The sequence below is a fragment of the Salmo salar genome, chromosome ssa08, assembly GCF_905237065.1.
Source record: "Salmo salar chromosome ssa08, Ssal_v3.1, whole genome shotgun sequence".
Taxonomy (NCBI): domain Eukaryota; kingdom Metazoa; phylum Chordata; class Actinopteri; order Salmoniformes; family Salmonidae; genus Salmo; species Salmo salar.
Window position 1 is genome coordinate 20,303,419 of NC_059449.1, and position 60,948 is coordinate 20,364,366.

A 60,948-nucleotide genomic window follows, 5' to 3' on the forward strand; every position below is an offset into this window, starting at 1 on the left:
CCTTTTATGTGTGGCGTAAACATAAGTAGTCACAATGTTTTAGTCTGATTAGGCTACTTTAAGTCTCCTGTAGGCTACCTGCAAATGTTCATCCCCTCCCCTCTAATGTAATTCAAGCATCCAAACTGCTCACTGTCCATTCCATTAAACCAAAAATGTAAAGACATTGGGAGATTGTCAAGCCAAGACTTTAATACTGAGTAGGGAAGGTTATATATAACGCAAACCATGATGATAAGCACCCAAAGTCAGTAATCGGTATGCAGTTCTGCGTTGCTTATTGGTTGGTTGAAAATGTGTTGCATATATCTTATAATTATAAATATAGCACCAAAATGTTGAAACTCTTATATCCCCCTAGCTGATCATTATCTGAAGCCGGCTCTGATCATAGTGTAATAAAACAGGCAGAGAGAGTTGGCTCGTCTGTGGTGATTGGCGAACCCATAACCTTCTGGCCCGTTAGCCCTGCGTGGCATCCACTGTGGTAAAGTTGATATCCATGTTTATAAGCACAGGGTTGCTACAGTTATTATTTATGGTGGTAATAAAAAAATGTTTAGTACATTTTATAGTGGGGAGGGTCTGCACATTTTTGGACAGTACAAGGGGAAGGTTATGTGAAAATATTTTTGACTTTGCAGAGGGGGGATGAATCTTTTTATGACACCTCAAGTTAGCAAGACAGTACAAACAGATCTGGGACTCAGGCTAGAAAAGATCTAAACAGCAGTCAGAAGTCATGAGGGAATTCACCCTGATGACTGACTGATGACTGGTATCCTTCCATATCACAGGAGGTTGGTGGCACCTTAGCTGGGGAGAACAGGCTTGTCAGCCATTATTATGAGCCGTTCTCCCTTCAGTAGCCTCCACTGTTTCACATTTACCAAATGTGATATATTTTATGAAATATTTTAATTGACAATTTAATTGACAATTTTCTATTTTATTCTATTGAAATGATGATACTTTGTTCTGAAGCAACATTTGTAAATAAAACCTGTTGCTGAGAAATAGGTAGAACTCATCCAGTGACGTCATTACCAGTCACACAACCTCAGAGACAGTGACCTTGACAACTGATGACCACATATTGCGGTGTTTGACTTGGGGTTGAGGGGAGTGTGAGAGACAGAAACGGGGAACATTAACTCTTTCTCAGCAGCATCACTTTTAGTTGCAAATGGCCCTGTGGTGAACCAAAGTAGAGCTGTGTACATCCTCATGCATGTGTACATGTGCAGACATGAAGATCTGCATGACTTTGTGCACATATTATCTTGGTTCTTCAGTGTGGGAACAGGATTTGTAGTTTTTCTGCTTGTAAAGTCAGAAATCTGTAGATCTTAGCAGACAGTATGCGAAACACAAGTCCTGAAGCTGAACAATAGAGGAACATCTGCATACAGTCTACCCGCACCCACATATCCTCTTTGCCTCTGTCTGGATTTTTCAGCTCCTCAGCTTCCTGTGGTTGAGGCCTCTTCCCGTCCTTTTTCTTCTTCATCTTCCTTGTCTCAGTGTTACCATAGCTCTGACTGGAGACTGGAGGAGTCAGCAGGTCATACTGACTAGGCTCATTCACAACATCTTAAGATATGGGGAAAACGTGCAGTCGTAATTCGTTTTTTTATTGTGGCGGCGGCATTGGCGTTGACCCTGGGTCTTTACTTTGGACTGGTGAGATCATTTTTATTTTATCCATATGCAACTGTCATTGTCGTCTGCCCTAAAGATTAAGGTTTCCAGAATAGTGGAACATTGTTGACTGCATCATATAGTTTATTCTTAATTAATTATTTGATATGTAAAGCTTCATAGTTTGATCATCTATACCGACATCAGACATGAGTTTAAATACTTGAAAAATAATCTAAAATACTTTGTTTTCTTTAGTCTACCTGAAGTACCAGATGGGACATTTCTATTTGTTTATTAATGTCACATCCTGACCAGCAGAGGGTGTAGTTGTGTAGGTTTTTGGTCAGGACGTGGCAGAAGATGTCTGTGTATGTTTGTTCTGGGTTGCATGTTTCTATGTTGGTCTGTGTGGCTCCCGATCAGGGACAGCTGGTTATCGTTGTTCCTGATTGGGAGTCATATATTAGGTGTGTGTTTTTCACTTGGGTTTGTGGGTTGTTGTGCTAGCACTGCTATTATTTTGTACGTATAGCCTGTTAGCCTGTCGTGAGTCGTTCTTGTTTATTGTTTTCTGTGTTTGCGTTATTCTTTATCATTAAAGATGAGTATCCACATCCCGCTTGCATTTTGGTCATCCATTCCCAACGACAGCTGTCACAATTAAGCCAGGCAAGCTCAAAATGACACAGATAAAACATTTTAACTTATTTTTTTAACTGTATTTTAAACCCAGGTCTGATTGACATTATCACCAATATCCCAAGTTCCTGTTGAGTATATATGATATGAGAAAATGTACATTAAGGGGTCGTTCCATGAATAGAGGGCCTTTTGGGTAATTCAATGAAACATTACTATTTATTTCACCTAATTTTAACATTCTGTCATAAAGAACACATGTTTATCTTCATAAAAATATGTTTTCCCATCTCCAGAGGTTAATGTAATAAAAACCTGTATAAAAGATGACAATTAAAAGGTAACAGGGTGGACGATCTTAAATCAGCCATAACTCCACTTGTGACGGGGGGAATGGAAGCTTATTGTGTGTGAAAGAGAATGTGAATTTAAAAAATATAATCTGTTTAGTTAGAGTGTAGCTGTATGTGATTAAACTGTTAAATGTAGTGTTTTATCAAAATTTACACACAATGTTACAAGGACATAAAAGGCACTTTATTTATGGAACGACCCAAATCTATTGCACAAAGGAGTTAGCAGACATTGTTCTCAATGGGAGAAAAAGAGAACTGGTAAGTCTTGTGAAGTAATGTATTGAAACTAAATTGTACTTTTACAGAAGCCTTTCTCACTGGAAATGGCCACTACATCTATTGATTATCAATACGTTGGCTGCAGTAACAACATGCACAATGAGGTGAACACAGTCTACCTCCCACTTGAGAAGAATACCAATTCAGACTTAAATAATGCCTGGAACGAAGCAGAAGAAAAAGCCAAACCATCTATCGATGTGTACACAAATGAAAGCCCAATATCTACCCGGACTTCAACAGACAACTTAGATGTAGATGTAATTATGGGACAACGTTCCAGTACCATTCCTTGCACTTCTATCTAACTGAGGCCATTCAAATGCTCAAACAAAGTGGAACAACATGTAGGACCACCCATCGTGAACCAAAGTAGGTTTTGATCAGAACGCTGTCAACAAAACTATCTGTTTCGGCACCTTCACCTCGAGCGCTCTAGAGAAGAAAAACATAACTAGATCATTTGGAACGAAGTCCTGCTTTGAGATGTTCACATGTTTTGGAGCTGACATATCATATTACTCTGTATTTACAGGAGAGAGAGAGAAGTCTTAATTCCTCCCTATGAGGTATTCACAGTGACCAACATCCAGACGAAGCCACCAGAGAAAAAACGGTGGTGTGAAGTCATCTACATATTAGTGAGCACTGGAGTTCGGAGTGACTTGAATTGCAAGTTGCAAAATGGAGCAAAATCAAACCTGAGAAGCAGCTGTTCTGCATTCAACCGCACATCAGGAAAAGGCTACATTACTCTCTATATTATGTTGATAATTACTGTATATCACTGATCATTCAGTGATATACAGTAATTAAAAATGTTTACATTCCTTCTTTCAGTTGTAATCATCCTGTGAAAACTGTTTAACCCATATTGCTGCCTCAGATTAAGATCAAGGCTATTTTTCTTCATATTGTTTAGTAATTTGTTGACATTGAATCAAATTGTAATTTGTGATTCGTTGACATTTGTTAGTATGTGCACTGTGTTTGTTTATATTCACCATTATGTTACTGATTCCCTCCATCAATATTGTGTTTATATTCACCATTATGTTACTGATTCCCTCCATCAATATTGTGTTTATATCCACCATTATGTTACTGATTCCCTCCATCAATATTGTGTTTATATTCACCATTATGTTACTGATTCCCTCCACCCCATCAGTATTGATGGTTCGGAAAATCTGACCATGACTCCATTTTGTTGCTCCCAGCCTATAGACAGAAACTAAAACTGTAAACGCCCGTGCTCAGGTCTGTTCAACGCTGGTCCGACCAATCCGATTCCACGCTTCAAGATTGCTTCGATCACGTGGACTGGGATATGTTCCGGATAGCGTCGAACAACAACATTGATGAATACGCTGATTCGGTGAGTGAGTTTATTACCAAGTGCATCGGTGATGTTGTACCCACAGCGACTATTAAAACATTCCCCAACCAGAAACCTTGGATTGATGGCAGCATTCACGCAAAACTGAAAGCCCGAACCACTGCTTTTAATCACGGCAAGGCGACCGGGAATATGACCGAATACAAACAGTGTAACTATTCCCTCCGCAAGGCAATCAAACAAGCTAAGCGTCAGTATAGAGACAAAGTAGAGTCGCAATTCAACGGCTCAGACACGAGAGGAATGTGGCAGGGTCTACAGTCAATCACGGACTACAAAAAGAAAACCAGCCCCGTCACGGACCACAATGTCTTGCTCCCAGACAAACTAAACAACTTCATAATCAGCTGATTATCATCTGGGTCTGAAGTGACAATTCTCTTCCTCAATAGCATGTAGCAAAAAACTAGATTAAACACTGAAATGATTGTGACTCAATAGAAGACATTGCACATACTATAAAATGTTGTATTTTCTCATATCTATCAGCCTACTAGTTAGTATGGGGAGTTGGATGTGGCCAGTGTGTTTAGTCATATTTTAGAACAACATACCAGACAGTACCTAGATATAGTCCTTTCTCTCTATTAACCTATGGCCTATATTGTTCTTACACGTTATCAACGTGTGTCGGTTATGCTTGACTGAGTCTCTCAAACCAGTTTTTCCAGGTGAACAACTTACTTAATGAAACGACAGAATATCACTTGCATGAAAAGGCTAGCATGGTATTTAGAATTGATACTGTAGCTGTATCATTCATCTTGGTTTTGTCTCCTCCTCCCACTCTCTCCTGGTTGTGATTGGTTGATAGAGCAGTACGGAGCTCAGGGGCTGAACTAGGATCCCTTGTCCATATAATCTTATCGTTATGATCTAAAAGCCCAAAATGATCCCAGATCAGCACTCCTACTCTGAGAGGCGTACGTCCCCTGACCTCACAGACACAGGAAACGACTTACCCTTCTCAGTGCTCTCTCACCCAACCCTCTCACTCAGCCTCAGAGAGCCCTCCAAGTTTTATTTTCTCCTCACTCTTGTTATTCTTCCAACCAGTTACGAACTGACCTTAGGTTCAATTGAGTCAGCTTGTCTGGTATAATTCATTTCAGATTAGACATAACGGGACACGCGCAATCCTGTCAAGACTCGCATAGTGTGAAAGGTAATAAAACTGAAGGATTTTGTAAACCATGTAATGTGAAGGAAGTCATTTCTTTGTACAGCCATTAGGCATGACAGTCAGGCACATAAGGTGATTTTAAGGATATTGAAAATGGTGTAATGTGAAAGAAGCTTTATCATGTGAGCCACAATGTCACTCAGATGTGTATGTGATGATAGTGGCTGGTTCTCTTTGGCTTCATCTCGGCAACACAGAACCAATTATTGCGTGAGCGCTGGCCTCTGGACAGTTACTAGTGTTGGTTGAGATGTTGGACTAGTGGTGTAACCAGGAAGGATCATCTTTGGTAGCGCCCCTCCCCCCTTTCTTTGCAAGTCTTGTGCAACGTGTGGCCGAAAAATCCCTCCCCTTCCAAAACTCAAAAACTGCCAGGTGTACTGTAGCTAGCCGTGGTCAAGGTGTACATGACAGCAAATGTCAAGAAATTATTACACATGACCAAGACATTTAATCTCAACAATTTTAATAGTAGCAGTCAATGCAGGTTAAAACAAGCCTTAACAGGGGTTGCATTTCAGGCCGAATACATTGCAGACGTTGCATTTTATCAACAAATAGTTGTGTGCCACGTCATCGACAGCGTAGTGGGCATCAGATTCCTAAATTATGTGGTTAGTTGATTTGTTAAAGGCCTATCCAGGCGTGAGATTAGGCATGCGTCTGCAATGTAGCTGACCTGGAACACAGCCAGGATCTCTACACTGTGAAGCTGGGGCTGTCACAGTTCCTGAGTTATTTTGAGTGTGTTTCCTTGGGTTGCCGCTGGAGGGCACCCTTGCCTTGTTTTCTCATTCCCAGGTTACCCTGATTGTTCTCATTATTTTCACCTGTGTTTAATTACCTTTTCTGTTCACCTGGCTATTTTGGTTCCTCAGTTGGCCTGCTGCGTTCTTATGTTTTGTTTCGTGCACTCTGGTGCTGAAGCCTTGTTTCTGCCTAGATTTTAAGTAAAGATCTGGATTTACCCTTACCTCTGCTTGCTATGTTTCTCTGTGACTGGGTTCAAGTTCGTACAAGCCTCATTGTAACAGGGGCAGCTGTGTCAGATCAGGCTACTTCTCATCGTACGTTGGTAATGATCAGTAATATACAGTTATCAACATAATATAGAGAATTATGTAGCCTGTATCTAATGCTCTGATGATCGATTCTCCTCCACTCAAAATAATTTTGCAATTCAGATCATTGTCTACTCCCTTGCTCTTTAGTGTGTAGATGACTTCACACAACAGGTTATTGACTGTTGACTTTGTCTTGTTTTTGTTGACTTCAACAATCTTAAAGCTTCTCTCTCTTCAGGAAAGGCTGAGTAAGAAGTTAGCTCAGCGCCAAAGCAAGTGTGGATCTCAAAGCAAAACACATTCTCAAAGTTGGTTAAGTCGGATCTTAAAGTGATTGAGGCGAAGGTGCCGAAACGGATCTCGTGGTTGAGAACACTCAGATCAAAATTCTTGTTGGAAGTTAAGCTTTATTTTGATGTATTACACTTGTATTTCTATGAATGTTAAATATTTATATTCTGATGAATTTTTTTTTGAACTGTTTGGCCATGATTACCATTGTTATTTTTGGAGGGAAAAGGGGGACGCTTGCAAGCCGAAGAACACCATCACAACCGTGAAGCATGGGGGTGGCAGCATCATGTTGTGTGCGTGCTTTGCTGCAGGTGGGACTGTCGCACTTCACAAAATAGATGGCATCATGAGGGAGGAAAATTGCGTGGATATATTGAAGCAACATCTCAAGACATCAGTCAGGAAGTTAAAGATTAGTCGCAAATGTGTCTTCCAAATTGAAAATAACCCAAAGCATACTTTCAAAGTTGTGGCAAAATGGCTTAAGAACAACAAAGTCAAGGTATTGGAGTGGCCATCACAAAGCCCTGACCTCAATCCTAAAGAAAATGTGTGGGCAGAACTGAAAAAGCATGTGTGAGCAAGGAGGCCTACAAACCTGATTCAGTTACACCAGCTCTGTCAGGAGGAATGGGCCAAAATTCATCCAACTTATTGTGGGAAGCTTGTGGAAGGCTACCCAAAACGTTTGACCCAAGTTAAACAATTTGAAGGCAATGCTACCAAATATGAATTGAGTGTTTGTAAACTTCTGACCCACTGGGAGTGTGATGAAAGTAATAAAAGCTGAAATAAAAAATTCTCTCTACTATTGTTCTGACTTTTCACATTCTTAAAATAAAGTGGTGATCCTAACTGATCTAGGACGGAAGTTTTACTCCGATTAAATGTCATGAATTGTGAAAAACTGAGTTTAAATGTATCTTTTTAAGGTGTATGTAAACTTCCGACTTCAACTGTACTTTCCTTACTCCCATCCTTTTATTACTTTTACTTTGCTTTACTTTCATCCTTTATTCTGTCATCAACTGTCATCATCGTTCTGTCATCATCGTCAGCAGCATACCACCCTGCATCCCACTGCTGGCTTGCTTCTGAAGCTAAGCAGGGTTGGTCCTGGTAAGTCCCTGGATGGGAGACCAGATGCTGCTGGAAGTGGTGTTGGAGAGCCAGTAGGAGGCACTCTTTCCTGTGGTCTAAAATCTAAATAAATATCCCAATTCCCCATGGCAGTGATTGGGGACATTGCCCTGTGTAGGGTGCTGTCTTTCAGATGGGATGTTAAATGGGTGTCCTGACGCTCTGAGGTCATTAAGGATTCCATGTCACTTATCGTGGGGGTGTTAATCCTGGTGTCCTGGCTAAATTCCCAATCTGACCCTCAAACCATCATGGTCACCTAATAATCCCCAGTTTCCAATTGGCTCATTCATCCCTCTCCCCTGTAACTATTCCCCAGGTTGTTGCTGCAAATGAGAATGTGTTCTCAGTCAACTTACCTGGTAAAATAATGGATAAGTAAAAAAAAATCAACCTCCCTCTACCTGTAGTTAGTACTACATCCACCAGAGGGCCACCTTTGACTCTGTCCCTGTATTTAAGGATCTCTGTGATGCTTTCTCTCCAGTGGAATAGAGTAGAGCTATAGAGTTGTATAATAGTTCATGTAGGTAGATGTCATGTGGAACAGTGGAGTCAGTGCAGAGGGAGTTGTCATTAGATGTAACCAGTATGTATATGTTATGTTGTAATAAAAGGGTGGAAATATTAACTTTTTGTCTTAACATGTGAAGAGTTTTTATTATTATTTCTATAAAGTCTGTCAAACTGAAACTATGGAGATATTATCAGAACTTCTGCTTTTTCATTCTGAGTATCTCTTCACAGTCAGCATAGATAGAACAAAGACCCAATATGGTACAGATCTAGAAGCAGGTTTCCCTCCCCAAATCCTAACTTTAACCATTTGTGGTGGAAATTCAAAACGGACCAAAGATCAGTGTCTTGTGGCAACTTCCTCCTGCACCGCCTGTCAGAGTGCAAGACATAATTGTCTCTCCATTTGAAGGCTGGGGTGCTGTAAACTTAGTCAGGATATATGTAGGGTATATGTGTATTTATCCAAAATTGGGACCCTGTGAATTCATACATACATCATATAGCATGATATAGAGTCATATCATGTAGTATATTATCACTTCAGTTGAATCATATGTTTAAAACTGATGAGCACTGTGAGAAACAAACGTGTTCAGATTAGAAACTAAGGCTGGTGCAAGTCACGTGTTGACCAGTTTCCCCATCACTGTGGTTGAAAGTTTAAAAAATAGTGTCACTACAGTAAATCACACAGACGAAGGACAGTGCAGGGAGAAGACACAGCTACAGACGTATATTAGAGTTGAGGTTAGAAGTAGAAGTTACTGTATTTTACCACAAGTGTGTTAAGATGTCAGAGGGAGTCTATGAAAACCCAGATAGATTTGAAGATGATGAGCCTGATGCAATGAAGAACACAGACATTGATGGCCAATTATATGGCAACGTAAGAGCCTTCATGCCCAGTCCAAGAGATGGAGTTGTTGCTTCAGGTAAGATTGCATGCATGCACGCACGCACGCACGCACGCACGCACGCACGCACGCACGCACGCACGCACGCACGCACGCACACACACACACACACACACACACACACACACACACACACACACTACATTAAACAGGTGAGATTACCCTGTATTACTATATCTTTATTTGTCCCAATCCTGGATGATACAGTAAAACACATTACTAAAGATTACTTTACTTTCTTTAATAATTTGTGATACAGTACATGTTCAGTGGTGGAAGAGACCCTCTGGAATTGCTGCGGTGTGTCTGGGGCTGCTGTGTGTTCTCCTACTGGCTGGGATCATAGGCCTGTCTGTCTACTGTAAGTTTAGTATGTTGTCACTGAGACTTATGTAGCCTACTTAATCATCAATGGTGTGGTAATTACATTTATGATTAACTCTTCCTTTTTACAGATGGAGTCATTGGTCATCGCAACTCAACAGAGCGAGACCAGCTACAGGCCAGTTACAGCCTTCTGACTAACGAGAGAGACCAGCTGCAGATCAGTTACAACAACACCATTGAAGAGAGAGACCAGCTACAGACCATTTACAGCCTTCTGACTAACAAGAGAGAACAGCTGCAGACCAGTTACAACAATGTGACTGAAGAAAGAGACCAGCTACAGACCAGTTACAACAGCATGACTGAGGAGAGAGACCAGCTACAGACCAGGGTTCGGTTCTATGGTGAGTGGAGTTCATTCATTTAATTTAGTACATACAGTACAAGAGATGTTGTATCTTTGTAGGCATTTGAATGCCTGCTGTTCTGTTGTGTTTATCTCAGAGAAACCATGTCTATCTGGATGGTGGAAGTTTGGCACCAGCTGTTACTATGTCTCCTCCACGATGGACAGCTCTGGGGCCGGTCAGCGGCAGTGCAGAACAATGGGAGGAGAGTTGGTTGTTATAAACAGCAGAGAAGAACAGGTAACAGATAATACATTATTAATACTTCAATGCTACTGTCTCTTTATTATCATCTACTTCTCTGATTAGTATTCAACATGTATAACCAACTGAATCGCAAATGTTCATGTCACTGTCAATTTATAAAATAGATTTCCTGTCAGAAACGAAAGTTTGCATGAGATTATATAAACTCAGCAAAAAAAGAAACGTCCTCTCACTGTCAACTGCGTTTATTTTCAGCAAACTTAACATGTGTAAATATTTATATGAACATAACAAGATTCAACAACTGAGACATAAACTGAACAAGATCCACAGACATGTGACTAACAGAAACTGAATAATGTGTCCCTGAACAAAGGTGGGGTCAAAATCATAAGTAGCAGTCAGTATCTGGTGTGGCCACCAGCTGCATTAAGTACTGCAGTGCATCTCCTCCTCATGGACTGCACCAGATTTGCCAGTTCTTGCTGTGAGATGTTACCCCACTCTTCCACCAAGGCACCTGCAAATTCCTGGACATTTCTGGGGGGAATGGTCCTAGCCCTCACCCTCCGATCCAACAGGTCCCAGACATGCTCAATGGGATTGAGATCCGGTTTCTTTGCTGGCCATGGCAGAACACTGACATTCCTGTCTTGCAGGAAATCACTCACAGAACGAGCGGTATGGCTGGTGGCATTGTCATGCTGGAGGGTCATGTCAGGATGAGCCTGCAGGAAGGGTACCACATGAGGGAGGAGGATGTCTTCCCTGTAACACACAGTGTTGAGATTGCCTGCAATGACAACAAGCTCAGTCCGATGATGCTGTGACACACCGCCCCAGACCATGACGGACCCTCCACCTCCAAATCGATCCCGCTCCAGAGTACAGGCGGTGTAACCCTCATTCCTTCAACGATAAATGCAAATTTGACCATCCCCCTGGTGAGACAAAACTGCGACTCGTCAGTGAAGAGCACCTTTGCCAGTCTTGTCTGGTCCAGTGACGGTGGGTTTGTGCCCAATGGCTACGTTGTTGCCGGTTATGTCTGGTGAGGACATGCCTTACAACAGACCTATAAGCCCATAGTCCAGCGTCTCTCAGCCTATTGCGGACAATCTGAGCACTGATGGAGGGATTGTGTGTTCCTGATGTAACTTGGGCAGTTGTACCTATCCCGCAGGTGTGATGTTCAACTGTACCAATCCTGTGCAGGTGTTGTTACACGTGGTCTGCCACTGTGAGGACGATCAGCTGTCCATCTTGTCTCCCTGTAGCGCTGTCTTAGGTGTCTCACAGTATGGACATTGCAATTTATTGCCCTGGCCACATCTGCAGTACTCATGCCTCCTTGCGGCATACCTAAGGCACGTTCACGCTGATGAGCAGGGACCCTGGGCATCTTTCTTTTGGTGTTTTTCAGAGTCTGTAGAAAGGCCTCTTTAGTGTCCTAAGTTTTCATAACTGTGACCTTAATTGCCTACTGTCTGTAACCTGTTAGTGTCTTAACAACCGTTCCACAGGTTCATGTTCATTATTTGCTTATGGTCTACTATACTACTACTTGTACTTCTACTATATTATTACTACTCCTACTATTCTACTATTAATGTACTACTACTGCTACTATTACTGCTACTACTACTACTATCATACTACTAGCGTGGAACCCCGTATTATCGGCATATTCATCAGCGTTTAAGAAATATATTACCTTCAACTGTGTTATCCTGTGATCAAGCCATCAATATTTTGTGATTATTGGTGTCGTAAAATGTTAGCTAACGGGTTAGCAATTACCTTGTTTGACACTTCAGTGGAAATACTACTACTACTACTACCAGCTTTTCGATAAGCAGTTTTGCAAAAAAATACGTCCCGTATTATCGGCATACGTTCCCCAGTTATTGGCCACCTTACTATTTTATTCAATTACAAGACATACGTTCAATTTTGTTCATAAAAGAAACACCAACTTCGTCTCCGAAGTGTTTACAAGATAGTTGACTAGTTGGCTAGCCAACTGGTTTAAAAGAAAATGAATTGCCCATCAACTTTTAAATGCATAGCCCAGTGCACCCTCCTGTGGACTCTTCGAAAGGGTTCTTCACCAACATCCTCTTCAGTTTTGTAACCAAATAATGTCTCAATTTGTTTTACAGATTAACCTTTTGTTTTGAGAAAGTAGATAACAGATTAATACTAAAATATAAATGAGTATGACTCATTTACATAAAATACAACTTTAATTTCAGTAATGTGCATTGACATGCACAATGAAAACACTGTTGGAGTTTGTTGCAGAGATGCACTTGGAAAGTAAAGGAAGAAATACACAAGATGGGTTGAGTAAATATATATATTATATTTTAGACGTAATTTAGAAAAAATGTTTCCTAATAAATAATTGCATATGAAAACAAACAATTAAATATTGGCCTCCATCCCTATATTGTTGCAGAAAGCACAATATTCAAAAGGCACTCGCACATCTGAGCAATCTTGTTGCAGGTGCATGGCAACAGTTGAAACAGGATGAAGGAAAAAAAGGAAACCGCACACTGTTCTTGATAGTATCACTGATATTTAATAAGCTTACGTATCGGCCTAACGGCCTTCGTCAGAGCTTTTGTGAATTTTCTGCAAACAGCACCTCTATGTAGAGGCATTTCACAAATATTACAAAAGTGTATAAATAAGACGCATTGAATACGTCCATAAAACCACAATGAGGACATAGCAAGTTCTCATTAATCATTGGGTACATCATATGAAAAACATCAGAGTAATCTTAAATAGGGACATATTTCAAATTCACAACATAACATACATAGGCATTTCATCATTAAAAGTCCTTTAGGAAATAATGTCTGGAGGGTAAAAATCCCAAAACATTATCTTTTGCTCAGAGTATTATTAATATCACCTCCCCTGTCTGATATCTTAACTTTCTCTATACCACAAAATCTAAAGGTAGAAATGTCATGTTTTTGGTCATTAAAATGTACTGCGACTGGATAATCCCTGTCGTTTCTCCTGATTTAACTTTTATGTTCACTAATTCTCTGTTTGAGAGAGCGGGAGGTTTTACCGACATAGCAGAGCCCACATGGACATTTAATCATGTAAATAACATGGGTGGTGGTACACGTAATGATATCGTTTATTTGAAACCGTTTTCCTGTGTGGGGGTGGCAGAAATATTCACACTTCATCATATTGTTGCACTGTGCGCATCCTCTGCATTTATAGCTACCATTTGGTAGAGGGCGTAAAAGAGCCTGGCTGATTTTCTTTCGTGGCTGGCAGTTGGCATGAACCAATTTATCGCGTAAATTGCGACCTCTCCTATACACAATGAGTGGTGGATTTTTAAATTCAGCCGGCAAAGCGGGGTCCGATGATAAAATATGCCAGTGTTTCTTGACCACACCTCCCACTTTTCGCGAATTCAAAGTATATGTGGTTGTGAACATTACGGAGTGTTCTTTTGCTTTAGCGGGTCTTTTTTGTAACAATTCATCTCGTGTTTTTCCCAATGCCTAATGAAGAGCTTCATCCACACATTGTGGCGAATAGCCTCTTCTTAGAAACCTAATGCGCATCTCCGCTGCTTTTTCTAGATAATCATCATTGGAATAGCATATACGGCGCAGTCTGAAAAACTGGCTTCTAGGAAGTCCTCTTTTTAATGGCTCAGGATGGAAGCTGTCCCCCTGTAATAGAGTATTTCTGTCTGTTTCTTTTCTATACAGAGTTGTAAACAGGGTTCCATTTGATTTCTCAATCCACATATCGAGGTAATGAACGCGTTGAGTGTCACTTTCAATAGTACATTTGAGATTGGGATCAATGTCATAGAGTAGTGCCATAAAATCTGACAGCTCTTGTTCAGTTCCTTCCCATATGCAAAAAAATATCGTCAATATATCGATACCACTTCAGGATTTTATAAAAAAATGGGTTTTCGTCTGACGAAGGCCGTTAGGCCGATACGTAAGCTTATTAAATATCAGTGATACTATCAAGAGCAGTGTGCGGTTTCCTTTTTTCCTTCATGCAGAAAGCACAATAAAACCTGCAGTGGAACTAGTGTTGTCAGAAGTCACAGCACACCCATGACACCTCGGACTCACACTCCTGCGGGGAGCTTGCTGGCAGATAATGCTCTCCGCAGTGAGCACTGCAGGTGGTGTCTTGTTTTAAAAAACAAATAATAATAAAAAACTCAAACTGATTAACATGGTTTGTAAATGTAGAAGTACTGGAGCAATACTAGTAATTGACACAACTGAGAGAGAAAAACAACCAGATGATGAAGTACCTGCGGGTGGAGCCATGGGTGGCATGACAGGTGGCTGCTGAGCTGTTATCTTCCTTTCTGTGCTACAGAGAGAAAAGTAGTGTTAGACAGAGCATTTTTTCATGAAAACAATTTAACTTTTTACACCAATACCTCTGTAGGAAGCTGCAGAAGTTTTGGAGGAGGTGGATATGCCTTGAGGGCTGGTGCTATGTAAAGAGAGAAAAATGTTTAAACATTTTTTTTTGTAATTTAACATGTGAGGTGGCTGTAGTCAAATTGCAGGGTGCAGGGACACCAGACAAGGCTGCTGTGGTGGTGTGACTAGGGGAGATGGAGGAAGTAGTTGGATGGAGACAGAGGAGGCCGCGTCGGTGGTGACAGATGGGGGGGTGGTGTGCATCGTGGTGGTGGATGAAAACGGCGACAATGGCTTGGAGGAGCTAGTGTTTGTGGTGGTGGGGCGAGGGGCCGACAATGGTGTGGCTGAGAGAGCAGGCACGTGGCCTATTTCTGCAGCTGGAGGCTCCGGCGGCTCCTACAGGTGTTGCACACTGGGAGGCACTGTCGGTGGTGACGCAGCTGTCAGGAGGGATTCCTGTGGGGCGTCCAGCAGAGGCGATGGCATCAATAGTCTCATCCATAGCAGCCCTCTCCTGTGCCCTCTGTGTTCTGAGGGCTGCCCGATGCTCTTTCTCCTCTGCCCTCTCACCCCTCTCCTGCCACGTGTATTCCTTCCCGGTGAGGCATGCCGCGACCACTGGGAGTCTTCTGTATTGGTATAGCCGATACTTCAGGACAGTTTGGATGTGCCCCAGGTCCTTCACTATCAGCCCCTCTATTAGGGGGTGCTCTTGTAGGGCTGGGACTGGAGCAGGGGCTGGGGGTCGTCCTGTAGTCGCTGGGGAGGAGGTGCTGGTGGACGGCACAGTGCTGCTATTCCAGGAGAGGCGGTGGTGGGACACGGAGGGACCAAGGCAGCATTAAACGGGACAATTCAATGGCTGAAGCGTCAAAAAGGAAGAGGCCACATTTCTTAAACCCTTCCACCACATAGCGCATGTCCTTGCTGCACTGGTACGGGTAACGTAATACTCTGGCAAATTCTGATTTGTTTACCATGTAGGAGTGGTCAACATGGCTGAGGTCTCCAGCTACCTTGGAGAACTCAGCCTTTAAAGGGCCAAACTATGCAACGTCCAGAGGCTACAGGGCATGGATGCAGTGTGGTGGAAGACAAAGAAGTATTCCCTTAGTGCTGCCGCGATCACCTCCGGGTCCATGTGGATCCTGTGCCCATCGAAGAGAAGGAGAGGGCGCTTTTTCACTGTATACTTATTGAAGTGCTCATACCACTTCCTGAACAGGTCCCCGTCAATATAGCCTCTGTTTGACCGTCCATACAAGGCTTGGGGGGGGGGGGTCCCAGTGTGTTGTGGCCGCAGGGGAAACACTTGGGGTAGATGATAAACATTTACATTACATTTACATTTAAGTCATTTAGCAGACGCTCTTATCCAGAGCGACTCACAAATTGGTGCATTCACCTTATGATATCCAGTGGAACAACCACTTTACAATAGCGCATCTAAATCTTTTTTTGGGGGGGGGTAGAAGGATTACTTTATCCGGGGGGACGTCATCTCTCTCTGTCTCCTCCTTTCTCTCTGAAAAAGTCCAGCTCGGTGATGTGCTCCTTGGTCCCCAGAGCCTGCTGGTACATGTGTTTCACTCCCCAGGGGGCCAGCACTTTGTGCCTGCTTTGACCGTTACGAAATCCAGATGTATATACTTATAGATTTGTCTGGGTTTCTCCCTCAACCCACTCTCCTACAAGTGCTTCTCATAAGAAGTGAAGAAGGTGTCCATGGTCGGACGTGTGGCACACTCAGATCTCACCCTGTCCAGGGTGTCCAGCCTCCTCATGCTCAGATTCTTGTGTCTCCTCCTGAACATTTCCCACCACCTCTTCCCCAGTGGTGGGATTGTCTTCCCTGGGTGCCGAAACCTAGAGTAGAATGTAAATTGTCCATCCAGGATGACATTTTTTATTTTGGCATCACAATACACATCCACATTTACATCACACACATTGAGAACAGTCTGTCCAGCATTCTACATACCTAAACCCATTGAACACCAGATACCGACAGATTTAAATCAGCCTCTGTCTGGTGAAGGGGAACCCATGGCTGGAGCAGTAGATATAATACTGCTACAGAGAATTTTCATCCTCAGTGCAAGCAATGTAGGTGGTCCACTGCGACCACCATGGCTGAACCGACAGGGGGTCTGCCGAGGTACACCATGCACCTTGGTAGATAAGAAAATAAAACTGTTACAAGCAGATAAAATTCACATACATGTGGTAATCTCCTAAAAACAAAATATGCCTAAACTTGGCAGCCTGGCAGATAGCCACCCCTGCCCCCAGTCCTCCATGGCATGGAACATGTCCACCTGACTCCACTGCTTCTTCTTGACTTTCTGCATGCTGTGGTGGGAATGTAGCTAAATAACTTGGCATAATTTACACATTCTAGAAAGATAACTCCATCTGAATATGTATAAACATTTGTAATTCATAGCTAAGGCATTGAAAGGTGATGATGAAAGATTTCACAATAACTGAAAGTGTACCCACCTCTGTTGTTGTTTTAATAAAAATTATTTTCATATTTAATATCATACAGTTGAAGTCAGAAATGTACATACACTTAGGTTGGAGTCATTAAAACTCATTTTTCAACCACTCCACAAATGTCTTGTTTAAAAAACTAAAGTTTTGGCAAGTCGGTTAGGACTTCTACTTTGTGTGTGACACAAGGCATTTTTTCAGCAATTGTTTACAGACAGATTATTTCACTTATAATTCACTGTATCACAATTTCAGTGGGTCAGAAATGTACATACAGTCGTGGACAAAAGTTTTGAGAATGACACAAATATTAATTTTCATAAAGTCTATTGCCTCAGTTTGTTTGATGGCAATTTGCATATACTCCAGAATATTGTGAAGAGTGATCAGATGAATTGCAATTAATTGCAAAGTCCCTCTTTGCCATGCAAATGTACTGAATCCCCCCCCCCCCCCAAATCATTTCCACTGCTTTTCAGCCCTGCCACAAAAGGACCAGCTGACATCATGTCAGTGATTCTCTTGTTAACACAGGTGTGAGTGTTGACGAGGACAAGGCTGGAGATCACTCTGTCATCCTGATTGAGTTCGAATAACAGACTGGAAGCTTCAAAAGGAGGGTGGTGCTTGGAATCATTGTTCTTCCTCTGTCAACCATGGTTACCTGCAAGAAAACACGTGCCATTATCATTGCTTTGCACAAAAAGGGCTTCACAGGCAAGGATATTGCTGCCAGTAAGATTGTACCTAAATCAACCATTTATCGGATCATCAAGAACATCAAGGAGAGCGGTTCAATTGTTGTGAAGAAGGCTTCAGGGCGCCCAAGACAGTCCAGCAAGCGCCAGGACGTCTCCTAAAGTTGATTCAGCTGCGGGATCGGTGCACCACCAGTACAGAACTTGCTCAGAAATGGCAGCAGGCAGGTGTGAGTGCATCTGCTCGCACAGTAAGGTGAAGACTTTTGGAGGATGGCCTGGTGTCAAGAAGGGCAGATAAGAAGCCACTTCTCTCCAGGAAAAACATCAGGGACAGACTGATATTCTGCAAAAGGTACAGGAATTGGACTGCTGAGGACTGGGGTAAAGTAATTTAATCTGATGAATCCCCTTTCCGATTGTTTGGGGTATCCGGAAAAAAAAGCTTAATAAGAATGGTACCAACACATCCTCCGAGAGTAACTTCTCCCAACCATCCAGGAACAGTTTGGTTACGAACAACGCCTTTTCCAGCATGATGGAGCACCTTGCCATAAGGCAAAAGTGATAACTAAGTGGCTCGGTGAACAAAACATCGATATTTTGGGTCCATGGCCAGGAAACTCCCCAGACCTTAATCCCATTGAGAACTTGTGGTCAATCTTCAAGAGGCGAGTAGACAACAAAACCCCACAAATTCTGACAAACTCCAAGCATTGATTATGCAAGAATGGGCTGCCATCAGTCAGGATGTGGCCCAGAAGTTAATTGACAGCATGCCAGGGCAGATTGCAGAGGTCTTGAAAAAGAAGGGTCAACACTGCAAATATTGACTCTTTGCATCAACTTCATGTAATTGTCAATAAAAGCCTTTGACACTTATGAAATGCTTGTAATTATACATCAGCATTCCATAGTAACATCTGACAAAAATATCTAAAGACACTGAAGCAGCAAACTTTGTGGAAATTAATATTTTGGTCATTCTCAAATTTTCGATTCGACTGTACCCTAAGTTGACTATGCCTTTAAACAGCTTGGAAAATTACAGAAAAGTATGTCATGGCTTTAGAAGCTTCTGATAGGTTAATTGACATAACATAATTTGAGTCAACTGGAGGTGTTCCTGTGGATGTAATTCAAGGCCTACCTTCAAACTCAGTGCCTCTTTGCTTGACATCATGGGAAAATCAAAAGAAATCAGCCAAGACCTCAGAAAAACTTTGTCGACCTCCACAAGTCTGGTTCATCCTTGGGAGCAATTTCCAAACGCATGAAGGTACCTGTAACGTTCGTCGTGAGGAATGGACCAAGGCGCAGCGGGTTGAGTGCTCATAATTAAACTTTTAATGTGAACACTGATAAACAACAAAACAAGATGAATAACAGTCTTTACGGCAACATACAGCAATACAAGAACAACCTCCCACAAAATCCCATGACAAACACATACCTATATATAGGACCCTCAATCAGAGGCAACAAGAAAACACCTGCCTCCAATTGAAGGTCCAACCCCAATTAACTAAACATAGAAATATACTAGAATAGATAGAACATAGAAATACACTAACATAGAACATAGCCCAAAAACCCCGGAACACTCTAAACAAACACCCCTCTACAGAAACACATTGCCCAACAAACCCCAAACCACATAAAACAAACACCCCCTCCCACGTCCTGACCAAACTACAATAACAAATAACCCCTTACTGGTCAGAACGTGACAGTACCACGCTCATCTGTACAAACAATAGTATGCAAGTATAAACACCATGGGACAACGCAGCCGTCATACGGCTCAGGATGGAGACGCGTTCTGTCTCCTAGAGATGAATGTACTTTGGTGCGAATGCAAATCAATCCCAGAACATCAGCAAAGGACCTTATGAAGATGCTGGAGGAAACAGGTACAAAAGTATCTATATCCACAGTAAAACGAGTCCTATATCGACATAACCTGAAAGGCCGCTCAGCAAAGAAGAAGCCACTGCTCCAAAACCGCCATAAAAAAGCCAGACTACGGTTTGCAACTGCACATGGGGCAAAGACCGTACTTTTTGGAGGAATGTCCTCTGGTCTGATGACACAAAAATAGAACTGTTTGGCCATAATGACCATTGTTATGTTTGGGTCTTCCAAATGGACAGTGACCCCAAGCATACTTCCAAAGTTGTGGCAAAATGGCTTAAGGACAACAAAGTCAAGGTATTGGAGTGGCCATCACAAAGCCCTGACCTCAATCCCATAGAAAATATGTGGGAAGAACTGAAAAAGCATGTGCGAGCAAGGAGGTCTACAAACCTGCCTCAGTTACACCAGCTCTGTCAGGAGGAATGGGCCAAAATGCACCCAACTTATTGTGGGAAGCTTGTGGAAGGCTACCCGAAACGTTTGACCCAAGTTAAACTATTTAAAGGCAATGCTACCAAATACTAATAGAGTGTATGTCAACTTCTGAACCACTGGGAATGTGATGAAATAAATAAACGCTGAAATAAATCATTCTCTCTTCTATTATTCTGAAATGTCACATTCTTAAAATAAAGTGGGGATCCTAACTGACCTAAGACAGGGAATTTTTACTCTGATTAAATGTCTGGAGTTGTGAAAAACTGAGTTTAAATGCATTTGGCTGAGGTGTATGTAAACTTCTGACTTCAACTGTACATTGTAACATTTGACAAAATACTACCTCAATGTAGTTGTTTTAAGAAGAAACACAGCCAACAGTCATAGGTGTCAAGAAGTTAATGGTTCAAAGTAGAAACCCCCCGTCAGACTACTCCAATTTTAACACGGTAAAGCTTGACAACGTTCAGCTGTTTTCGTGATATGTAATATCTAACACTTTCAATTCATTTATTTTTTGGTTACTATTATACTACTACTATCATGAAACTACTACTATACTGTACTATACTATACTACTACTAATATAATACTACTATACTAATATACTACTACTACTATTTTACTACTAATATTATACTACTACCATTATACTTCTACTATTACACTACTACTATTATACTACTAGTATTATACTACTACTTTTATTATACTACTCTTATACTGCTACTATTATACTGCTTCTATTATACTATGACTATTATACTATGACTATTATACTACTACTATTATACAGTGGTGTAAAGTACTTAAGTAAAAAATACTTGAAAGTACTACTTAAGTAGTTTTTTGTGGTATGTGTACTTTTACTTTCTACTTACTTTTCCAGCAGTGGTGGAAAATGTACCCAATTGTCAAAGTAAAGATACCTTAATAGCAAATGACTGAAGTCAAAGTGAAAGTCACCCAGTAAAATACTACTTGAGTAACAGTCTAAAAGTATTTGATTTAAAAATACTTAAGTATCAAAAGTAAAGGTATAAATCATTTAAAAATCCTTATATAAAGCAAACCAGACGGCATAATCTTCTTGTTTTTTTAATTTACGGATAGCCATGGGCATGCTCCAACACCATGGGCATGCTCCAACACAAGCATGTGTTTAGTGAGTCTGCCAAATCAAAGGCAGTCGGGATGGCCAAGGATGTCCTCTTGATCAGTGTGTAAATTAGACAATTCTCTTGTCCTGCTAAGCATTCAAAACGTAACAAGTACTTTTGGGTGTCAGGGAAAATGTATGGAGTAAAAAGTATATAATTATCTTTAGGAATGTAGTGAAGTAAAAGTACTATTACACTATTACTATTATATTACTACTATTATAATAATACTATTATACTACCACTATTATACTACTACTACTAATATTATACTACTACTATTATGTAAGTCTCTGAAGTGGAGATTAAATAATGGCCATTGTTTTTCTGCCAAAATCATATTATAGATATTCATTCACGGATTTAAGAAGAATGTCTGGATTGGTACTTATAAAAAAGACGGAATCTGGCAGTGGGTTGACAACACACCATTTACAACTACGTGAGTGATTGACAGTTCTGAATTACTTTTACCATCTGTTTCTCTGTTGTCGTAATGATCATTTTTACAGTCCGGGAATCTCATCCCCAGTCAGCTCGCTCTCTCTCTCTCTCTCTCTGTGCATGCTGGGAGTTTTTTGGAGTTTGAGTGTTTGGTGCGGAGGACTCTGTCCTAACTAACTTTCTAGACTCTTTTCTTGATCTTTTTCTTACATTTTATTTTCTATGGTGTACGGTTAATGCAATATTTGTTTTAGCGCTATCCACTGTTTTTTTTCAGAGTTAGGGTGGAAGAGGACAGAGTAAGGTTTCTGGGGTTTGCAAGGTGTGGTATGCGCGATGGCTTCTCAGCCTAGTGCGGAGGAGACGCTGTCGATACGGCATGGATTCAGGTGTGTTCCTGAGAATGGAGTTAAGGTGGAGGAGGTGCTGCTCGCGGTCGGCGAACAGGTAGGAGCTGAATTTATACATTCTGCTTCTAGAATGAACAAAGCGGTGGTGGTGTTCATGAAAAGAGAACATTTGGTTGGTAGGCTAATTGCTAGCGGAATATTTGTAAGGGATGTGTTGGTGCCAGTTTTACCTCTTTCTACCCCTTCGACAAGAGTAGTTGTTGCAAATTTACCTCCGTTTATTACGGACGATCAAATCAGGAAAGAGCTGAGTCGTTTTGGTAAGTTTGCTAGCGGGTTTCGTGTACTGTCGGCAGGTTTTCAGGCAGCTGCTGTTAAGCACGTTGTTTCGTTCCGGAGGCAAGTGTTTATGTTTCTGAACAACAATGAGCAACAGCTAAATGTGCATTTTAAAGTGAGGCATGGGGAGGGGCTCTATGCAGGGTTTGCCAGCACAGACAGTCTACGGTGTTTTGAGTGTGGGGATTTGGGGCATGAGAGCTTTGCGTGCCCACATAAAGGCCGTAGACAAAGTGAGGGTACAAGCGCCGGTGGGGGAAATCGAGGTCAAAGTGCAGGGGGAAATGAGATGCAGACAGCAGAGGCTGGGCCTAGTCATACCAGGGATGGTGGGGTAGCTGAGGCTGGGTCTAGTAAGGCAAGAGATGGTGGTAGAGGACTGTCTAGTCAGACTAGGGGTAAGGAGGCTGGGTCTAGTCAGACTAGAGATGGTGGTGTAGTGGAGGCTGGGTCTAGTCAGGCTAGAGATGGTGGTGTAGCGGAGGCTGGGTCTAGTCAGGCTAGAGATGGTGGGGTAGCTGAGGCTGGGCTTAGCTATGATATGGAGGATGGTGTAAATGATGCTGGGCCTAGTCATGCTATGGAGGGTGGTGTAGAGGATGCTAGGTCTAGTCAGGTTATGCTAGTGGATGAGGAGAGTATAGTGGGGAAGTGTAAGAGACTGGGGGGGAGGAGGAGGGTGCCAAGCGGAAAAGGAAAAAGGGTGTGGTTAAAGGTACAATGGAAATTTTGCCTGTTGCTGTGGGGGATGCCATGACCAGAGAGGAAGAGCAGGTGGTCAGGGTGGGAGATAGAGATGAGGAGGAAAGTGAGTCTGAGGAAGAGGATGAGGAGATATTTTTTTCAGACTCCTCTTCAATAGGCCCGGAGCTGACAGCCAGTCAAGCAGAGGGGTCTAAGTACACATTGAGAGAACTGACAAGGTTCCTGAATGAGACAAAGGGGAAAAAAGTTAATCTTGAGGCTTTTTTCCCTGATTCAAGAAAGTTTGTACGATCAGTACAACATGCTGTGAAAAATGAGGGGCATGGTGTCCTCTCACCCAGGAAACGGTTTAGGTTGAGGAAGTGGGTCACAACAGTGCGTAAGGGTTTACCTTCAGACACTGTTTAGATGTATACTTTCTTTCTGACACTGGGGTTTTTGAGCTTTGCTATTGGTCTTTTTTCTCTGCTGGCTTTTCTCCCACTTCTTATGGAGACTCTACGGGTAGGCTCGCTCAATATAAATGGCGCCAGAGATGCGGGAAAGAGGAGTGTGTTGGGTGAATATGTAAAACAAAAAAAGTACAGGTGTTGTTTCTGCAGGAGACACATAGTGATGTGTTGAATGAAGTCGATTGGGGGCTCTGGTGGAAAGGGGCAAGTGTGTTGAGCCATGGGACAAATCTTAGTGCAGGAGTGGCAGTCCTTTTTGCACCGGGTCTGTCTGTAAAAATGTGCTCCTCAAAGGAGGTGTGTAGGGGTAGGCTCCTTGTTGTTAAAGCAGAAATTAACAACATGGGTTTTGTCTTTATAAATGTGTATGCGCCTAACACAGGGAGAGAAAAAGGGGTTCTATTTGGGAGTCTTAGACAGGAACTCTCACAGGTAGCGCCTGAGGAGACACTGGTGGTTGGAGGGGACTGGAACTGCACAATGGATTTTACAAAAGACAGAAATGGGGAAGAGCCTCATTCAGTGTCAGTGGGAGTGTTAAGGGACATTATTAATCAGTTCGACTTAGTGGATGTTTGGAGAACTAAACATCCGAACACAAGACAGTACACATGGGTGAAGGTTTTTGGGGCTAGGGTGAGTGCAGCCCGACTTGATCGGTTTTATATGTCTAGGAATCGGAGCAATAGGCTGTTGGGCGCTACCATTCTCCCGGTGGGGTTTTCCGATCATCACATAACCATGGCTCGGCTGTCTATTTCACCAGGGCCCCGGCAGGCATCCTATTGGAAATTCAATGTAAAGCTCTTACAAGATGCCACTTTTTGCGCAGGTTTCCAGACCTTCTGGGAAAGGTGGAGGCAGCAAATAGAGGAGTATGAGTCTCTGAGCTAATGGTGGGATGTGGGGAAAGTCCAAATTCGGCTTTTCTGTCAACAATACACAGCTCTCTCATCCTCAGAGGCTAGGAGAGTATTGGGGGAACTAGAGCGGTGTATTAGTGAGATGGAGGTAGAGATGGTGGGGCAAGGCAATGTAGGCCTCCAGGCTAATTTAGCTGAATTACGTAGGGACCTGGGCAGTTTTTTCCAGGTTAAAGCAAAGGGAGCACTTGTAAGAGCTAGATTCTCCATGCTCAAGGAGATGGATGCTCCCAGCTCCTTCTTCTTTGGTTTGCAAAGACAGAGCAGTGAAGCCAAGGGTATGCATTGTCTACGGCTGTCTGATGGGCGGGTGACCTCTGTGGTGGGTGAGATGCGGGAGCGGACTGTGGAGTTTTATACTGAATTGTATAGGGCAGAAGTGTGTGATCCTTTGTGTGCTCAGGTCTTGTTCACAGGACTCCCTAAACTCTCTCTGGCACAGAGGGACGATTTGGACGTTCCTCTGTTGTCCCATGAACTGGCAGAGGCCGTAACCCAGATGTCCCCCGGTCGTGCACCGGGGGTCGATGGACTCCCAGTGGAGTTTTATAAAAAATTCTGGGGAATAATTGGACAGGACTTCTTTTGCGTGTTGCGTGAATGCGTCGGGGTAGGAGAGTTGCCGATGAGCTGCCGTCGGGCGGCTCTGACTCTACTGCCCAAAAAAGGGGACTTGCGACGCGGCGCCAGACTTACTCAACACACCTAGTCATCATTAACCCACTGCCAGATAGCCATCCGTTACCGACTAGCAGCGCTGTAGTTACTAATACTTCACAACGGAACGATTTGACTAGTGCAGTGTTACCTAGCGAGCTACCTAGTTGTCTTTGTCATAGCTTGATAATTGTTAATTGATAATTGTTAGCTAGCCAGCCATCGAGGTTAGCTAGCCAACTATTTCCGTCCCCCGCGACGCCATTTTTCCTAACGTAGCCAACTATTACCGACGAGCAGCATTGTTGAAACTAAATACACTACAAGGAACGTCTTGATTAGTGTTATGTTAGCTAGCTAGCTACAAAGTTGCTTTGTATCATGACAAGGTGTAGTACTGAAACTACCGAGGTTACCTAGCCAGCTACACGTTCAAAGTCAACAACGCAGCCACTGCTAGCTAGCCTACTCCACCAGCCAGCAGTACTGTATCATTTTAGTCAATAACATTTTTGCAACGTAAGCTTAACTTCCTGAACATTCGAGACGTGTAGTCCACTTGTCACTCCAATCTCATTTGCATTGGCGTAGCCTCTTCTGTAGCTTGTCTACTATGTGTCCGCCTATCCCTGTTCTCTCTCCTCTGCACAGGCCATACAAACGCTCCACACCGCGTGGCCGCTGCCGCTCTAACCTGGTGGTCCCAGCGCGCACGACCCACGTGGAGTTCCAGGTCTCCGGCAGCCTCTGGAACTGCCGGTCTGCGGCCAACAAGGCTGAGTTCATCTCAGCCTATGCTACCCTCCAGTCCCTAGACTTCCTGGCGCTGACGGAAACATGGATCACCACAGATAACACTGCTACTCCTACTGCTCTCTCCTCGTCTGACTACGTGGCACTGGAATCCTCATCTCTCCCAAGTGGACATTCTCTCTTTCTCCCCTGACCCATCTGTCTATCTCCTCATTTGAATTCCATGCTGTCACAGTTACCAGCCCTTTCAAGCTTAACATCCTTATCATTTATCGCCCTCCAGGTTCCCTTGGAGAGTTCATCAATGAGCTTGACGCCTTGATAAGTTCCTTTCCTGAGGATGGCTCACCTCTCACAGTTCTGGGTGACTTTAACCTCCCCACGTCTACCTTCGACTCATTCCTCTCTGCCTCCTTCTTTCCACTCCTCTCCTCTTTCGACCTCACCCTCTCACCTTCCCCCCCTACTCACAAGGCAGGCAATACGCTTGACCTCATCTTTACTAGATGCTGTTCTTCCACTAATCTCATTGCAACTCCCCTCCAAGTCTCCGACCACTACCTTGTATCCTTTTCCCTCTCGCTCTCATCCAACACTTCTCACTCTCCCCCTACTCGGATGGTATTGCGCCGTCCCAACCTTCGCTCTCTCTCTCCCGCTACTCTCTCCTCTTCCATCCTATCATCTCTTCCCTCTGCTCAAACCTTCTCCAACCTATCTCCCGATTCTGCCTCCTCAACCCTCCTCTCCTCCCTCTCTGCATCCTTTGATTTCCTCTGTCCCCTATCCTCCAGGCCGGCTCGGTCCTCCCCTCCTGCTCCGTGGCTCGACGACTCACTGCGAGCTCACAGAACAGGGCTCCGGGCAGCCGAGCGGAAATGGAGGAAAACTCGCCTCCCCTGCGGACCTGGCATCCTTTCACTCCCTCCTCTCTACATTTTCCTCTTCTGTCTCTGCTGCTAAAGCCACTTTCTACCACTCTAAACTCCAAGCATCTGCCTCTAACCCTAGGAAGCTCTTTGCTACCTTCTCCTCCCTCCTTAATCCTCCTCCCCCTCCCCCCCCTCCTCCCTCTCTGCGGATGACTTCGTCAACCATTTTGAAAAGAAGGTTGACGACATCCGATCCTCGTTGCTAAGTCAAACGACACTGCTGGTCCTGCTCACACTGCCCTACCCTGTGCTTTGACCTCTTTCTCCCCTCTCTCTCCAGATGAACTCTCGCGTCTTGTGACGGCCGGCCGCCCAACAACCTGCCCACTTGACCCTATCCCCTCCTCTCTTCTCCAGACCATTTCCGGAGACCTTCTCCCCTACCTCACCTCGCTCATCAACGCATCCTTGACCGCTGGCTACGTCCCTTCCGTCTTCAAGAGAGCGAGAGTTGCACCCCTTCTGAAAAAAACCTACACTCGATCCCTCCGATGTCAACAACTACAGGCCAGTATCCCTTCTTTCCTTTCTCTCCAAAACTCTTGAACGCGCCGTGCTTGGCCAGCTCTCTTGCTATCTCTCTCAGAATGACCTTCTTGATCCTAATCAGTCAGGTTTCAAGACTGGGCATTCAACTGAGACTGCTCTTCTCTGTGTCACGGAGGCTCTCCGCACTGCTAAAGCTAACTCTCTCTCCTCTGCTCTCATCCTTCTAGACCTATCTGCTGCCTTTGATACCGTGAACCATCAGATCCTCCTCTCCACCCTCTCCGAGCTGGGCATCTCCGGCACCGCGCACGCTTGGATTGCGTCCTACCTGACAGGTCGCTCCTACCAGGTGGCGTGGCGAGAATCTGTCTCCGCACCACGTGCTCTCACCACTGGTGTCCCCCAGGGCTCTGTTCTTGGCCCACTCCTATTCTCGCTATACACCAAGTCACTTGGCTCTGTCATATCCTCACATGGTCTCTCATATCATTGCTATGCAGACGACACACAATTAATCTTCTCCTTTCCCCCCTTCTGACAACCAGGTGGCGAATCGCATCTCTGCATGTCTGGCAGACATATCAGTGTGGATGACGGATCACCACCTCAAGCTGAACCTCGGCAAGACGGAGCTGCTCTTCCTCCCGGGGAAGGACTGCCCGTTCCATGATCTCGCCATCACGGTTGACAACTCCCTTGTGTCCTCCTCCCAGAGTGCTAAGAGCCTTGGCGTGACCCTGGACAACACCCTGTCGTTCTCCACCAACATCAAGGCGGTGACCCGATCCTGTAGGTTCATGCTCTACAACATTCGCAGAGTACGACCCTGCCTCACACAGGAAGCGGCGCAGGTCCTAATCCAGGCACTTGTCATCTCCCGTCTGGATTACTGCAACTCGCTGTTGGCTGGGCTCCCTGCCTGTGCCATTAAACCCCTACAACTCATCCAGAACGCCGCAGCCCGTCTGGTGTTCAACCTTCCCAAGTTCTCTCACGTCACCCCGCTCCTCCGCTCTCTCCACTGGCTTCCAGTCGAAGCTCGCATCCGCTACAAGACCATGGTGCTTGCCTATGGAGCTGTGAGGGGAACGGCACCTCCGTACCTTCAGGCTCTGATCAGGCCCTACACCCAAACAAGGGCACTCCGTTCATCCACCTCTGGCCTGCTCGCCTCCCTACCTCTGAGGAAGCACAGTTCCCGCTCAGCCCAGTCAAAACTGTTCGCTGCTCTGGCACCCCAATGGTGGAACAAGCTCCCTCACGACGCCAGGACAGCGGAGTCAATCACCACCTTCCGGAGACACCTGAAACCCCACCTCTTCAAGGAATACCTGGGATAGGATAAAGTAATCCTTCTAACCCCCCCCTTAAAAGATTTAGATGCACTATTGTAAAGTGGTTGTTCCACTGGATATTATAGGTGAATGCACCAATTTGTAAGTCGCTCTGGATAAGAGCGTCTGCTAAATGACTAAAATGTAAAATGTAAAATGTAACTGGAGGCCTGTGGCATTGCTCTGTGCGGACTACAAGATATTTGCCAAGGTCCTCTCTAACAGACTGAAGTCCCACTTGGACTCGATAGTACATAAGGACCAAACATATTGTGTACCGGGACGCTCAATCATGGACAACTTGTTCTTAATTAGGGACATGTTGGACTTGTCGAGAGGTTGTAATGTGAACTTTGGACTGGTCTCTTTAGATCAAGAGAAGGCTTTTGATAGAGTGGACCATGGGTATCTGTTTAATGTGATGTCTGTGTTTGGGTTTGGGAAGAGTTTTTTGACCTGTGTGAAGCTGTTGTATGCTGGGGCGTCATGTATGGTTAAGGTGGGAGGGGGGCTCAGTAGGCCAGTCTGAGTGAGACGGGGCATTAGACAAGGATGCCCTCTATCTGGGCAGTTATACACATTAGCCATTGAGCCTTTTTTAGGCCTGCTACGCAGGAGACTGCAGGGAGTGTGCTGGACAGGTATGGGTGTGGTGACAGGCATAGCAGTGTCAGCATATGCAGATGATGTTTCTGTGATGGTCAGGGATGGTCAGGATATGCAGGCACTGGAGACCAGTCTGAAGGTGTACGAGGGAGCTTCATCAGCTAAGGTAAACTGGGGCAAGAGCAAAGCTCTGTTATGTGGGGCATGGGGGGATAGGGCTCCTCCTCTGCTTCCAGGGGGTTTGCAGTGGGGTTGTGAAGGGCTTAAAGTGTTGGGGGTGTACCTGGGCTCGGAGAGGTGGGTCAGGAAGAACTGGGAGGGGCTGTCACAGGCAGTGGTGTCAAGACTGGCCAGGTGGAGGTGGCTCCTGTCCCAAGTGTCATATAGAGGGAGGGTGCTGATAATTAACAACCTGGTGGCATCTTCCCTGTGGCATAAACTGGCTGTCCTCAACTCCCCCGCCGGTCTGCTCGCAGACCTGCAACGCAAGCTGGTGGACTTCTTCTGGTCAGGCCATCACTGGCTGAGGGCGGCAGTGTTGTATATGACCGTCCACGAAGGAGGACAGGGCCTGGTGGAACTGGAGAGCAGGATGGCTGCTTTCCGGCTAAAGGCGGTGCAGAGACTGCTGTACCATACTGATGTTGGCTGGAGGGAACCAGCATGCGCGCTGCTGAGGAGAGCTGGAGATTTAGGGTTGGACCGGCAGCTGTTCCTCATGAAGCTGGAGAGGCTGAGTACAGCAGGTCTCTCAGATTTTTACTCTGCGGTGCTGAGGGCCTGGCAGCTGCTAAGGCACACACGAGAAGGGGGTGTGGAGCCTGGGCTGTGGGTGTGGGAGGAGCCTATCTTCCACAACCCAGCCATCCCTTTGAGATCGGTCCAGTCGGCCACCCTGCAGAGGCAACTGATGGCAGGGGGTGTAAAAAGGCTGGGTGACTTGAGACTCCTGGGAGAGGAGGGGTGGAAAAGCCCGGAAGTCTTGGCACAGCAAACAGGAATAACGTCTCTTAGGCTGCTGGAGAGATTCCTGGAGGAGGTCCAGGAGGCACTGTCTGAGCCGGTAAGGGGGATGTTTGAGCAGCCAAAGGGAGAGGGGCCACCAATGTTTCCGCCACTGCAGGTGACGGCAGTGACTGGAGACTGGCAAGGGGGTCTGGAGGACTTGTTAGATTTTAACACTCCGAGCCTGGGGGAGTTTGAAGGGGTGGGAGGTAAAGCCTTCTACAACCTATGTGTTAAGGTGAGGAACATTAGGAGCCTAACAGGAGTGAAGGCACATCAGTGGCAGGGGGTATGTGGGGTGGAGAGTATGGTGGGTTTTAGATGGAGGGGGCTCTACAAACCCCCAGTACCAAAGAGGTCAGGGGACCTCCAGTGGAGGGTTCTACATGGAGTTCTGGCCACTAACAGCTGGTTGGCACGGGTTGAACCGGGAGTCGGGCAGGAGTGTCCTTTCTGTAAAATGAAAGAAACTGTGATTCATGTGTTTTCTGTGTGCACCAGATTAATGCCATTAATGTCTCTGTTGGAATGTCTGTGTGAGAGGTTGGGGGTGGTCTTTACTGTTGGGGTGTTCATAATGGGATACAGGTATTCAAGTAAGGAGAAGGAAAAATGTGTTTTGTTGAATTTTCTGTTTGCTCAGGCAAAGTTAGCTATTTGGCTAACAAGGAGGAACAGGGTCAAAGGTGGGGGGATAACAGACCCTTTATTATTGTTTAATGGGATGGTCTCTGCGCGCCTTAGGGTTGAGTTTGAGTTCTATAAAATGATAAAAAGTGTGGAGATGTTTCAGGAGATATGGTGTGTTGGGGGGGCTGTCTGTATAGCTGGGGAAGATGTCTTGGATATACGGTTGTAGAAGTTGGTATTGTCTTGAGTATTTTGATGTTGGCTTGTATCATGTGGTTGCTGGAAAGGCGAGTATGGTACATGTATGCATTACAGGATGTATTTTTAAGGGGGAGGTTGGGTGGTGAGTTTTAAATGAAATGAGAATGTTTCAGTAAAGAAAGTCAAAGTCTCTCTCTCTCTCTCTCTCTCTCTCTCTCTCTCTCTCTCTCTCTCTCTCTCTCTCTCTCTCTCTCTCTCTCTCATGGTAGCAATTAAGCCTTGTGACGAGGTTAATTAACGAACTGATTCTCTATGATGTTTTAGATGATTTTCAACTCTGATTCACTGTGTGGTTTATAGCTATTGGATGGAAGGGGAACCTAACAACTTGAATGACAAGGTGGCTTGTGTTGAGATCTCACAGACAGCAACAGACCCATTGAAGAGTTGGAAGGACGGACCATGTGTTGAACAACACTGGGTCTGTGAGAAACCAATCAAACTGTAATTATTGGTTATCCCTGTGAGGCTTAAGATGCTTTTGTCTCTCTCTCTTTCTCACTCTCTTTTCTAGTTGTTTACTGGTAGTGTCTAGTAGTTATCATGTTAATGGTTGGAAACAGTGCTGAGTGGTTAAGTGATGATGTCTAGTAGTTATCATGTTGATGGTCATGCTGAATGGTTAAAGAAGAGGGGTGTTTGTAAGGGGTATGACATATGGTATGACCAAATGTTAGGTATAAAAGGCTGTGTACATTGTATGATATTCAGAGCTCTCGTGAATACACTTGGTTGACTATTGTAGGCTGGGCCTCCGTCTGTGTCATTTAACCAGAACCTTACAAACTCTGGGGTGCAGACTGAGTAGTTTAATTGAAGTTCAGTTTATGAACATTGGGAACAAAATTCTCATAACAGACCTGCAGTTGGACACACGCAGAGGGCTCACACACACACACACACACACACACACACACACACACACACACTACAAAGTTCCCCTTTTAAACTAATGAGAAAGATGCCATAATAGATTTCCCCCACACACTTCTGAATAACAGTATATATAGAAAAAATGCCCCTATATGTCATCAGGCCATTGGTGATGTATGTGATGAAATAGGTGGCTGGTCACAGAGTACAAGCCATAACGTGAACTCTGTTTAAAGGCTGGGGTGTCAAAGCCTCAGTAATGCTGTGTGATCTATGTGCAAATTCACTGAGTCCAATCTTTTATCTGCTAAAATATATGATCACTTAAATTCTATCTTGAATCATACTGAATGTTTCAAACGGACTTGCACGGTGGGACACAAACATGTTTCTATTAAAACAGTGTGACCTGGACACACACAGAGGGCAGAACAGTACTGAGAGGAAACACACACACACAAAAAACTATGCTAATGGAAGGTGATAATGACTCACAACCTTCACTAAACAAGAGACAACGTGTACGTGACTAATGGAAACACAATGCACCAGTGGACCTGCCTGCTACATACCCACACACTCACCATGGTGTCTATCTGCTGTTGTGTCTCTTCCTGAAGGTTGCTGTCTGCTCAACCACTGGTTAAGGTGTGAAGTCCTCCCTACATCTATAACACTGTACGTTCTCAGACACAACAGACTTTTAAACTAAAGCAGCTGTTTAACAGGATGTATGAGGTGTGAAGTCCTCCCTACATCTATAACACTGTACGCTCTCAGGCACAACAGACTGTTAAACTAAAGCAGCTGTTTAACAGGATATACAACATAATATACTGTTTGTTGTACTGTGTGCAGATCCATAAAGTACCAAAGTATATTTTAAGGGGGCAATTAGAATGAGCCTTTATATGGAGCAGTCTGAGGAGATTTATGCTAATGTTGACAGGAAGAGCCGTGGACAGGATTCTGTGAACTGGAGCATAAATTAACAACCTCAAGCTGAGGACACTGGTAAGTTCACCGTAGTCATAGAGACACACACATGGAAGTGTAAACCAACAGTTATTATTCTTCCGATTGCCACACTAACAATTTAGCTTATGTTAATGTGATAAGGTTGGCCGATGCCCCAAGTCTTCAAAGTCAACTGAGTAAAATAAACTGTAACAAACAGATTATTAATATTCAAAAACAGAATACAGTGTGTCTTCCAAATGAAGGTACCTTACTTTACAAAGGAAAACTTTTGAAATTGTCACGTTCTGACCAGTAAAGGGGTTATTTGTTATTGTAGTTTGGTCAGGACGTGGGAGGGGGTGTTTGTTTTATGTGGTTTGGGGTTTGTTGGGCAATGTGTTTCTGTAGAGGGGTGTTTGTTTAGAGTGTTCCGGGGTTTTTGGGCTATGTTCTATGTTAGTGTATTTCTATGTTCTGTCTATTCTATTCTATTTCTATGTTTAGTTAATTGGTTTGACCTTCAATTGGAGACAGCTGTTCCTCGTTGCCTCTGATTGAAGGTCCTATATAGAGGGGTGTGTTTTGTATGGGTTTTGTGGGAGGTTGTTTTTGCATAGCTGTGTGTAGCCTGCATTACTGTTTGTCGTCCGGTCGTTTTTGTATATGTGTGTTTTGTTTCGGTTTTCCTTCTTTCTGCCTATTAAAAATAATATGAGTATACACATTCCCACTGCGTCTTGGTCCACTTACTACGACGACCGTTACAGAAATGACATACTTGTGGAAATTAATACATAAAATGCTAAATACTACATCTCCTAAAAGGAAGGTTGTTCCTTTAAGACTATAGGTTAAATGTTCTGAAATGTTCGAGGCTCTGTATTTTAGGATGTTTACTAACTGCTGAAACATTCATTATCATGTTCATAAAGTCCTATGTAACTCACCACTGTGTATTTCCAACCTGGTCTCAGAACATTTCGTATTATCCTGTATGTAAATCCGAGACACACCATTTAGTATGACATGTTACCTTTCATATGGTATGTATCAATTTGTGGATAACCATCATCCATTTTGTATGATATGTTACGAATTACAATATGTCTGATATGTTACGAATTTGATAAACTTACAAAATGTTGTGAATTTGCTAAACATATGATATAGCATGAATTCTACATTAGCTAAATGGTTAACGTTAGCAAGGCTAGGGGTTAACTGTAACTGGTCACTATATTTCCTGTTAATGTGAGCAGCTGTATCTTTACATTTACATTTTAGTCATTTAGCAGACACTCTTATCCAGAGCGACTTACAGTAGTGAATGCATACATTTCATGCATTTTTTGTTGTTGTTGTACTGGCCCCACGTGGGAATCGCGCCTACAGGAACAAATATATCTCTTGTAAGAAGAAGGGCGGGGGTGTATGTTTCATGACTAACGACTCATGGTGTAATTGTAACAACATACAAGAACTCAAGTCATTTTGTTCACCTGACTTAGAATTTCTCACAATCAAATGCAGACCGTATTACCACCCAAGAGAACTTGCATGGGTTATCGTCAGAGCCGTGTATATTCCCCCGAAAGCGGATACCAAGAAGGGCATCAAGGAACTTCACTGGACTTTATGCTAAATATATACTGAGGCTGCATTTATTGTAGCTGGGGATTTTAACAAAGAAAATCAGAGAACAAGGCTACCTAAATTCTATCAGCATATTGATTGCACTACACGAGCGAGTAACACAGTCGACCACCGCTACTCTAACTAACTGTAACGGCTGTCTTCGTCGTCAGATGAAACAGAGAAGTCATCATCGGAAAAAGTGGACCAATACGCAGCGGAGGATGTGTTCATCATTAGTGTTTTAATGAAAAAAGAGAACACTACAAAAATTAACAAAAGACGACAGCAAACAGTTCTGTTAGGAAAACACACTAACAAAATACTATTACCCACAAAACCCAAAGGAAAAACATGCTCCTTATGTGTGACTCTCAATCAACAACAACGAACTTCAGCTGTACTGATTGGGAGCCACACACGGCCCAAAACACAGAAATACAAAAACCTAGAAAAAGAACATAGAACGCCCACCCAATGTAACACCCTGGCCTAACCAAAATAAAGAACAAAAAAACCCTCTCTATGGCCAGGGCGTTACACTAACTCAATTCGTTGAAGGTCCACCTACGCCCTGCTTTTGGCAAATCTGGCCATGACCCCATCTTTTCGCTCTCCTCCTATAGGCAGAAACAAAAACAGGAAATGCCCGTGCTTAGGTCTATCCAACGCTGGTCTGACCAATCTGATTCCACGCTTCAAGATTGCTTCGATCACGTGGATTGGGATATGTTCCGGGTAGCCTCAGACAATAACATTGACGTACACGCTGACTCAGTGAGCGAGTTTATAAGGAAGTGTATAGGAGATGTTGTACCTGCTGTAACTATTAAAACCATCTCTAACCAAAAAACGTGGATTGATGGCAGAATATGTGCAAAATTTAAACCACCTACCAATCAGTAACATAATGGTGAACATAAACACACTATTGATGGGGTGGAGGGAATCTGTAACATAATGGTGAATATACACAATATTGATGGGGTGGAGGGAATCAGTAATATAATGGTGAATATAAACACAATATTGATGCGGTAGAGGGAATCAGTAACATAATGGTGAATATAAACACAATATTGATGGAGGGAATCAGAAACACCTTCGTGCCCTTTGTGCTGTTGTCTGTGCCCAATAATGTTTGTACCATATTTTGTGCGGTTACCATGTTGTGTTGCTGCCTAGCTATGTTGTTGTGTTAGGTCTCTCTTTATGTAGTGTTGTCTTTCTTGTCGTGATGTGTGTTTTTTCCTATATATATATATATATATTATTATTTTTTATTATTTTTTTCCCAGCCCTCTTCCCCGCATGAGGCATTTTGCCTTTTGGTAAGCTGTCATTGTAAATAAGAATGTTTTTAACTGACTTGCCTAGTTAAATAAAGGTTAAATAAAAAATAAAAAATATATAAATGATGTCAAAAAATGACCAAAGAGGACATCACTAACTATTACGGGTCAAACTGGTTATAACTGGATCATTACAACGGAAAGAAGGACAGTTCAGATTACTTTATGGTACATTGGTTGGGGTTGTGGAATGATCAGTGATATACAGAAAATATGAACATATAAAGAGTATTAAGTAAGCTGTATCTGATGCTCCGTAAAATAATATTTACACATGACCCTCCCCTTGTACAGTCAAAAAATGTGCAGACCCTCCTAATATTAAAATTAACTAAAGAAATGTATTACCACCACAAATTGCAATAACTAGCAATATGTTGAAAAACATATTGCTACAATTTGTTTTATTAATTTTAATATTGGGAGGGTCTGCACATTTTTTGACAGTACAAGGTGAGGGTCACGTGTAAATATTTTTTTACGTTGTGGAAGGGAGTGATTTTATTTTTATGACGCCTCAGCAAGTCTGTTATATATATATTTATTTTTTCTTCTGAGCTTTCTTATATCTGTCACGTTCGTCATAAAGATCGGACCAAGGCGCAGCGTGAGTAAAGCTCCACATAATTTTTATAAATTCAAACTCACTGAACAAAACAACAAACAACCAAACGAAAAGTGCACATCAGTAGCTCCACGAAGGCAACTATACATTGACAAGATCCCACAACACAAATGAGGAAAATGGCTACCTAAATATGATCCCCAATCAGAGACAACAATAAACAGCTGTCTCTGATTGGGAACCATATCAGGCCAACATAGACATACAAAAACCCCATGACATACAAAAACCCTAGACATACAAAAACTAGAGTACCCACCCTAGTCACACCCTGACCTAACCAAAATATAGAAAAACAGAGATATCTAAGGTCAGGGCGTGACAATATCTAGGACAGACACTTCCAAACCTTTTTCCTTTAGATGTCCTTTTTATTTAAAAGCTTTGCCATTTATGAATGTGTTAGTCAATGTGTTTCTGTGGACTATAGTAGTAAAGTTCCAAATCAAATAGCTACAATTAACTGCAGTATGTTACCTTAGTACCCCGTTGTCAAAGCAACAGTTGTCAAAGCAACAGTTTAGTGTCAAAGTGGATAGATGGTAGGTTGTGTGATTGTTCACTGCCTCCTTGTGACTTCTGTTGTCTCTGTCAGTGAACACATGGCTGCTGAAAGGATTCTTGATAACTGAGCCCCACCCCCGTTGTCAAAGCAACTGTTGTCAAGCAACAGTTTAGTGTGTCAAAGTGGATAGATAGTAGGTTGTATGATTGTTCACTGCCTCCCTGTGGCCTCTGTTGTCTCTGTTAGTGAACACAATGGCGGCTGAAAGGATTCTCGATTACTGAACCCCGGCCCCTCTCTCCTCCCACGCCTCTCATAACATTGGCAAGGTTCCAGGCTGACTACATTGCAAACACCTGACAGAACTCACAACTTCTGGATAGGTATTTAACATATCAGTTAACCAAATCATGTGGTATAGCATTCTGATGCTCATTTGTTGATGCGTGCAACTCAACTGCAATATGGTTGGCCTGGAACGAGACAGCTCTCTCCTCATTATGGTTGATAGATTGAGCTCTGACTTACAGAAAACATCTAACCCTGCTACTGATCTCCCTCCCTAATCTTTCTTTGAATCTAAATATCTTTGTAGCCACTTCTAATTATATCTGGGATATTTTCTTCAAGTGAGCTGACATTAATATCTTTATAGCAGATGTACAGGTAGTGTCACGACTTCCGCCGAAGTCGGTCCCTCTCCTTGTTCGGGCGGCGTTCGGCTGTCGACGTCGCCGGCCTTCTAGCCATCGCCGATCCACTTTTCATTTTCCATTTGTTTTGTGTTTGTTTTACACACCTGGTTGCAATTCCCCAATTACATGTTCACTATTTAACCCTCTGTTTTCCCCATGATTTTTGTGGGGGTTTGTTTTATGTATTTCGGTCCTTTTGTGTGGGCTTGGTATATCTACATGTATTTGGTAATGTTGAGTAAAGTTACTTTTATTACTCATCTCTGCTGTCCTTACAGGTAGTGGATAAATAGGACAGGAGATGTAATATTGCTGAATGCTTTTCTTTATTGGTTTTAACAAAAGCTGCAATGCACATGACAACAAATGCCAATTCACTGGCAGAGGAAATTTTAACAATCTAACAAACAATGTGTGTAGCATTTATTACAGGACTGGTCTGACAATCTGAAAGTTGGGAAAGTTCTGCTTTTATTACTAAATATTTCCTGCATTTGTAGGCGGGAGCGATGATGGATGGGGACGCTGGGGGTTGCAATAAAATCTGCTTGTCATATTTGATTGAAAGCAGAAAACTTGTGTTGCTGGTTTGATTTTATTCTCTTTGGAGTGTTTTGTTAACCATCTGGCAATTCAGGTCACTTTTTCCTTTCTTAGTACTCTGCAGTTTGTAAACGACGTCACACCACAGGTCTTTCTTGTCTGTTCTCTTCATCACCTCTGTAATTTTGAACACCTCGTAGGGGGGAATCAACACTTCTTTCTCATGTGGCAGCTGAGAGTACTTCCCCAGTGGGGCACCAAAGTAGGTAGCGATCTCAAAACAGGATTTAGTTCCAAAGCCTTTAGCAATTTCCTTGTCTAAAGAGCTCGAGGTGAACTGTCCGAATCTTATTGTAGGATTTCGGTCATGGTGGAAAGTCACATTGGTTCCACGGAAGGTATAGAAATGCTTTTTAATAAAGCGTTTAAAAAAATTGTTGTTCAGGATTCGTAAGGCATTGGTCAGAAGGAAGTGCAGGGAGTGGTACTGGAATGTTGTGCTGTAGCTCTTCTTTTGGCTACGAGTGGCCTCGTTGAATGACTTGTAAATGTTGGATGTTGCATTCACATACACCTGGATTGCCAGGGAATAGTTTTTAGACAGTTTTCCTTTTTTTTTGTAATGCTTCTCAGCAGCGGTCCAAGCCTGGTTGAAATCTTTGTTCTCTTGTCTCTCTTTTGGCAGGTAAAGGTCTATCACCTTCCTGAACATCTTCTCCTCACAGCCCTTGTAGGAGTCATCAACAGAGTCTGGAGCCATGTTTAAAGGGATGTTGGATTTTAGACCATGCAGAGGGAGACTGACCTTTAGTGAATGGAAGAAAGAAAAATAGACAAACAGGTATGAAACAAGAAAATGCAGATAATATTATTATGATGAGAGACAGCTGTAAGTCTGTTAGTTATTTAAGATGTTTAAGATGTTGTGGGTGGGTGGGAGGTGCTGAGTTGACATGGAATTGTTTTAAGATGGTCATACTATGGATCATTTAGCTATTTGATTTTGAATTTTAGGACCCCGTTAGGTATATAAAAAAGTAATAATAATTTGATGAAAAATAAAATAATTGGCCATTCCTAACCCCATAGAAACACATTGGATAACACATTCATCAATGGCAGAAAGCACAGTCAAAAAATTATTCCGAAAAAACAAGGTTCTAAAGTGTCGGTCCTAAAGCTAGGCGATATAAGAAAACTCAGGAAATGTGTATGTATATATATATATTTCTTTACACATATATAACGCCTTTTTTGGGGTATGCACAAAACTACCTTCATTCTTCGATTCATCTTTTTAAAACCGGTATCGGTTACCTTCAGACGAGTCCCGTGACACATAACTTTGTCCATACAGAAATGTTGCCTGTTATTTTGCTCTTTCACTCTCTCTCTCTCAAAATAGTGTAGTATCTTACCATCTTGGAGTCCAAACCCAAAATCCAAGCCTGGATGAAATACATCACAGTAAAGGTTAGGATCTTATGTCTTGACATGATGTCAAAATGTATTGGTCAAGGGGCAACTTGTAAGATACAGAATCAGCATTCAAATGTTAAACTTTCAGGAGCCTTGTGCCAGTGCTCACCAGTGCGCTTGTGGTTACTTTCACAGTCCCGCCTCTCATGCTGAGAACAGGCACAAGTACCAGTGAACACACACACACACACACACACACACACACACACACACCAAATGACTTCTGAGAATTGTTTGTTCACACTTCTTCCATGCTGATCTACGTGTTAACATGACCAACACCAGCAACACCATTGCTGATACTAAATAAAGGTTCCCATAGTAACAGTACAGAAAGACCCTTAAACCTCACCCTGCTTCTGCTCTCCATCAAGTTTATTTCGAAGCCATTAATAAGTGTCATTTATTTCTACAACTATTTCTTCATCTTTGTCAATGTTTGAATTTTTGTTTAAATCTAAATATCTTTGTAGCCTTTTCTAATTATAAAACTGAGAACAAACTCATTTTCTTCAAGTGAGCTGAAATTAAAATCTTTATAACAGATGTACAGGTAGTGGATAAATAGGACAGGAGATGTAATATTGCTCAATGCTTTTCATTCTAGGTTTTTAGCAAAAGCTGCAGTGCACATGACAGCAAATGCCAATTCACTGGCAGAAGAAATGTTAACAATCTAACAAACAATGTATGTAACATTTACAATAGGACAGATCTGACAATCTGAAAGTTGGGAATGTTCTGCTAATGTTTTATTACTGATTATTTCCAGCATTTGTGGGAGAGAGCAACAATGGATGGGGAAGCCAAGGGTTACAATACAATCGACAATACAACACAAAATGTCATAATTTGACTGAATGCAGAAAATCTGTGTTGCTGGTTTGATTTTATTCTCCTTGGAGTGGTTAAACCATCGGAGTGTTTTATTAACCATCTGGCATTTCAGGTCACTTTTTTCTTTCTTAGTACTCTTCAGTTTGTAAACTCTCTTGCTAAGATCAGGCACAAACACAGGCCTCAAACACCATAGCACAGTAAACACGTGCACACACACACAACAACAAATGACTTCTGAGAATTGTTTGTTCACACTTCTTTCATACTGATCTACGTGTGAACATGACCAACACCAGCAACACCATTGCTGATACTAAATAAAGGTTCCCATAGTAACAGTACAGAAAGACCCTTAAACCTCATCATCATCCTTCTCCTCTTATCAGGGACTGATTCAGGTCTGGAATACTAAAAGCCAATATATCACTTGAATCAATCAATACCCCAGAATAATGGAAAGCAGCACTACAGTGAAGATTGAGGCCCCCAGTACAGGGTTTTCCAACCCTCTCCTCAGGGACCAACAGACGTTTCACATTTTTGTTTTAGACCTAATCTGGCACACCTGATTCAGTCTACTAACCATCAACCCCTTGACTAATTGATGCAGGTGTGCCTGTCTGGTGGTCCCAGAGGATAGGGTTGGGAAGTACTGCACCTACTGTACAGTGTAGTATGGAGACCTGGTCCTGGAGTGCTGCAGGCACTTCCCGTTTTTCATTTAACTGACCTGGAAGACCAGGTGTGTTGAATTTAGGCAATCACTGAACTGATCAATTAGCTAAGTAGCTCAGTGTGGTCTGTAGTTGTGACAAAATCCTGCAGTACCTGCAGCACTCCAGAAACAGGTTTTTCCAGTCTGAGTTTTGTCTGCCAATCCTTCCTTTTGCTGGTGGAGTTAAATACTGCCCTCTTCTGGCTGCTGTGCAGAATGAACCATGTCAAATAACTAAAGCAGGGTTCCCAAACTCAGCCCACGGGACCCCAAAGGGTAGTTTTGTCCTAGCTCTACACAGCTGATTCAGCTAATCATTAAGCTTTGATAATTTGAAACAGCTGTGTAGAGTTCAGGCAAAAAACAAAAAGTGCACTCCTTTGGGTCCAGAGGACTGAGTTTGGGAAACACTGCACTAAAGGCCTCTGGGTATATTAGTGTGTGTTTGGTTTTCAGTGGTCTCTCACCAGAGTCCAGGGTATGATTTAGACAGTATCCCAATATTCTAGTACTGCTGGTTATGGTTGTTACCTTTACTTTGTTATGACTGAGATGTTAGAGACCTGGTAGGTTGACAGGGTTCCATTCCTTTGTTATGACTGAGATGTTAGAGACCTGGTAGATTGACAGGGTTCCATTCCTTTGTTATGACTGAGATGTGAGAGACCTGGTAGGTTGACAGGGATCCATTCCTTTGTTATGACTGAGATGTTAGAGACCTGGTAGGTTGACAGGGTTCCATTCCTTTGTTATGACTGAGATGTGAGAGACCTGGTAGGTTGACAGGGTTCCATTCCTTTGTTATGACTGAGATGTGAGAGACCTGGTAGGTTGACAGGGTGCCATTCCTTTGTTATGACTGAGATGTTAGAGACCTGGTAGGTTGACAGGGTTCCATTCCTTTGTTATGACTGAGATGTTAGAGACCTGGTAGGTTGACAGGGTGCCATTCCTTTGTTATGACTGAGATGTTAGAGACCTGGTAGGTTGACAGGGTTCCATTCCTTTGTTATGACTGAGATGTTAGAGACCTGGTAGGTTGACAGGGTTCCATTACTTTGTTATGACTGATATGTTAGAGACCTGGTAGGTTGACAGGGATCCATTCCTTTGTTATGACTGAGATGTGAGAGACCTGGTAGGTTGACAGGGTTCCATTCCTTTGTTATGAGTGATATGTGAGAGACCTGGTAGGTTGATAGAGTTTGCACAGATCAATAGAGGTCACATTCTAAAGCACGGACACAGGCAGGAAACAACACATGGCTTCTGAGAATTGTTTGTTCACACTTCTTCCATACTGATCTACGTGTGAACATGACCAACACCAGCAACACCACTGCTGGTACTAAATAAAGGTTCCCATAGTAACAGTACAGAAAGACCCTTAAACCTCATCATCATCCTTCTCCTCTAATCATGGACTGATTCAGGCCTGGAATACTAATAGCCAATATACCACTTTAATCAATCAATTACCAAGAATAATGGAAGTGAACAGTGAAGATTGAGGCCCCCAGTCCAGTCCACTCATCTCAGGACCACCAGATGTTTCACATTTTGGTTTTAGCCCTAAACTGGCAAACCTGATTCATTCTACTAACCATCAACCCCTTGACTAATTGATGCAATTGTGCCAGTCTGGTCGTCCCAGAGGAGAGGGTTGGGAAGTACTGCACCTTGTAGGCAACCGTGGTCCTGGTTAAGTGAAATGTTTCCCTCTTCTGGTAACTGTGAATAATGCTCCATGTCACCACAGCCTACCTAGACCGAAGCATCTGTCAACCCTCTATTTAAAACGTTTGTTTCCCCAGAATCCAACTCCTAAATAAGTGTGTGGCCCATTAACAGGTGTGAGATAGTCATGTGAATATGAAAACCCCTTTATCAGATCAATTAAAAAAAGGTTAATGACTAAAATATATCCTTGATTGTTGTACTATTTGATGTTTATTGTCAACCTCCCTCTTAGACAAACCACCTAGACTGTGTCCAACATCTGTCTTGACTACTACTGACTAAAACTACTGTGTTCTAATCATACTACATACTATTTAGAATGTAGCCTGGCGAGCCGGCCGGATCTCTTAAATTAATATTACTCTACATGGTTATCTGTCTGGTTATTACGATGCTATTTACAATGTACAGTCTAGTTAAAATGTATGCAGTAAGCATCAAATATTAACGTACTAGACTCACCCATACTGAGAATGTGTCTTCTACAGTCTATCCACATGTCTGATTTTCAGCTAATTATTATCTGGGTCTGAAGTGACAATTCTCTTCCTCAATAGCATGTAGTGAAGGACACTACATTAATTCAAAACTGAAATGATTGTGACTCAATAGAAGACATTTCACATACTATAAAACATTGTATTTTCTCATATCCATCAGCCTACTAGTTAGTATGGGGAGTTGGACGTGGCCAGTGTGTTTAGTCATATGGTAGAACAACATACCAGACAGAACCCTACATATAGTCCTTTCTCTCTATTAACCTATGGCCTATATTGTTCTTACACGTTATCAACGTATGTCGGTTATGCTTGACTGAGTCTCTCAAACCAGTTTTTCCAGGTGAACAATGTACTTAATGAAACCGACAGAATGGAAAAGGCTAGCATGGTATTTATGGTTGATACTGTGCTGTATCATTCATCTTTGTTTTGTCTCCTCCTCCCACTCTCTCTGCTGGTTGTGATTAGTTGATTGAGCAGTAGGGAGCTCAGGGGCTGATCTAGGAACCTCTGTCCTTGTAATATTATTTGTTATGATATAAAAGGCCAAACTGATCCTAGATCAGCACTCCTACTCTGAGAGGCGTACGGCCCCTGACCTCACAGACACAGGAAACGACTTACCCTTCTCAGTGCTCTCTCACCCAACCCTCTCACTCAGCCTCAGAGAGCCCTCCAAGTTTTATTTTCTCCTCACTCTTGTTATTCTTCCAACCAGTTACGAACTGACCTTAGGTTCAATTGAGTCAGCTTGTCTGGTATAATTAATTTCAGATTAGACATAACGGGACATGCGCAATCCTGTCAAGACTCGCATAGTGTGAAAGGTAAACTGTAGGATTTTGTAAACCATGTGATGTGAAGGAAGCTTTAAAGCCAGTACTAACATGTCATGTCTTTGTACAGCCATTAGGCATGACAGTCAGGCACATAAGGTGATTTTAACGATTTTGAAAATGGTTTAAAGTGAAAGAAGCTTTATCATGTTAGCCACAATGTCACTCAGATGTGTATGTGATGATAGTGGCTGGTCCTCCTTGGCTTCATCTCGACAACTCAGAACCAATTATTGTGTGAGCGCTGGCCTCTGGACAGTTACTAGTGTTGGTTGTGGGGGATTGAGATTTTGGACTAGTGGTGGAACCAGGAAGGATCATCTTTGGTAGCGCCCCTCCCCCCTTTCTTTGCAAGTCTTGTGCAACGTGTGGCCGAAAAATCCCTCCCCTTCCAAAAGTAAAAAGCTGCCATGTGTACTGTAGCTAGCCGTGGTCAAGGTGTACATGACAGCAAATGTCAAGAAATTATTACACATGACCAAGACATTTAATCTCAACAATTGTAATACAGTAGCAGTAAATGCAGGTTAAAACAAGCTTTAACAGGGGTTGCATTACAGGCCGAATACATTGCAGACGTTGCATTTTATCAGCCAATGGTTGTGTGCCACGTCATCGACAGCGTAGTGTGCATCAGATTGCTAAATGACCTGGTTAGTTGATATGTTAAAGGCCTATCCAGGCGTGAGATTAGGCATGCGTCTGCAATGTAGCTGACCTGGAACACAGCCAGAATCTCTACACTGTAAAGCTGGGGCTGTCACAGTTCCTGAGTTATTTTGAGTGTGTTTCCTTGGGTTGCCGCTGGAGGGCATCCTTGCCTTGTTTTCTAGTTCCCAGGTTACCCTGATTGTTCTCATTATTTTCACCTGTGTTTAATTACCTTTTCTGTTCACCTGGTTGCCTGGCAATTTTGGTTCCTCATTTGGCCTGCTGCGTTGCTGAGATCTTATGTTTTGTTTAGTGCACGCTGGTGCTGATGCATTATTTCTGCCTAGATTTTAAGTAAAGATCTGGATTTACCCTTACTTCTGCTTGCTATGTTTCTCTGTGACTGGGTTTGAGTTTGTACAAGCATCATTGTAACAGGGGCAGCTGTGTCAATTCAGGCTACTTCTCATCGTACGTTGGTAATGATCAGTAATATACAGTAGTTATCAACATAATATAGAGTATTATGTAGCCTGTATCTAATGCTCTGATGATGTTTCATTCTCCTCCATTCAAAATCAATTTGCAATTCAGATCACTGTCTACTCCCTTGCCCTTTAGTGTGTAGATGACTTAACACAACAGGTTATCCACTGGTGACTTTGTCTGGATTTTGGTGACTTTGAAAATCTCATATGATGAAATTAAAGCTTCTCTCTCTTCAGGAAAGGCTGAGTAAGAAGTTAGCTCAGATCCAAAGCAAGTGTGGATCTCAAAGCAAGACACGTTCCCAAAGTTGGTTAAGTCGGATCTTAAAGAGCTTGTGGCGAAGGTGCCGAAACGGATCTCGTGGTTGAGAACTGTCACGTCCTGACCAGTATAAGGGTTATTTGTTATTGTAGTTTGGTCAGGAAGTAGCAGAGGGTATTTGTTTTATGTGGTTCGGGGTGGAGGTTTAGTTAGTAGGGTGTTTGATTTATTATTTCCGGGTTTTTGGGTACTGTTCTATGTTTTGTTTATTAGGGTTGGATTCTCAATTGGAGCCAGGTGTTTCCTCGTTGCCTCTGATTGAGAGTCCTATATAAGTGTTTGGTTTAGTGTTTGTGGGAGATTGTTTCTTGTTTGCTGAGTGTGCCTGACAAGACTGTTTTGGTGTTCTCGTTATTTAAAATAAATATCAAGATGAGCATCCACATTCCTGCTGCGTTTTGGTCATCTATTCCCGACGACAACCGTTACAAGAACACTCAGATCAAACTTCTTGTTGGTTCTGTGAAAGGTTTCTTTACATGTCTCTTGTCTTGCTCTAAGAATCTGAATGGCATCAGTCGGGTAGAAATGCAATGCATGGTACCTGAATGTCATATGTGCAGAATCTTGAACTGCTTTGTTAAATTCCATGCAGATTGATTTGGAATTCGGTCTGGGTCTGTTATTTGTATACAAATAGAGCAATGGAATGCTCTGTTTTCAAACTGTCTCCATGTGGTACAGCGTGTACACAACATTCTGAAGACTTGACCTTTTGTGAAAGTTAGAAACAAGTGCATTATTAGGAGTGCCAGGGTGAATTCCATTTCTTACACAAGCACACGCCGACACATTAAGATATACTACATACGCACACTAGTGGTGCGAGGGTCATCTGTTTGTTCACCCACACCCGCCCGCAATTGCTAATAACCCATCCGCAACCACCTGACTATGTGATAAGGTGAAAATCTGACCCCCACACTCAATATTTCTTTGACATGGGGTGCATCACTTTGTTTTGCTTGATTTAGATATGTTCCTGCTTATAATTTCCAACATTTTGGTAGGCTGTTTGTTAGACAACTTGTAAATAATTAGATACATGTAGCATCTTTTTTGCCTTATCTCTGCTCGCTGGTCTCCATAGCTGCCCCCACCCGTAGCACGCGTTCCAGCAGGTATATCTCACTTGTCACCCCCAAAGCCAATTCCTCCTTCGGCCGCCTCTCCTTCCAGTTCTCTGCTGCCAATGACTGGAACGAACTACAAAAATCTCTGAAACTGGAAACACTTATCTCTCTCGCTAGCTTTAAGCACCAGTTGTCAGAGCAGTTCACAGATCACTGCACCTGTACATAGCCCATCTATAAATAGCCGAAACAACTACCACTTCCCCTCCTGTATTTATTTATTTATTTTGTTCCTTTGCACCCCAGTATTTCTACTTTGCACACTCATCTACTGACAAATCTACCATTCCAGTGTTTTAATTGCTATATTGTATTTACTTCGCCACCATGGCCTATTTATTGCCTTTACCTCCCTTATCTCACCTCATTTGCTCACATTGTATATAGACTTATTTTTCTACTGTATTATTGACTGTATGTTTGTTTTTACTCCATGTGTAACTCTGTGTTATATGTGTCGAACTGCTTTGCTTTATCTTGGCCAGGTCGCATTTGTAAATGAGAACGTGTTCTCAACTTGACTACCTGGTTAAATAAAAGTGAAATAAATAAAAAATAGTATATGTTGCCCTAGAAGAATAAATAAACTCTTGCTCAACAGAATAACGTAATAGATCAATAGAATGAATGCTAGTTGACATTGGTGAAGTTCTGTAATCTTTCACCGAGCAAAACCGTTTAGGGACTGTGGAGAAAATACAATAATGCAACAAATTTTTTAAAATATTTTCTGTTCAAAATGTCCAAATTAAATCAGTTTGACCGGTTGTAAGGGAAAATAAAGCTGTGAAAATGACCCAAAGTGTTTCTGATGAGATTTCATTTCGGCTTCGATGCATAATTTGTGGTTAAAATACGATCAGCTTTTATGTTGCTTTTACGATGAAGACAGCACCTCTACAGATAGTATCGAACTAAGCATTGCATTCTGTCAAAATGCAGAAATAAATAAATCAGATTTCTCCACTCCTGTTCCCAAGTCCAAGCTTTGCCTACATTTGGTGTATCATTTTACTGCAATAAGTGTTTAATTCTGCAGGAGTTGATATTAAGGCTATATGAGAGGTTATAGACCTACGGTCAGTGTCCAGATTTCAGTTTCTATTTAACCCATCTAAACAGTAGGCTACAGTTCCCCTTGATGTGCCATTGGCCTATTTGAAGTCCCATTTTGTGACTGACACATTTGTGGAGCATGTCACAATCATCACATATAACATAGCATACCATAACACTGCTATCATGCTCTTTTACCACTTCACCAAATTTTTTCCAAACATTACTTTTCTGGCCCTGCTTTCGCTTTATTTTCAACTCTCCTTTCGCAGCTTTTGTCTATCGAATTAAACTTTGAAAATGTGATTTCTGCCTCCATGGATTGACGTGAACTTTTTCTGACAAAAAAAGCAGAAAAAACGACAAGGTAGTAAAAAAAAAAGACAATGTAAATAAAAAAGCAAATTAAAAACAACGTAATTAAAACATAGTGTAGAAATTGTCCGCTGGTGACTCATCGGGGAAAGAGCCAGTGAATCTGGCTTGTCATTAAATGTGAAGACCTGCTATTTTATCATATCAATTCTCTGTAATTATCATTACCAGATTAAACTAATCATGTGTCATGACTTTGGCATCATTAAAGTGAAGACTTATTTTATCAAATCAATTCTCTGTAATTATTATTACGTGATTAAACTAATCATGTAAATGTAATTAACTAGGAAGTCGGGGCACAAAGGAAAATCTTCAGATTACAAAGTTGTAATTTTCCTAATGCAAAACTGAAGATATTTTAATATCTCATCAATTAGTCTTCTAATTAATGAATTATTCTTTACCTCACGTTAGTCTCATTACAAACGTCGGAAATTGTTGGTTATCTGCACAAACCCAGCCTTTACCCAGCCATACAACAATTGTCCTAATCATTTATTTACTAACTAACTAAATAATCACAGAAATGCATAAACAAACAAACAGTAGATATGGTTACAAGGAAATTATAGGGGAGGTTCCCTAGTGGGCTAAGCCGATATGACGGCTTGGTGGACTAAGGGAAGTGGGTGTGGACTGAGAAGGGTGGGAATTACAAAATAATTACTACACAGTTGATAATTATATTAATTGAAATGCTAAAGCTTTGCACATGAACGCTTACTCATTCGGGAATAATTGCAATCAATAAATATTTACGCCCAGTGTGTCGTTGTGATCTCTGTTGGAATAGTCAGTCCTTCTGTTAGAAAGTTCATCCGACCGTCTCTCTTCTTCCCTGAAGTCTTTCGTGGTTAGAATGGATAGTTCAGAGTACCATTCAGAAATGGTCTTATAGCCTAGATGTTTCAGGCGGTTGTCGGTCTTCGCATCCCAGGTTAACATTTCTAGCTGCAGACTAGTAATTATTATCTAAGATTTGCTCTTATTCTGTCGGGATCGATAGTCTCAGAGTTTAACAATTTCCCGCCGTGTAGCCAATGCTCCACGTGGTATGGTTAGGAATTAAAAAACCATTACAACCTTCGCTTAAACTGAGGTTTTTGTGGTCTCTACTCAAACCGTCACCCCCTCGGTGATCGAGGTACGCATGGTCTGAAAAGGATTTCTTCAGGTGGGGGTTTTATTCGTAAAAGCAGAAAATGGCTGTTCCATGACGCCAGATCATGTCTGTGCTCACGGGGGCGGGCCAATGACTTGGTTAAACTTTAAAGGGAATACAATTTTCTTTCATTCAAAGGGTTAACTTCTTACGGATCATTGGAACGCTAGCGTCCCACCTCGACAACATCCGGTGAAATTGCAGCGCGCTAAATTCAAATTACAGAAATCATAATATTAAACATTCAACAAAATTCAAGTGTCATACATCATTTAAAAGCTTAACTTCTTGTTAATCCAGCCGCTTTGTCAGATTTCAAAAAGGCTTTACGGTGAAAGCACACCATGCGATTATCTGAGGACAGCGCCCCGCACACAAAAGCATTACAACATTTTCCAACCAAGCAGAGGCATCACAAAAGTCAGAAATAGCGATAAAATAAATCACTTACCTTTGAAGATCTTCATCTGGTTGCAATCACAAGGGTCCCAGCTATATAACAAATGGTCCTTTTGTTCGATAAAGTCCTTCTTTATATCCCAAAAAAGTAAGTTTCATTGGCACGCTTGACTCAGTAATCCACCAGTTTCCCTTGTTCAAAATGCATACAAATGAATCCCGTAAGTTACCAATAAACTTCTTCCAATCATATCAAACAACGTTCCTAATCAATCCTCAGGTACCCTAATATGTAAATAAATTATAAAATTAGGACTCTAGGACTCACTTCTTCTTGAGTGATCAGTAGTTTAGAGTTCATACCATTTCACAAATAGAGCAAGCTCCCACGTTTCCTGGCCTGTTTGGTTGACATTAGAATTAGCCCTTTTAAAAACATGAGGACAGGAGCATCACGGTATTCGGAACTGACGTGACTTTGGGGCAATGGGCTTTTATAGAAACGTAGAAAAGGGGTTGGTTCATAATTTCCAACCAATGCCTATTCACATGGGCGTGGCTACTGACTTAGTTAACCTCTCTAGGGTAGGTGGCACCAAATCGTCCCACCTACGTAACAGCCAGTGGAATCCTGTGGCGCGTTATTCAAATACCTTAGAAATGCTATTACTTCAATTTCTCAAACATATGACTGTTTTACACCATTTTAAAGACAAGACTCTCATTAATCTAACCACACTGTCCGATTTCAAAAAGGCTTTACAACGAAAGCAAAACCTTAGATTATGTCAGCAGAGTACCCAGCCAGAAATAATCAGACACCCATTTTTCAAGCTAGCATATAATGTCACAAAAACCCAGAAGACAGCTAAATGCAGCACTAACCTTTGATGATCTTCATCAGATGACACACCTAGGACATTATGTTATACAATACATGCATGTTTTGTTCAATCAAGTTCATATTTATATCAAAAACCATCTTTTTACATTAGCATGTGACGTTCAGAACTAGCATACTTCCGGCGAATTTACTAACAATTTACTAAATTACTCACGATAAACGTTCACAAAAAGCATAACAATTATTTTAAGAATTATAGATACAGAACTCCTCTATGCACTCGATATGTCCGATTTTAAAATAGCTTTTTGGTGAAAGCAGTTGTGCTTATGCTAACACAAAAAATAGATCAAGTTTGCATACTTATGTACATACTTGTGCATGCATGTGTGTGAGAGATTGTTACAGTGGTTATTGTTAAACCAAATTCCATAATTTATGTCCAAATAACTCCATGTTGTTCATGCGTTCAGTAAGCTACTCCAAATGTAAATACAACTTTTTTTTACTTTTCGTCGTGACATCGTCCGCGCGCTTCCTACATTTGGAGTAGCTTACTGAACGCACGAACAACAAGGAGTTATTTGGACATAAATTATGGAATTTATCGAACAAAACAACATTTGTTGTGGCCCTGGGATTCCTGGAAGTGCCTTCTGATGAAGATCATCAAAGGTAAGGGAATATTTCTAATGCAATTTATGATTTTAGATGACTCCAAGATGGCGGCTATCTGTACAGCCTAGTATATTTTTCTGAGCTCAGTACTCATATTATTGCAAAGAGTGCTTTCCTCGTGAAGCTTTTTTGAAATCTTTCATAGCGTTTGCATAAAGGAGATGTTCATCTATAATTCTTTGAATGACAGTTTAATTTTTTATCAACGTTTATGACAAGTATTTTTGTAAATTGTGGCGCTGATTCACCGGCAGTATTTGAGGGAAAATATTTTCTGAACGTCACTCGCCAATGTAAAATGCTGTTTTTGATGTATAAATATGAACTTTATCGAACAAAAAATGCATGTATTGTGTAACATGATGTCCTAGGAGTGTCATCTGATGAAGATCATCAAAGGTTAGTGCTGCATTTAGCTGTGTTTTGGGTATTGTGATGCATGCTAGTTATTTTTGTCGATGTACTCTCCTAACATAATCTAATGTTTTGCTTTCGCTGTAAAGCCTTTTTGAAATCGGACAACGTGGTTCGATTCAGGACAAGTGTATTTATAAAATGGTGTAAAATAGTCCTATGTTTGAGAAACAGAAATGATTAGATTTGGTTTTGAATATGGCGCTCTGATTTTTCACTGGCTGTTGATCCCGCTAACGGGATCGGAGCGGTAAGAGGAGCAGCTTCTATGGAGGAACTTTGAATGTCGTTTGAGCTAGCTAGCTAACAAGCTTGTGTGTGCAGAGCGGCACCAGAATTATAAACACATCTTACTATGTTGTAGTTAATAAATCCAACGTGACACTTGATAACTAACCCTAAATTATCCTTAACTAGCATTGAAAAAGTTCATCCATTCTTCTCGAGCCAAATAAAAATCATTCTCCCCATCTTCTGAATCAAGCTTGTAACGTCAGTACAGTAGCCAGAGAGAGAGAGAGAGAGAGAGAGAGAGAGAGAGAGAGAGAGAGAGAGAGAGAGAGAGAGAGAGAGAGAGAGAGAGAGAGAGAGAGAGATCTCAGTAAGACCAAAATAATGGTGTTCCAAAAAAGGTCCAGTTGACAGAACCACAAATACAAATTACATCTTGACACCGTTGCCCTAGAGCACACAAAAAACTATACAGTGTACATACCTTGGTCTAAACATCAGCGCCACAGTTAACTTCCACAAAGCTGTGAATGTTCTGAGAGATAAGGCAAGAAGGGCCTTCTATGCCATCAAAATGAACATAAAATTGACATAACAATTAACATCTGTCTAAAAAGACTTGAGTCAGTTATAGGACCAATTGCCCTTTATGGTTGTGAGGTCTGGGGTCCGCTCACCAACCAAGAATTCACAAGATGGGACAAACACCAAATTGAGACTCTGCATACAGAATTCTGCAGAAATATCCTCCTTGTACAATGTAAAACACCAAATAATGCATGCAGAGCAGAATTAAGCTGATACCCGCTAATTATCAAAATCCAGAAAATATCCATTAAATTCTACAACCACCTAAAAGGAAGCAATTCCCAAACCTTCCATAACAAAGCCATCACCTACAGATAGATGAATCTGGAGAAGAGTCCCCTAAGCAAGCTGGGCCTGGGGCTCTGTTCACAAATACAAACAGACCCCACAGAGCTCCAGGACAGCAACACAATTAGACCCAACCAAGTCATGAGAAAACAAAAAGATAATTACTTGACACACTGGAAAGAATTAACAAAAAAACAGAGCACAATACCTGACCACTGTGACTGACCCAAATTTAAGGAACGCTTTGACTATGTACAGATTGAAAAAGCCCGCCGTAGGCAGACCTGGCTCTCAAGAGAAGACAGGCTATGTGCACACTGCCCACAAAATGATGTGGAAACTGACTTGCACTTCCTATACTCTTGCCAAATGTATGACCATTGCCGTGGAAAATTGCAAGATTATGTTATAAGGCTTGTATTGTATTATAATGTTAACTATTGTGTGTGTGTTCTACTGAGGATGGGCCTCTATGAGATAGCACTAACAGAGGAGATTTACGATGTATTTGGGTAATAAAGCCTAAAAGAGCATTCCAGAGAACATGAGCTAATGGTTCTGTTCTATACCGTACCAGGGAGAGATGGTTCCAGTTTGGAGTAGGAGGACCAGACACTGGTCTATACAATGAAAACTGTTGACACAGCAGTTGCTGTCTGCTATGTTTTATAGATATCTTTCATACAAATCTTAACCTTGTGACCATTCTATGTATCTGTGGTTCATCATGTACGTTGAGAGGGGTGTATCTTGGCTATAAAAGATCTTTGTACTTTTGTGTAGACACTTTTCAATGGTTCATTAGAGATAGTGCATCATTGAAAGTCAAGGACTTTTGCAGAGCTCTTATTATTAAAGATGTAGTTTAAGTATAACTCTGACTGGTGTGTGAAGTTTGTAACTCTCCTCATTTGGTAATGCAGAAATTAGCCACCACACCATATTAGAGACCCTCAGATTACACAGATCCACAAAGAATTTGAAAACAAACCCGATTTTGATAAACTCCCATATCTACTGGATGAAATACCACAGTGTGCAATCACTGCAGCAAGATATGTGACCCGTTGCCACGAGACAAGGGCAACTAGTGAAGAACAAACACTATTGTAAATACAACCCATTTTATGTTTATTTATTTTCCCTTTTGTACTTTAACCATTTGCACATTGTTACAACTCTGTATATATACATAATATGCCATTTGAAATGTCTTAATTCCTTTGGAACGTCAGTGAGTGTAATGTTAACTTTTCATTTTTATTGTTTATTTCACTTCTGTATATTATCTACTTCACTTGCTTTGGCAATGTTAACATATGTTTCCCATGCCAAATAAGCCCCTGAATTGAACTGAATTGAGAGAGAGAGACACACAGAGACACACAGAAACACACAGAGACACACAGGGACACAGAGAGAGAGACACAGAGAGAGAATGTTTGTTACTGTGGCTTATTGTTACACCACTTTCTCACATATCCAGTCATGATTTTTGTCACAATTTTCATCATTCCATGTCTTTACAGGGTCATCTTGTCCATAGTATATCTCAACACAGTCCTCTTGCCCATTATCATCAGGCTGTCCTCCCCTCCAGTACCTAAACAACACAGAGAACCAGACAGTCAGACACTGTGGTACAAACATCCTCCTCAATTATAGACATAGTCCTATGTTTTAAAGACACACTCTGTAAGATGATCATACCATTATCAAGAATGGGCCATCAATACATTTCAATTACCTTTTCATATGTAAATATTACCTTGTTTCTATAATCAATAGTTCTCATGAATGACATTCATGTGTGGAAACATACCTTTTTATGAAGATGATTGGAAGCAATATATCTTTGTTGTTTTTTATCTCCATATCACAAGGTAAATGGTCAAATCTCTCACCCTGTGGTCAGTGATGTGCCGTCCACCCACTTCCAGGTCCCCTCAGTAACAGAGTCAGTCAGACCAATCCAGGCTCTCAGGTGGAGGTTGAAGAGAAATGTCTGTTGTTGAGAAAGATAAAGAAAACTGTAACTTTTAATATATTTATAAAATACTGCACACATATTAGTGTACTGATGAAAAGTATACTTGCTCCCCCCTCTCTCTCTCTCTCTCTCTCTCTCTCTCTCTCTCTCTCTCTCTCTCCCTCTCTCTCTCACCTGTTCATCTTTGCTGTTTATGATCACCAGGTCTGCTCCTCTCTCCAGACAGTCCTGTCTGCTCTTCTCCCAGGTTTTCTCCTCAGTAGAGAGGAAGTACAAACTGGAGTCAAAGTATCTCCATCCCTCCTGACAATGCTGCTCTGTGAAGCGCAAAGTTGAACACATTGAGAAACTTAGCCAGTATCTTTAAACTCATAAACCCATTGATACATAATTATTGTTGATTTTACTTCTAATTTATCACGGTTTATATCTCACCTATCACAAAAAGCTTAGCCTGAATATGGCTTTTCTCTTTAGTCAGGTTGTTGTATCTGGTCTGTAACTGGTCTCTCTCTGCAGTTGCGTTAGTCTTATAAAGGGAACAACTCTGTGACAAGTTGTTCCTTTTATCCTCAGAATCTTTGATGGCTCTGTTATCTACAAAGTATAAACATATAGTTACCAGCTAAAACATCAGTTAAATAGGCTTGGTAACCTACACTTCTTACAACTAGGTGATACGCAATGAACTTGGACACAAACTCACAGTAGACGGACAGGCCTATGATCCCAGCCAGTAGGAGAACACACAGCAGCCCCAGACACACTGCAGCAACTAGGAAGGGTCTCTTCTCTGAGCTATCAGGCTCGGTGGACACATAGAACATACTGTTATGTTTTGTGAGTGTGTGTGTGTTTTACCTGAGTACTGGTCTCCTGGTCCATTATTAGGAGCAGTGTCTGCTGCCTCTTCTCTCTTGGTGCTGGTCTCACCGGCTCTCAGGGTGTCTGCACTGAAGTAGATATCCACAATCCTCAAATCCATCTCACCTCTGTCAAACTTGACCTTCTTGTTCACATCTGGCTCAACATAGATTAACTTTGACATCTTTAACAATGCCTGGGTCTTTCTTTCTATGTAGGTCAACTATACATTAAGTCTCTGCTTCTAGAATTAATGTGGTGGTCTTCCAACATGACTGCCAGGAGGTGTCGTACGTCAACTGCAAGTCCTCTATATGTTTAGTCTCTGCTTCTAGTGATATCTCTGTCTCGGAGTCATCTGTGTGTCTCTGTCTGTGTGACTGCTGTAGGTGGTAATGGGCAGGTGGGACGGTAGAGCGCGAATTTCAAATTACAGAAATATAAATATTTAACATTCATGAAAATACAAGTATTATACAGTACATCAAAATAAAGCTTAACTTCTTCTTAATCCAGCCACTGTGTCAGATTTCAAAAAGGCTTTACGGTGAAAGCACACCATGTGATTATCTGAGGACAGCGCCCCGCATACAAAAACATGAAAAACATTTTTCAACCAGGCAGGTGCGACACGAAAGTCAGAAATAGCAATATAATAAATGCCTTACCTCTGAAGATCTTCTTCTGTTGGCACTCCAAAAGGTCCCAGTTACATCACAAATGGTCCTTTTGTTTGATAAAGTCCTTCTTTATATCCATAAAAACTCAGTTTAGCTGGCGCGCTTCATTCAATAATCCACCGGTTTCCCTCCTTCAAAATGCATACAAAATGAATCCCAAACGTTACCAATAAACTTATCCAAACAAGTCAAACAACATTTATAATCAAACCTCAGGTACCCTAATACGTAAATAAACTATCAAATTTAAGACGGAGAATAGTATATTCATTAATGGAGATAAATATCAAAGAACGCGATTTCACCCACGCGCATGGAAACACTACAGCCAAAATGGGAGCCACTTACAAAAACTACAACTTCTATCAAATTTTTCCATTGGAAACAGTGGAAGGCTGATATTTCTTTTTTTGGATGGTTTGTCCTCGGGGTTTCGCCTGACATATCAGTTCTGTTATACTCACAGACATCATTTAAAAAGTTTTAGAAACGTTAGAGTGTTTTCTATCCTAATCTACCATATATGCATATCCTAGCTTCTGGGCCTGAGTAACAGGCAATTTATTTTGGGCACGCTTTTCATCCGGACATGAAAATACTGCCCCCTACCCAAGAGAGGTTAAATCTAGGGAAATATCCCAAAAATTACATGGGTAATTGTGGCTATGGTAATACAAAAAATAGAACACATTTGCATACTTGTGTGCGTATTTGTGTGCATGTGAGACATTGTTACAGAGGTTATTGTTAAACCATTTTCTGCGGCACAATATAAATCATTCCATGTCTCTACATGGTCATCTTGTCCAGAATATATCTCAACACAGTCCTCCTGCCCAGGGAATGGGACTTGCTATTTCTAATGATGGACAGGACACTATCATACCAGGAAGATATAGATCATACAGGGGAAGTGGAGAACAGAGGCTAGCTGTTAATATATATTAAATATCATATGTAACAGCCCCAAGATAATTCAGGGAGTTTCCAGAACTCCCCGTTCCTTTCTCCTATCTGCTGATTTGGACCCTCTGTTTACTCCCAAATATACATCAACATGTTCAGGAGGTCCAGGACTACAAACATGGGTCATTATAATGTCCAGACAATAGATTTGACACTACAAACAGCTCCAAGTGGATATTGAGGGTGGGTAGCCTTAACCAATGAGGATGAGATGACTACAGAAACCACCAAGGCTCTCCACTCTCTTAATGAAACTGATTGGTTGAGGCGTTGTTGAGTGACAGCTGGTTGAACCACCATAAAGATCAACTTCACTTCCCTATTTTGGGACCCCTATAGGGGAACCACGGTCAAGTATGAGCATTTGATATTGTGCTTATATGTAACTTGACAAGAAAGACTGACTGTCAAAGATTAATAACCTCTTACATCTAGATGTTCCGCTAGAGGAACACTGCTCCAATATTCAATGATAGGGCGTGGCGCGAATTACAAACACCTCAGAAATCCCAAAACTTCAATTTTTCAAACATATGACTATTTTACACCATTTTAAAGACAAGACTCTCCTTTCTCTAACCACATTGTCCGATTTCAAAAAGGCTTTACAACGAAAGCAAAACATTAGATTATGTCAGGAGAGTACCCAGCCCGAAATAGTCACACACCCATTTTTCAAGCTAGCATATAATGTCACAAAAACCAAAACCACAGCTAAATGCAGCACTAACCTTTGATGATCTTCATCAGATGACACTCCTAGGACATTATGTTATACAATACATGCATGTTTTGTTCAATCAAGTTCATATTTATATCAAAAACAGCTTTTTACATTAGCATGTGACGTTCAGAACTAGCATACCCACCGAAACTTCCAGTGAATTTACTAAATTACTCACGATAAACGTTCACAAAAAACATAACAATTCTTTTAAGAATTATAGATACAGACCTCCTTTATGCAATCGCTATGTCCGATTTTAAAATAGCTTTTCGGTGAAAGCACATTTTGCAATATTCTGAGTAGATAGCCCGGCCATCATGGCTAGCTATTTTGACACCCACCAAGTTTGGCACTCACCAAACTCAGATTTACTATAAGAAAAATTGGATTACCTTTGCTGTTCTTCGTCAGAATGCACTCCCAGGACTTCTAGTTTACACCCAATGTTGTTTTGGTTCCAAATAATCCATAGTTATATCCAAATAGCGGCGTATTGTTCTTGCGTTCAAGACACTATCCGAAGGGTGACGCGCCGGCGAGTATCATGACAAAAAATGTCAAAATATTACATTACCGTACTTCAAAGCATGTCAAACGCTGTTTAAAATCAATTTTTATGCGATTTTTCTCGTAAAATAGCGATAATTTTCCAACCGGGAGACGTCGTTTTCGTTCAAAGACTGAAAATTTAAAATGGACTCTTCACGTGCATGCGCGCACCCGTTTCATTGTTCTCAGATCGACCACTATCCAAATGCGCTACTGTTTTTCAGCCAGGGACTGCAAAGTCATCATTCCCTGTTCTGGCGCCTTCTGAGAGCCTTAGAAAGTGTCACGTTACAGCAGAGATCCTCTATTTTTGATAGAGATGACAAAGGCCAAGAAATGGTCAGACAGGGTACTTCCTGTACAGAATCTTCTCAGGTTTTGGCCTGCCATTTGAGTTCTGTTATACTCACAGACACCATTCAAACAGTTTTAGAAACCTTGGAGTGTTTTCTATCCAAAGCTACTAATTATATGCATATTCTAGTTTCTGGGCAGGAGTAATAACCAGATTAAATCGGGTACGTTTTTTTATCCGGCCGTGAAAATACTGCCCCCTATCCATAACAAGTTAAGTAACATCCTTTGATATCACTACTACACTCGTTGATTTTCTGATACAATCACTGTATAGGAGTTGACTGTAACGGTAGTTTGGTACAGTCTAGAATGTTTGCACCAGGCCTAAAATGGAGAATGTAAATATCTGTAGCAAGTGAGAAGAATGTATTATAATTGGAATTGATGAAATGTACTGAATGCAGAGTGTGGACTAAGTCAAATGTACTAACTTCATGTTGACTCTGATAAACAAGAAGCTACAACGTTTGGAAATAAGTCAGACTTATATTAATACACTATTACAACGTGTGTTCATGGGTTTGAGACAGAGAGAGAGAAGGAAGAAGTTGTGTACACTGTAGGCTGCTGTATGTGTTACAGTATGCTGTCATTGTGATGTTAAAACACTTTCTCACAAATCAAGTTGAGTTTGCTGTCACATGACAAGTCATTCCATGCCTCCAGAGGACACTGATCTTTGTGTATCTCAACACAGTCCTTCTGCCCAGTAGGACCTGTATTATCAGGCTGTTTGTCATTCCAGTACCTACAGGGTTAAAAACAGTCAGATATCATGGTTAATACCAGTACCTACAGGGTTAAACACAGTCAGATATCATGGTTAATACCAGTACCTACAGGGTTAAAAACAGTCAGATATCATGGTTAATACCAGTACCTACAGGGTTAAAAACAGATATCATGGTTAGAACATCAGAATCCTAAATAATATACTGACATTTTTCAGCTTAAATTCAACTTTGTTGAATACTACCATCAATGACAATAACCTGTATGGATAGAGGTTGAATGAACTGAAAATTGGATGAACTGAAAATTGGAGCCTTATTGTCAGAGTAGTCATCATCTCTTACTCTGTGGTCAGTGTTGGTCCACCAGTTGAGTGTGGAGGACCTAGAGTATGAACAACACAGAGAATCTGTCCTACTCCTTACACTGTGGTCAGTGTTATTAGAGCAGTAGTATATTACCTTGGGGTGGTCAGTGGGGTGTCGTCCACCCATCTTCAGGTCCCCACATTAAGTCAGTCAGACCAATCCAGACTCTCTTGTTGAGTTTGAAGAGAAACTCCTGTTGAAAGACAGAAAGATAAAAATCGAGAAAGATAAAAAATATACCTATACGTTTCATCATATCTACCCCTGCAAAGCCATATCTTCTCTCTCTCTCTCTTGCTCTCTTTCTGTAACTCTTTCTCGCTCTCTTTCTGTATCTCTCTCTCTCTCTCTCTCTCTCTCTCTCTCTCTCTCTCTCTCT

At 42.0% G+C, this 60,948-nt stretch overlaps 1 protein-coding gene across 1 annotated transcript; it reads right to left on the bottom strand.

Annotated features, from left to right (window-relative positions):
* Positions 1–38,355: 38,355 nt before the first annotated feature.
* LOC106610447 (ecto-ADP-ribosyltransferase 5) lies at positions 38,356–40,156 on the bottom strand. The gene is made up of 2 exons (XM_014209827.2): positions 40,010–40,156; positions 38,356–39,396 (listed from the first exon to the last, which is right to left on the bottom strand). Exons 1-2 carry the CDS (start codon positions 40,085–40,087, stop codon positions 38,644–38,646), a joined length of 831 nt encoding a protein of 276 aa, XP_014065302.2. The 5' UTR covers positions 40,088–40,156; the 3' UTR covers positions 38,356–38,643.
* Positions 40,157–60,948: the final 20,792 nt, after the last annotated feature.

Excerpts from the sequence above, each read along its gene's own strand:
- LOC106610447 (XM_014209827.2), bottom strand. The coding sequence starts at position 40,087 with ATGTCAAGACATAAGATCCTAACCTTTACTGTGATGTATTTCATCCAG. Across the intron at positions 39,397-40,009 it reads TGGGTTTGGACTCCAAGATG|GTCAGTCTCCCTCTGCATGG; the intron begins GTAAGATACTAC and ends CATTCACTAAAG.